The 72,089-nt window shown below is 45.5% G+C and overlaps 2 protein-coding genes across 2 annotated transcripts in view; one reads left to right on the top strand and one right to left on the bottom strand.

Annotated features, from left to right (window-relative positions):
* DERL1 (derlin 1) overlaps positions 1–2,536 on the bottom strand; it is a 9,835-nt gene extending 7,299 nt beyond the window's left edge. Inside the window, exons 1-3 of the mRNA XM_088453121.1 lie at positions 2,267–2,536; positions 965–1,076; positions 260–324 (exon numbers count right to left, since the gene is read on the bottom strand). Of these exons, the coding sequence (XP_088309247.1) occupies positions 260–324; positions 965–1,076; positions 2,267–2,419 (330 nt within the window). The 5' untranslated portion in view covers positions 2,420–2,536. The remainder of the gene's footprint in view (positions 1–259; positions 325–964; positions 1,077–2,266) is intronic.
* Positions 2,537–21,531: 18,995 nt separating this feature from the next.
* Positions 21,532–69,976, top strand: TBC1D31 (TBC1 domain family member 31). The gene is made up of 21 exons (XM_088453155.1): positions 21,532–22,114; positions 22,897–23,043; positions 24,119–24,234; positions 26,686–26,864; positions 29,407–29,558; positions 30,687–30,846; positions 34,800–35,000; positions 35,867–36,058; positions 38,469–38,548; positions 39,064–39,210; positions 40,321–40,454; positions 40,770–40,903; positions 50,860–51,039; positions 54,806–55,038; positions 55,224–55,376; positions 61,338–61,566; positions 61,730–61,864; positions 66,088–66,282; positions 67,042–67,195; positions 68,400–68,525; positions 69,754–69,976. The coding sequence occupies exons 1-21, from the start codon at positions 22,038–22,040 to the stop codon at positions 69,894–69,896; spliced, it is 3,267 nt and encodes a 1,088-aa protein (XP_088309281.1). The 5' UTR covers positions 21,532–22,037; the 3' UTR covers positions 69,897–69,976.
* The last annotated feature ends 2,113 nt before the right edge of the window (positions 69,977–72,089 follow it).

Below are 72,089 nucleotides of genomic sequence, written 5' to 3'. Positions count from 1 at the left end.
AAACCCCAGCATTCCCTGGGACAGTTTTCCAGTTAGAGCAGGCGAATGCTGTGACAGGGCATGCTGGGATGTGTAGTGTCACAGCAATGCTGCTGCTGGGAGACCACGCTGACCGTTATCAGCCCATTGGCATTCACCAACGACTGCAGAGGAGGAACCACCTTCATCGCCCTTAGCGCTGAGAGGGAAGCTGCACGTGACACGCGGCAATAAAACATGGCCTAACAAATCCCGACATTAGTTTCCCATGAAAGGATACAACAATACAAATCCAATTAAACAGGAGCATGAACAGGTAATCTGCAGGCCTACCGTCAAATGCACCTAGAAGAAAGAAGAGATGGATACATTAGATTGGTGGCAATGAAATCACTTCCTCCAGGTGGCGTGCATTAAATGATGATCCGCTTTATCTGCAGTAATTAGGTCACGTGACAGAGGAAACAGAGGATTGTTAGAGCATGGTGCCTTCCTTATCCTAGTCTAGCGCGGTTACATTATTTTGTTAGGAAATGTTAGCGTTGGGTTATTATTTGGGGGGGGGGGGGGGGGGTTGATCTACTCTGTTTTTAGGAATGTTGAGGGTTAGGGAGCGTTGTAACATCCATGTGGACTTAGAGCCACGGTCGGTCCCACAAGATAGAGAAGGGAACCCTAATAGATATTGGAGTGTCGGGAAGCATGTACCGGAGGGTAGACACTCTGCAGGAGTGCTGGATAGGTGGGAAGGGAGGAGAGGTGGGTCATGGAGTCCAATGGATGAAAGGTGTATGGAGAAGAAGGGTAGCCAGTGGGAATGTTGAAATGTAGGTAGGAACAGGCAGGTTAAAAAAAAAAGTCTAAATATAATAGGTGTGCCAGGCAGCGAACGGGTGAAGGAATTGGAAGACTGGACCTGGGGGGTGATGGATGACAGCAAAATGAAGGTGAAGAGAAGAGACTGAAATAATAGATAATGATTTACCTGTTTCAAGCCGCGTTGAATACTGATATAAGAAATACAAATTCACCATGTACAGAAATCCAGTGCCAGGCCCCACAGGGAAGTAAAACGTTGAAGTTATGGGTCTCCATATCTGTTCCAATAGAAAAGACATTATGCAATAAGGTAACAGGTATTACATTACATTCATTACATTATATCAGTCCTGAATATTCAGGACATCTCCCTAGGCATCGCTTTCCCAGACTTAATACTAATCACATTAAAAACCGCACAGCTTATATTTAAAACAGTGGTCTCCAACATTAATTGGGGTGGGAGCTACTTGAGAAAAATGAGACATATTGAAGAGCCAAATTTTATATTTTCTGGTTAATAACTAAATTTGTTAAAGAAAAACAACAATGCCTTTATTAATACAGTGATAAAGCTACTAAGCTTTGGATGGAGATAAAGTGCCAGCCAATCAGCTCCTGTCATTTTTCAAACACAGCCTGTGCCATGGCAGCTGGGACTTTACCTCCATTCACTTTATAGTCCCACACCCTGATCTGTATCTCTGGCACCTGCTGTAAGTGGGGAGCAGGGTGCTGCTGGATGTATTATGGCTGCAGGTGGGACAGTGGAAGGCCTGGTCCCACACTCCCACCAAACAAGTGGCCGGTCAGCGCTGCTCTAAAGTAAACACAGTAAGAGGCGAGCCTACTGGCAGTGTCTGCCATGCACTGCCGCCACAGCACGTATGACATCCTATGCCCGGCTTGCGCGCCATGAGCTTAGTGCCGTAAGGCGAGCTACCCCGGGTTGGCAACAGTGGATTTAAAACATAGCTTTCGGAGGTGGGCATTACTGTTGATTCTGTGTGGCTAAAATATTGTACAATCAAAAATATTTTATTTGGTAAGGTGGTAAAGTGTGCACACGAGGCGGGGGGGGGGGCAATCAGTGTGCGTAGATGGGAGGCGGGGGGAGGGCAGTCAGTGTGCGTAGATGGGAGGGCAGTCAGTGTGCATATGGGAGGCAGGGGGCAGTCAGTGTGCATATGGGAGGCAGGGGGCAGTCAGTGTGCATATGGGAGGCAGGGGGCAGTCAGTGTGCATATGGGAGGCAGGGGGCAGTCAGTGTGCATATGGGAGGCAGGGGGCAGTCAGTGTGCATATGGGAGGCAGGGGGCAGTCAGTGTGCATATGGGAGGCAGGGGGCAGTCAGTGTGCATATGGGAGGCAGGGGGCAGTCAGTGTGCATATGGGAGGCAGGGGGCAGTCAGTGTGTATATGGGAGGCAGGGGGCAGTCAGTGCCGGTGTGACAAGGAGGCGGAGTACCTGGAACTTGTGCAGGAAGTGCTCCGGCCACAGGACCAGGTAGGCGGGGGTGATGAATCCCAGCTTCCCTATTAGGGGGAGTGCGATGGACGCAGCGAACCAGTAGCGGGTAATGAGCGGAATGCTCCGGAACCAGTCCCCGATGTCGGACATGGCGATAGCGGACACCGGACCCGACACCTGCTGCCTCCACCGACGTCACGCGCCCACCACTGACGTGTCCGCTCCGGGTTCGGTCGGGGGGTACGAGTCACTGCCGCTTCCGGTCATCTGACACATGCTGGACCCGCCCATACTACGGGAATGCAGCAGGGAAGGGGCGTGGCGGAGCCTCATGTAAATAAACCACGTGATACCCATCCATCATCCACCGAGTCCAGTTACCATGGCAGCCAGAGGGTGACCATAAGCAGTGCTGTCACTGTGTAACACACATATAATACTATAGTGACCATGACCAGTGCTGTCACTGTGTAACACACATATAATACTATAGTGACCATGACCAGTGCTGTCACTGTGTAACACACATATAATACTATAGTGACCATGACCAGTGCTGTCACTGTGTAACACACATATAATACTATAGTGACCATGACCAGTGCTGTCACTGTGTAACACACATATAATACTATAGTGACCATGACCAGTGCTGTCACTGTGTAACACACATATAATACTATAGTGACCATGACCAGTGCTGTCACTGTGTAACACACATATAATACTATAGTGACCATGACCAGTGCTGTCACTGTGTAACACACATATAATACTATAGTGACCATGACCAGTGCTGTCACTGTGTAACACACATATAATACTATAGTGACCATGACCAGTGCTGTCACTGTGTAACACACACGATGTTGATTGACAGCTCGCCCCGTTTGGAAGGCGGGCCGGGGGGGTGGCAGCCCAAATGGAGGCGTTCCCATGGGAATGCCTGCCGTTTGGGGGATGTCAGTGGAGAGCTTCCGGCTCTGACAGAGCCAGAAGCTCTCCGGGGCTTGCGACAAGTGAGACCCTACCCTAGGGTGTCGTCGTAAGCCCCGATGGTCTATGACCATCGCGACCATCACCCTAGCGGTCGTTAGAGCGGTGGGTGTAAAGCCACAGCCTAACGACCGAAACAGAGGCGGCCGGTCAGGATACAAGCGGCCGCCCAGTTTCTGAGCGACCGTTTGCATCCTCCGACCGCCTCTGAATGAGGACCATAATACTATAGTGACCATGATCAATGCTGTCACTGTGTAACACACATATGATAATACAGCTATAGAAAAATAATGGTATTTGGAGTATTTGGGGCATACTTATTACTTATTAACAGAATTTTGCAGTAAATCTTCCAAAAACAGCCAATTTAAGAAGGCTGTGCAAAGACCCTGTAATCTGGAATGTTAAAAGTGGGGACATTGAAGTTCTCTGCTGCAGTCCCTCCTTTTTCGATCCGAAAAGCAGCTCCCATAGGTGCTGCTAAATTATGTGAAAGTGTAACTTGGCACAAATTGCTAATGCCTTCTTTAAGGCTACACACTACACGATATTACTAACAATGTGGCCGATTCCGACACATTGGAATGACAAATCGTTAATATCGTGTAGTGCACACTCCCGTGGGTTCGTGAGCCGCATCGCCTGATCTTTTGTACAGTAAAATCAGGTGATGCGTCATGTGTCGCATCGCTGGGTACATACGTCATTTAGTGTGTGCAGTGCGTGGGCCCCCCTGGACCCAGGGGCTCGTGTGCACCGCACACCTTGCACCCTTTATAAATACGCCCCTGCTTGAGGGGTGTGACCAGTCACCACAGAGGCTTGGCCAACCTTTATAGAAAACTTAAAATGGGCTCTCAAGACCTACTTCATCATCAAAGCCTTCCCCCTCTCATCCTAACACTTTGTCCCATGCTCACTACTTACCCCATCTGTGTCACCCCAGTCGGTCTACCCTTACCCTTTAGAATGTAAGCTCTCACGAGCAGGTCCCTCTTCCCCCATGTGCTTTTACTTCCCTTACTATTACCTTTTGCACCTAACCCTTGACTTCTGCCAGCTTACTACTTATTTGAGGGTTATGACCGCGTCAATGTTTATGTACCATGTACTTCTCCTGCATTGTCTTGTACTGTAAGCAGGGGCTCCAATACTTCATACTTGCCAACTCTCCCTCATTGTCAGGGAGACTCCCTGAAATAGTAGCAATCTCCCTGTCTTCCTGAAGAGTCTAGCAATCTCCCTCATTTCATCCTTACCCCCATTATGAAGATGTTATATTAAAAAACAGAGATATATACACTCAAATGGGATCATTAGTGTCATTTCCCTGCATTGGTTATTATAAGGCACAATAATCCCTGTGAGTTTTTGAAAAGTATTAGTGTGTTTTCATCAACAAAAAGACCTTACTAACTGCTTTTGGGCTGGTTTACATGTGGATGTAAGTCAGGTTTAGGACACGCCTCTCAGATGTATCAGTACAGGCCCACTGTACCACGCGCTCATAGTGCTGCTTTCACAATCTCCCTGAAATGCTTTTTCAAAAGTAGGCAAGTATGCAATACTTAACTCTCTGTGGTTCTGCATCGGGTCTCCCAGCGCTGCTCAAAATGCTGGAATGGTCGCCGGTTTGCACATGTGCTGTGAGGAAATCCCCAGACGCCATTTTCCTGGGGATTTCCTCACAGCACATGCGCAAAACGGCAGGCATTTTCCAGCATTTTGAGCTGCGCATGTGTAGTAGACTCTGGGCACACTCTAGTGCTGGAATCGGAATCCCGACAGCGGCTGCCCAACTTGGGTGAAAATCCTGATCGTCCCTAAGGTAAGTATTGACTAACCAAAATCCCTCCCCTAACCCTCCCTTAGGGGTGCCTAACCCTAACCTTCCCCCCCAGTGCCTAACCCTAATCCCCCCTCTAAGTGCCTAAACCAAACCCCCCCTTCCCCACTGCCTAAACCTAAGTCCCCCCCCGGGGGTGCCTAACCCTAAGTCCCCCTTCCCCTAGCCTAACCCTAACCTCCCGGGGGGGTGCCTATCCCTAAGCCCCCCCGGGAGCCCTAAACCAAACCCCCCTTCCCTGCCGCCTAAACCTAAGTCCCCCCTGGGGGTGCCTAACCCTAAGTCCCCCCCGGGGGTGCCTAACCCTAAGTCCCCCCCGGGGGTGCCTAACCCTAACCCCCCCTTCCCTTAGCCTAAACCTAACCTCCCGGGGGGGTGCCTAACCCTAAGTCCCCCCCGGGAACCCTAAACCTAAAACCCCGCGGCTATCCGCTCTCGGCTCCCGGCTTCCTTTCGATTGGGTTGCCGTGCGCCGGTCTCCCGGTGTCGGTAAATTACAGGCGTCAAGATTCTATGAGAATCGCGTCATTAAGCCCCGCCCCCTACACGGGGACCCGCGATCGCCGTGGAAATTCTCCACATTCTGATCACTTCACTAGCAAGTAGGCAGAATGCGGGAGAAGTGTCTACCCTTCCTTGAGTGCGGGGGGCTACCTGAAAAATCGTGTGCCTCCCACGAAAACTGGGTGGGTAGGCATGTATGACTAAAACATTCAGAAACTAGCGTTACCGGGCCATTTATCGTTTGCTGAATAAGCCCCTACACGTCTTAGTAATAAAAACTATAACTGTTATTTTAAATATTTAACTGATTTTGTGTTATCATAAATTCATTGTGTACTGCCTATGGTCAGCGCTTTCTTAATTAGATGATTTATGATGTTATCCATGACACTAAACAGTTGAATACAGTGCATTTAGGGCCTGATTTAGCAGTGGACGCTATGACACTTATGGACGCAGATCAAGCGATTGTTTGCCATCACGAGTGCGTATAAGCAGCACTGCACATGTGCATCGATCCCATTGCAATCATAGACGCACAGAGGAATCCAGCGCAAAGTAAGTGGGGTGGTCAGAAAAATGCAGGCGTCTGTCCATTTGAACGCCGTTTAATGGGCGGTCCTAAATTATCCACTGTGATTGCCTAAGCAGCATGAAGGCTCTCTGCGTGTGAGGAGACCTGCAGTGTTTGCAACTGATCAGACTTGGTGTAAATGCTGCCCGATGTACGTCGATGGTACGGATGTGTACGCAGGAGAGCGACATTGGACGGATGAGAAGGCAGCAGTCGGCATCTTTATGTCGGCTGTGCTTTGGCAGCATTAGCATATTTTAGCAAGTGTGATCCGTAGGCGATTGCAGTTATGTCCGCTTCTGATTCAGGCCGTTAATTCAGATTAGACCACTTTGCAGTGCCCTTAGTTGGGTGTGGTATGATTTGTCAACACTCAAAAGGTTGATATGCAGAAGGTTGACAGGTTCTGAATGTCGACAGTCTCAGAAGGTTGACATCAACATTAGGTCAACAATCAACATGTAGACATGTCATTAGGTCAACATGGTTAAAATTACGACACCTTTAGAATATCGACATTTAACATGTCAACACCAACATGTTTGCAAGAGGTGTCTTGTGTAAGGAATCTATATTTGAACCTCTATATACCCCTGCCTATACCTTCTAATATCCTACCTATAAACCTCTAAGGATGACGCTATTTTGCGTAAGCAGTCATACAGTAAATAAAGACTTCAGACCTAGAATCTATGGTTCCAAAGCACAAAGTATTATTCAAGTAAAAGTACAGCAGTTACACGCTATGATCCTCATATAATCTAAGCGCAGAGATTATACAGACCCAAGTACAATTATACATACGCAGCGCTCTCTGGTCCAGATGTTAGGCATCAGAAATGAAACCCCTCATCAGTCAGCATTCAGCAAGAAGACTAAGACCCAGTGTTGGAGCACACATATTTATACCCCCCAGAAATAGACTAAACAATAGAGAAGTTTGTTGCTGATGCCATTGGTCCTCAAGGGGGATGCATCTGTTACAGAGCATTTAACAGGCTGATTCAAATAGACACAACCCAGCCTCCAACAACTGAGGGTCTCTGGTTTCCCGCTAAATGCAACATCCTAACAGTTGTTCATATAATATACATTTTGTTGCTTGAAGTCTCTGTGGTCCATAAGTTGAGAATGCATGATGCGATCTCCACACCGATAATACCGGAATTCTGTTGAAAGAGTACGCATCAGTACAAAACCAAACACGGCTTACTTAGCATGTATAAAACCTTAGTTACCAAATAATCTTTATTTCACAGCATTTATACTAAATAAACAAACTTAAATCTTATCCCTTAAAGCTTATGGAACCTTGTATGTGGATATGTAATGTGTGAGTATGCGGGGTTTGATATAAAGACGCTAGTTAACTTGGAGCAGATGCGTGCGCATAAAGCTAATGAACAGCGTTTTCATATAGGATCTTATGCATTCGCTAATATGCGATTAGTTACCAGCACAATTGTGCGTATTAATGTGTGTATGAGAAATGGTGCACTTAAATCTCACTTAAATTAAGTGAACACCTAGCAGTGTGGAATGCTGAGCCTTATAGTTCCACACGCCCCCCTCTCTCAGCAGCCCCCACCCTTCCCAGGCTCAAAAGTAAAGTCCTTTGTTCTCCCAGGCTCTTGTGTAAATGCAAATTAGCACAGCTACAAGACCCAAAACCGAAGATAACACTCTTGGCTTTGCAGGTATTTTATTGCAGGAAGCCTGTTAATGTAAGGTGTGTATTCGAGCAGGGCCACCTGGAGTGAGAGCAGACGTTATATCCAGAAAGCTTGTCTACACAGGCTAGTTGTCACATGGCCATTTGCTCTGTTTAGCTAATGCAATCCAATTTTGACATACTGTAAAGCCATTTCTGAAATATATCTTTTAGGGGAATTATAATAATATACACTTTATCCAGAGCACCCAAACTACGTAAAGTCATGAAATGGGCATTTGGTGAATCACCGTAACTTATGGCGATGGTCACAGATGCATTCGCATGATGCTAATAGTAATATCACCACATGTACTAAAGTGTGAGTTTATCTAAAATGGCGCTTAGTCGGCCATTTGCAAAATGGCGTCTTGCGATCTCATTTCCAAGATGGCGTCTTGCAGCCAGTCACAAGATGGTGTCGCTGTGATTCAATTTTAAACTGATCTTGTCTCAGCCAATAATCCAGCTTCGACATGTGTCAACAGATGTCCCCTGTATGCTTGTGTAATCCACTACTGCTACTGGGAATGCAGCATCGGATCAACTGCGAGAACATTGGCCAGCTGAGTAACCCTCATGTTACTCAGAATGGCCGTCTCACTGACATATTCAAGGCCAGTAAATCTGCATCAGAAGACGCAAACACTGGCCTGGACACTCCCAGACAACGGGGGCATTGCGTCGGCATTGTCAGGAACCCAGCACCACCCCCTCCCTGCCCCCAAATGGCCGCAGCCTGTCAATCAGCTATGGCTTGGGTGGCACTGCGTGAGATGACCCAGGACCCGTTCTACACATGCGCAGCACCCCTATCGGAGTTGTATGCAAACCATCGAGTTTGTGCACAACTCTAAATCAGGCCCTATACTGGGGCTGGTCAACAATGGTTAGCAGCCATGGTCAATGGTTTTGCCAGTCACAAGATGGTGTCGCTGCAAATCAATTTTAAACTGATCTTGTCTCAGCCAATAATCCAGCTTCGACAGTCCACCCTTTGATAGCGAACAACATGCTATCACAATCTGATTTTAAAATATAATTTAGGCTTATATTTACATATTATTTAGTGTTATTATGGGATGGCACAAGGTGGTTCTTAATCCATCAATAATGTGTCTCTGAGTGGGGACATAAAACTACTATTATACGCACACCGCGGATCTTGAAAGATCATGTGAAAAGTGTGGGGATGCACCAGTCTTATAAAAGCAGTCTTGAAGGGGAATTTAGACTTTACATTATCTGAGGTGTTTTTTTTTTTTTTTAAATATCTTTTTATTGAAGCATGACATATCGCTACAAATATAAAATCATGTACATATCAAAAATTGTACAGAAATACAAAGAATGACAAGATAAAAAAAAATAAAAAAAAAATAATCTGTCCAGTAACCAAAGTGAGAAAAATGTAATACATATGTGAGTGATAGAAAAAAACAAAAACTATAATTTGTTTTACATATGTGTTTCACAATTATCAGACATAGTATTACCTAAAATGCAGTAAAATGCCTATGCCTCAACCACTTTTCTTATTTTCCTAATCCAAATAAACATAACTGTCTCTGGTTGAAGGACCAGAGAGAGTCAGGCACATCTTGAACAAACATTACAAATAAAATACAAAATTAACTGCATCCAACTTAAGTATCTGCTAATGAGATAGAGGGTAAAATAAAACAATTATGGAATCTCAATACGGGGAGAAAAATAAAAATAAATAATAAACTAAACTTAAATATGTATAATGAAAATCTCTCAACATAAAAATTCTGTATTCCAATAGGCCATATAGGGACGATAGGCTATAACTGAAAATAATTAAGGGAAGAAAACAAACAGATGTGTATCAAAGCCAATAATATAATGGTAGTAGTCAATTGCCTTAGTCGTAAATTTAGGTCCAGTATGAAATAGGCAATGTAGCGTATGAAATATCAATCTATTTGTGACAGCACAAAGGGGAAAAGTTAAATGCTGTCCGTGTGTGAGAGAAATCGAACAATATCAAGGTTTTATAAGAGTATACAATGAGGAACTGGTTTCCACGGGGGGCCTCTAAATATCTGCAGTCAGCTAAACTCTCCAAGTAGCACACGATTAGAGGCCTAGATCCGCTGTGATTGCCTAAGCTGTCAAAGCTTAAATGATAAATGCTCTCCATTTGAGGAATATGCAGATCCTTTGCGTAAAGATAGCAGTACCAAAACAAATAAATAATAATAAAAAATAAAAATTGGCGGGTGGTGGAGGGGAAAAGAGCAATTCACATAACAAAATATTAAGCGCCCGACAGGACCATCCTGCTTAAATGACAAATACAAATCGAAATAAGCTATGGAGCACAGAGCAATGTATTAGGATCATAGGATCATTGGAGAAATGGTGCCGAGGTCGTTCACTGGTAGACCGATAAACAATTTGTTTACACAATTATTCATGTCACAAAGCCAACGGTGCTCAGAAACAATAATGAAATATACAGTGGGAGGCTTAGGAAGTCAAAAAGACTGAGCATCAAAACAGTGTGTTCTGCAATAATTAGGTACCATTGTTTGTGCAGAAGTATATTCGCGCTGTTAGCTGGTAATTTCAAGAATTGGGTTTGGACAAGGCCAATACTACCATATGCCCTCACATCCCCATTGAGCAACAAACGGGCTTTGTTCTCCTGCAATGTTTTAGACTCCCAATCAAGTGCTGAGATTTGGGTTAATGCTGAGAAGAGTGGGTTATACAAAATTTGCCCCAGCTCACAAGTGGATGCCTCCACAAGCACTGTAGTAACAAGGTGAGCAGTAAGCGATGACTGTAGATTATTGGGTTCAGTGCCTTTGTCAGTATCTTCATCTGCAAAATTAGCAAATGCCAGTTCTGGGTCATGTTGATGAACAAACAAAATCTTGGAATCATCAACCTCCTGTTCTTGTATATCATAGCAGGTTAGATGGTCAGATGACGGGGTCAGAACCCGGCCAAAAGTGGACGTTAATCGATCAAATCGTTTATCTAGTTCAGGCAGTAATATCTTAAGCAATTCTGTCGCCAGTACCTTAGCCATTAATGTAGTATCAAACAGTGACATATTGGTAAACAACAAATCAAGCTGGGCAGGTAAAGACTTATAAAAAAAACACTATTAGGTGTAATACTTTGATATAGAATTCTCAGAGTAAATGCAAAATCTCCTGAAACAATGAGTAGAGTAAATGTATTCAGAAAAAGTACATATTAGAGCTCCATTACATTCTGTCTATATGCATAAAACAGTACAATGGATGTAATGAAAATAACCTGATAGTAACCCAGTTCCAACAAGAAAAGGCTACTGTATAGCAAGTGTCTGAATAATTGAAATTTCCTTTTTCGCCACTAGATGGCAGCAGAATTACACTCAAAAAAAAAAAAAAAAAAGTCACTACATTACAATTCACGGATAGATTTACTATGTATTACTATGGCCATAGGGGTGCAAATAATAGGTTAAGTGACCACTAAATAGCACACTCTTTTACAGTAATCACACAAATCAGTGGTTATAGTCACATTGAGCAATACAAACAGTGCAGAACTGACAATAGGTTTTCTGAATCGAGGATTAAAGAAAAACTTATTCTGAATAACACCTCAATAAGGGATGATGTGTCAATGGGCAATTAGGAAACTCCAAATATCAGTGAGCAGTCAATTAGAGTCTATGTTCACACCCCAAACATGCTGAATTCCTTTTTCACGGAGATCCAAGGAGGGCTTCCAGAAGAGCAAAAATCAGGTAAGGAGATAGATAAAAGAGAGAGGCTATGACTAGGGACGGGAAGGTGGTCTGGGAGGGTAAAGATAACACATCGGGAAGGAAAGGAGCAGAGTAGAAATGTAAATCACAAAAGAGATTTTAGTAGAAGCAGGGTATGACAAACAAAGTTAATACCGGGGAAGAGATGGTCGGCAACTGCTGTAATGATCCTCGTGGAGTGGATCAATGCTATCAGTCACAACAGGTCAATCAATGTATGCAGGGATCTCAGCGGAGCCGGCTCCCCAGCCACAGCAGCCCCTCAGGGAATGTCAGGTAGACTATATCCAAGGGTCCAGTATTTGTAGCAGGAGGGTTGAATAATCTCCCCAGACGCGATCTTCAGAACAGATAGAGCTCAGGGCCACAGTCAAAGCCAAGGACCGGTGGCAGCCGCTGAGATGGATTGTAGGGAAGAGGATAACCACCAAGCTCCCCTGCTGGATCAAGCTCTGGAAGGTCTGAAGCTGACTGTAGGAGCTATCCACCGGAGACTCCACAAATGTCACAGTAAAGAGAATTGCCGGACACAGACTTGTCACCGACGGGGAACACAACTCAGGATATGACTTCAGGGAGCTTCACAGCCGTCTGACAGCAGACCACAGCTCTGATTGCTGCACACAGGTGATGGTCCCAGCAGGTTTCCTGGGGAACTCCACGAAAGGTAAGTCCTCTCCACAGCCAAGTTAGTGACTCAGATGCAGGCACAGTCCATCACCTCGACTGGTGTAGGGAGGATAGGCGCAGGCACCCACGCCAGTTTTCGCGCCAAAAGTTAGGCGTTCATGTAGGCCACCAAAATTGATGACCGGACTCCGGTGATTAAGTTGATTCACCAATATAAGTAATATATCAAAAGACTCCTCGTCTCCAGAGCTATGCACCAATATGAAAAGTGTGCAGAAAAAAGCGCACTTAAAGAACAATTGGGGATAGATATCGGGAGTCTCTTACAGGAGCTTGTCTAAAATGCGGCCATACTAGATGCCCCGCCCACCGGAAGTCCTATCTGAGGTGTTTTAAAAATAACATTTCAATAATACATTCTATGCATGTCTAAATGTAATACATTAAATGATGGCATTTCCTAGTTCAGGGTTGTAATGCAGTTCTATATTTACCTCGGTATTCATATTGTCATTACTGACCACCATCATAGTTTCGCTCTTGCGTTTTACTCTATTTTTACATTTTCCACACTTCAACACAATAGGAACACACCGGACGCATATGCCAATTATTATGATGACAATTAGTATAAGGATCAAGAATTTGCCTATGCTGGCGATCACTTCCTGGACCCATTCCCCTAGGCCTGAGAACCATTTCACTGGGTTCAGCCATGAAACCCATCCTTCTATCTTCTCCCCTACTTCAGCCACTGAAGCGTTATGGTTCTTACGAAACTCCCATTTTAGCTGCAGAATTTCATCCATCTTTCGGTCTATCACCTCCTTGGGGTCGCTGGTATAATTGGTGACATAGGTGCAACATTTTACTCCAAATTGGGTGGCCAGAGTTAGGCAATACCCTCCAGTAACAGCAGTTAAATAATTTAACACTAGCCTGTGTTGCACCAGTTCTTTCTTGTACGCTTGCAATTCCCTCCCTGTATACCTGAATGTGTCATCGTACATCTCGGTGATATTATCTATCAATTTAGCAAGATCCTGAATATATCTAAAATTTTGTGTTCCCCGAGCGATCCTGGTGGGATTCACTGCTACTAAAACTTGAAAGCCAGTTGTCTCACTAATTAACTGAGTGGCTTTATGCACATCATCAGGTATCAGAATTCTTTTACATCTGTGTTCATATTGCGTGTGAAGATATGGTGATGGTATGTTTTTATGTATACCAAGCATTTCAACATGTGTGAGGGTCATAACTTCTGGGACTACCCTTCCCAGGTAACACAATAACAGTACTAAGATTGGTCAGACACTCCCCTGATTGGCATTGCAGTCCTCCTGACTCCACTCCATCAGCACTGCCATCAGCTCCCATTTCCTCAATTGGTCCTCCATCACAGACACTGAGTATCCCCAAACAGATCATCACGACAAAAACTCTGGAAAAAAAAAGAACTAGGATGACCACAGCAGACCACTCCATTGATGGAAGCACTGATCTACACATTTCTTTAGCTCAGATATCTCACCATCACCTTTTTAATCCTTCTGGCACAAGCTCGCAATCGACAAGTCCACGTTATCGGCCTCGTCTCCGCCTTGTATCTCCACCGGTTGGTTAACCTCCCTATATTGAGTGGAATGGACCCACGTATCTTCCTCGGCCACACTTTGAGGATGTGGTATCGTCAGATACGGACCTTTCCACTGATCAGTCAAACAACCTGAGCTAATAAAATTTGGATCATAACAAATTCTCCAGGTTTGACATCATGACAGTTTGCATTAGACATGTTAGTTAATAACACTTTCAATTTCGGTTATTCTCATTCATCTTCATGAGACCCTACACAGTAACCTCATTCTCATATTTTCACATGAGGCTGCCTGTTTGAACAGTATCTCAAAGGGGGGCAAATAAAGGAAAAGACAGTCTGGGATAATCTTAGTGCTGTTATCCATCACCTTACACATGTTCTTGGAAACGTCACCTGTAAAATAAGTCCCCTATCATTTTTAATAATTCTAGGGATATAGTATCTGCATACAGGTTCCTGCAATTGAATCTTGTTATTAATAGCTACTGCTCTAAATAATGCCTGGGCCACTGGGTTGGATAGTATTCCAAGTATTCGACCTTAGCCTGGCATAGCTGCCATTTATCCTTAGCAACCTTGTGTCCTGTGAGTGGGAGATAAAGCACAACAGTTTAATATCATTTAAACATGACCTAAAATACAACAATAAATCGTCCACATTTTACATTAGAACAGATCCATGGATAGGTTGAAAAGATAGTAAAGTCATATAAGGCCTGGGAGAAGATACTGGGGTTGCCTATGAACCCATGGGAAACTCGTGTTCCTGTGTGGTGTTCTCCACTTTGCAGTACTTATGTGTCCCACTTGGTGACAGTTAAAACATCATTTTGAACGGGGTGGATGAAAGGATTGTTGTGGGAGTTGAGCAAGAGGGAAAGTTGGTGGGTATGGGTAAGGATATGAAGGATAAGGGTATTGTGGGAGGTATGAAATTTGTGGGTAGTATGAGGCCTGTGGTTGTGTATGATATGTGGGATAAGGATGTGTTTGCTGTGGTGTGGGATTGGTGAGGACGTGTAACTGTTCAGGTGCAAGTGTGTGTATAGGTGCAGGTGTGTCTACTGGCTGTGATGTTATCGTCATTCCTTCCAGAGCTTGGATACTGACAGCCATTAGTTTTTCGCTCTGGGTCTCTCTCTTCTTTGAGATGTTTTTATCATTTTCTATGGCAGATTCTATGAGTGTATCTATTGTGACTCCCCTCCAGCCAGGTTGTGAGGTCTGAACCAGAGTCTTTAAGTCGTCTTTCAGACCGTCCATGAGTACCGTGACTATCATTCCCCTGTGATGAGTGCTATCTTTAATATCTTCTATCCCAGTGTACTGGGCGATAGCCTGCAGAGCCCGGTCGCTCTTCTGCAGATTCACTCTCCTTTTGCTTAATGGTGAAAATTTTGTTCAAGTTAACTACTACTGGAAAATATATATACCCAATTGAGTTATGATGCGGGAAATATTATCTTGGTTTACTTGGTCTGTTAAGGGAACGTCACCATCCAATATACAATCCGTGATAAATTTTGTCACGTCAGTATTGCGTGGTAGACAGGCCCTTAACACCACACACCAATCTTTATTAGTTGGCTCATGAGAACTACCCAAATTCCTCAAAAATCTTTGACATTTGGCTAGTTCCTTTTTGGGATCGGGGAAATCATTTATGATGGAATTTAGTTACTTCCCTCGTGGGCACTACACCGTTCGCATCTGCGTTTCCATTCGAAACAGTTATCGTCCGAATGGGATGCAGACCGGTAGCGCTGCTAACTTTGACCTGGTTACCTGGCTGGGGGTTTAATCTGCTGCTGCTACGTATGGTATTAACAACTTCCTCTACAGGTGCAGAGTGTGTTAGCACTTCCCTTGCTGTTACCGATGAAGATGGTGGCACCAGTCGTGATTGTGGTGATGCAGTATCTATCATTTGCACAGCGTGGGAAATGGCAGACATTACAATAGGCTCATCATCCACATCATAAACATTTTCCTTATGGTTGGGTACAAATTGCTTGTTACATTATTATAGGTATTTTTGTTAACTGTACTTGCACCTCCATCCACATAAGGTGGGGGTGGTGAGCGTGAACTGCTGGAAATACTCTCCACAACGCTACCTTGCTGTACATGTGTGCCATTTTGCGGCTCGCCCGTATTGCAATTTAGCGTCGCGGATGTATTCTCTGGCAATGCGCTCGCGACGCTAGTTTGCGTCACTTGCACATTTTTAAGCCACTCATTCCCTTCATGCTGCCACAATTTTAAACATTCATAATATTTTCCCTTTTTCTCTCGGGAGCGCATCAAACTGATGTGATCCCGGACATCATCTAATACATCCTTATCAAAACTACCAATTCTGGGAAAAGGTCTAACACTCTTCATCGTCATTTTAAACCATACATCACAATACCTTATTGCATAAGTACCGTACTTAGTATGCATAATACGACGAGCCGATTCGATCAGCGCCTCCATTAGCAGCACATCATTGTCTAACATCTCTATTGTTTGCGCGGCTCCCATTTTGAGACAAATCCTACGCTTTTCAATAAAGATTTAAACTGGTGAAAGATAATCAAGATACTTTCACTTAGCCTGTGGACGATATTAACAGGATGCGCCCACACACCTGGATAAGATTTGAAAAAGGCAACTTCCACACCCGGATAAGATTTAGAAAGGCAACTTCCACACGTGGATAAGATTTAAATAGGCAACTTCCACACCTGGATAAGATTTAAATAGGCAACTTCCACATCTTCTCTGCAACAAAACAACATGTACACCTGCTACTGTGTATAGAACGGTAAGCTGCTTACCGAGCGACTAGCACTTAGCCCTTAAAGGTCATACGGTACCTCTAACTGTAGGGAACAAGTCACCCCTACCAACAAATACTCACTGTTACACACTTTTTCCTGTGCAGAAAAATACACGTTAACCCAATTATTGGCAACAATTGAAAAGAATGTAAACCTCAATGGCTTTGTTTAAACACGTGGCAGCACAACCGGAAGTACGTATACATTATTGTGCAACCAGTCGCATACACAATAATGCGACTACCACACAACCGTATGACAACTTTTTAGCTGCGGACGCAAAAGTGCGTCTTCACTGTGCGCAAAACTGCGAATCAGCCGCGTGCTCAATACTGCGGCACCCCCTTTAAACGTTAGGTTCTATCAACAAAGGAAAACAAACTTTTTCCTCTCTTGTCCCTGGATTCTAGTCAGCGTCCTTGGCTCACACGAAAACGGGTAGCGATTTCTCAGCACCCTGCATGTTGCCACTCCACCCTTTGCTGGGATATCGATAACCGTACGTGCCGTGTGAGTAGGTAAGTGACTTCACTATGAGCCCCAACTAAGGAATCTATATTTGAACCTCTATATACCCCTACCTATACCTTCTAATATCCTACCTATAAACCTCTAAGGATGACGCTATTTTGCGTATGCAGTCATACAGTAAATAAATACTTCAGACCTAGAATCTATGGTTCCAAAGCACAAAGTATTATTCAAGTAAAAGTACAGCAGTTACACGCTATGATCCTCATATAATCTAAGCGCAAAGAGATTATACAGACCGAAGTACAATTATACATATGCAGCGCTCTCTGGTCCAGATGTTAGGCATCAGCAAGAAACCCCTCGTCAGTCAGCATTCAGAAAGAAGACTAAGGGGGTCATTCAGACCTGGTCATTAGCGCCGATGCGCTCGGACCGGGTCGATGGCCCCCCACAGAGCATGCGCACGACGGCGCCATCGTGCGCATGCGTGAGACCCGCTACGACCGCCAGCGCCGGTCGTAGCAGGTCTCGGTCCAAAGGGGGCGAGCTGTCGATGTTGATTGACAGCTCGCCCCGTTTGGAAGGCGGGCCAGGGGGGTGGCAGCCCAAACGGAGGCATTCCCATGGGAACGCCTACCGTTTGGGGGCGGCCCCACTGACATCACTAGTGATGTCAGTGGAGAGCTTCTGGCTCAGACAGAGCCGAAAGCTCTCCGGGGCTTACGACAAAGGAGACCCTACCCTAGGGTCTCGTCATAAGCCCCATTGGTCGCGATGGTCTTGACCATCGCCTTAGGCGGTCGTAAGGCTGTGGGTGTTAACCCACAGCCTTACCACCGCAAAGGAGGACGTCTTGAAAATTCAAGAGGTCCTCCCCTCATTCAGACCGACCGCACGCTCTGTGCGACTGGCTCTGAATGAGGTCCTAAGACCCAGTGTTGGAGCACACATATTTATACCCCCCAGAAATAGACAACACAATAGAGAAGTTTGTTGCTGATGCCATTGGTCCTCAAGGGGGATGCATCTGTTACAGAGCATTTAACAGGCTGATTCAAATAGACACAACCCAGCCTCCAACAACTGAGGGTCTCTGGTTTCCCGCCCCATGCAACATCCTAACAGTTGTTCATATAATATACATTTTGTTGCTTGAAGTCTCTGTGGTCCATAAGTTGAGAATGCATGATGCGATCTCCACACCGATGATACTGGAATTCTGTTGAAAGAGTACGCATCAGTACAAAACCAAACACGGCTTACTTAGCATGTATAAAACCTTAGTTACCAAATAATCTTTATTTCACAGCATTTATTCTAAATGAACAAACTTAAATCTTATCCCTTAAAGGTTATGGAACTTTGTATGTGGATATGTAATGTGTGAGTATGCGGGGTTTGATATAAAGACGCTAGTTAACTTGGAGCAGATGCGTGCGCATAAAGCTAATGAACAGCGTTTTCATATAGGATCTTATGCATTCGTTAACATGTGATTAGTTACCAGCACAATTGTGCGTATTAATTGGTGTATGAGAAATGGTGCACTTAAATCTCACTTAATGGAATGCTGAGCCTTATAGTTCCACACGCCCCCCTCTCTCAGCAGCCCCCACCCTTCCCAGGCTCAAAAGTAAAGTCCTTTGTTCTCCAAGGCTCTTGTGTAAATGCAAATTAGCACAGCTACAAGACCCAAAACCTAAGATAACACTCTTGGCTTTGAAGGTATTTCATTGCAGGAAGCCTGCTATTGTAAGGTGTGTATTCGAGCAGGGCCAAATGGAGTGAGAGCAGACGTTATATCCAGGAAGCTTGTCTACACAGGCTAGTTGTCACGTGGCCATTTGCTCTGTTTAGCTAATGCAATCCAATTTTGACATACTGTAAAGCTATTTCTGAAATATATCCTTTAGGGGAATTATAATAATATACACTTTATCCAGAGCACCCAAACTACGTAAAGTCATGAAATGGGCATTTGGTGAATCACCGTAAGTTATGGCGATGGTCACAGATGCATTCGCATGATGCTAATAGTAATATCACCACATGTACTAAAGTGTGAGTTTATCTAAAATGGCGCTTAGTCGGCCATTTGCAAAATGGCGTCTTGCGATCTCATTTCCAAGATGGCGTCTTGCGGCCAGTCACAAGATGGTGTCGCTGTGATTCAATTTTAAACTGATCTTGTCTCAGCCAATAATCCAGCTTCGACATGTGTCAACAGATGTCCCCTGTATGCTTGTGTAATCCACTACTGCTACTGGGAATGCAGCATCGGATCAACTGCGAGAACATTGGCCAGCTGAGTAATCCTCATGTTACTCAGAATGGCCGTCTCACTGACATATTCAAGGCCAGTAAATCTGCATCGGAAGACGCAGACACTGGCCTGGACACTCCCAGAAAACGGAGGCATTGCGTCGGCATTGTCAGGAACCCAGCACCACCCCTTCCCTGCCCCCAAATGGCCGCAGCCTGTCAATCAGCTATGGCTTGGGTGGCACTGCATGAGATGACCCAGGACCCGTTCTACACATGCGCAGCACCCTTATCGGAGTTGTATGCAAACCATCGAGTTTGTGCACAACTCTAAATCAGGCCCTATACTGGGGCTGGTCAACAATGGTTAGCAGCCATGGTCAATGGTTTTGCCATTGATAGTGGAGACCTGTTGGTTATCCGCTATAAATGGAATTTAGGGCACTGATGTTTTTATTTTTTCTGGTGGATGGGGGGGAGGGGACGGATCTTAGCTCCGCCACTGACATGGCCCACATAGCTCCACTCCCTTCCCTGATTGGCCCGCCTCCCAGCTGCCGCCTTAACTTTGATGGATAAGTAATCGATGGTGTAAAACAACAATGTCACCATCAGTTGTGACATTGTTGATGGACCCTTCGATGGCCATCCCTAGAATATACATTGAGCAGAGACTGACAATGACTAAATATTTTGGTTAGGCCTAAAGGGAAGTGGTTTACAGGGCCTCCGACGTCACAGCCATGTGACTCACGACAACAGGGGGATGCGCAAGCTTGAGAACATGGAGGCAAAAGTGTCCCCTCACGGGCTCGCTACGCTTCGGGCACAGCGGCTAAAGGTTTTTTATATTCCCCATCTATGGTCATGTGTATAGTACCATTGGTAGAGGACGGTTGTGACATCAGTGGTCCTTTCTCCATCTTGGAACTAGCGTAGGCTTACCATACTGTCCCTTTAAACCGGGACACTCATGAATTACACAGGTTCTGTGGCTGGCTGACTTCAAGCCTGGATTTCACCTGGTTTTAACCAGTCACAGAACCTGTGTAATTCATGAGTGTCCTGGTTTAAAGGGATAGTATGGTAAGCCTAATCTAGCGGTAACAGCTAGATCCCCTTCCGTAGATGTACCCTGGCGTTATCAGTTACTGTCCAACGTCATTCCCTACCATCCAGGTGGGAATAGAGGGGGAAAATAATTTGGAGGCGAGCTAAGCGAGCCACCAAGCCAGATGCATGACGAACCCAGCGAGCCCGCGAGGGGACAACTTTCTTTTTTAGGTGGTCTTAATTTGCATTAAAGTGCACGTCCGCCATCCCTCACGTCACTTCTACGTACAAAATCTGAAGGGAAAGGTATCTGTACCTGGAAGTGACATGACTGAGGGCGGAAGTGCAGTTTCCTGCCCACACAGTCCACCAAAAAAAGAAAATTGACCCCTCGCTTCGCTCGCCACGCTTCGGGCTCGGTGGCTCGCTGCACTCGCCACATGATTATATTCCCCCTCTATGCCCACTTGGATGTTAGGGAATGATGTTGGACACTGGCTGACGTCCCGGTCAATCTATGGAAGGGGATCTAGCTGTTCCCGAATCTGAAGGGGAAATACACCTTACCCTAATCTAGCAACAACCTAAATTGTATGTAAAGCGCTGGAGAAACATGTGTACACTATATAAATAACTATTAATAAAGAAATAAAATGCTTCAGAGCTTCATAGTTCACCTGCATGTAAAATACTTCAAAACGGTAACCCTAATTATAATATGCCTATTGTATTATAAGGGTGTACTGCCAGGACTAAAGATGGCGAAATAAATGTGTGACATGTTTATTACGCGACGTACTTGTCTACTCCTTCCTTCTGCTCTATGGTGCTAACGGCCAGGTTACAAGAGGAGGGAAATGAAATGACCCAGAACTCCGCGCGGCTACACGCTAGAGTTGATGATGGGGGGTGTGGCGTGACAGTTAGCCCAGAGCTTTGGGGGCGTGTCTTTACGTTCCCGCTGAGAGTCCCGGCGGCGGCTTCATCCACACAGGTGTACAGGGCAGGGGGCGTGGCTAGCTGAGCCCCGCCTCCAGACCAGGCAGAAGCAATGAGAGAGGCCGACCCACAGACACACCCACCACAGGCAGTGAGAGACTGACAGACACACCCACAACTGGAGCACACACACACACACTGGTTTTCAGTTACACTAACAGGACAGAAAGCTGCTACAGCAGTTACACTATAGAATACCCAGCACAACTGCACACAGACACATAGCTGCATAATTTACACTTTACAGCACACAGATACTACACACACCCACTGTGTAATGCCATCAGCAAGTACTGTACTGCTCACCACTGAGCTGCAGACACAATGACATGACTCATACATAGCTATACACAATTGACTGATTCATTTCTTCATTTGCACTGGACTTGCTATTATTGTGCACAGTGGAACAATTGCCATCCTGGCTGTAAACACTTAATGCACTGTTGTATCTGAACTTTAACTAAGAACCTGCACCTACAAGTTGGCATCATGCAAACCCTGGACTTGGGCAGCAAAGAGACTGGCAAGATCTGGCACAGGAAGCCCGCACCGGCCACCAGTGATGGGTAAACTGACTGATATTGTACAATAATCTATGTGCTGTTCACAAATGGGGAAATAGAATTAGGTATAAATAGCATTTCTGGAGCAATAACCAGCAGCCTTGATATAATAAATATATATACCTGTCTGAAAAGCCCTTGTTGCATACATAGTAATTGTTTGTTTTTAGAATTTACGGGGTAAGGATTTAAAATCAGATATTTAGGTGGGCAGATCTGTGCTTTCATTAAGATGCACCTTCAGGGTATCGTAAGCCAGGTACACATTAAACGACCTGTGTACCCAGCCGATGGCAGATATGATGAACGACATACGGTGCGGTCCGTACACACCACACGATATGTCGTTGCCCAGATCTGCGGATGCGATGGAGGACGCAGCGGAAGCGCATATAGTGCGTACACACTGGACAGTTAGAACGATTTGTCGTTCCAATCTGTCGGCAAACGACAAATCATTTAAAGAATCATCTAATTTGTACCCAGGTTTAGAGCAGCGATCTTATGGCGCCACATGTACTATTGTGTGTTATTTATCTGTTATTCTGTTTGTGCTATACTAATCCTTCTATGTATATTACATTTGCAACTTTCTTATGCTTAAATCAAACTCATTTCCACATCTACATTTCACTCCTAACAAGGGACTCACAGCGATAACCTGTAGAAAAGTTTATAAATAAATCCCTATCACTTGTGTTTAGAATTGTATGTAACTCCCCTTATAGGATATTGTAGAAGTCCCCTAATCTGTACATACGTTGTGTATTCTTGTTTCTGTGCAGGATTATAGTAAATTTAGTGCACGGAGCTGTTGGTTCCCACGCCAGGACCATGCGCTTTTTACAGGTAGTGTTTGATGGTGCAGGAGATCGCTTCCTCGCTGGAGATCACTTGGGCAACGTTTATCTGTTCAACCTGAACAGAAACAGGTGAGATGTGTGTGGGGGGGGCTTTCAGGACACTGTAACGTTATCTAACATTCTGCCTTTTGTGGGCGACTGATTAAGGAACCATTAATTGTAATGCAAGATGCTGTAGAATATCAAATGTATGTGTGTATTATTCTTAATTTATACAGTGCCGCAACGGGTCTGTAGCTACATACAAAGTACATAAACAGAACCAGTATGATGAAAACAAGTAAAATAGTGACGTACATTGCAGGACATGGTTTATAAACTTTGCTGTATCAGCAGTCATAGTGCCCAAATAGGCAGCGGGGCGGCTGATCCCAAGGCTTGGTGCTGTCGTTGGCAGTGGGGAAGAGGGTCCTGCTCGTGAGAACTTACAATCTATATAGGATTCAAGTCAGGATGTCCACATGTTCAAAATGTCGACACTTTTTACATGCCGACACCAGAATGGTAACGGTATATTTTTGTGTTATTATTAGGGTTAAGCTAAAATCGTTTTTTTAAAAACTTATGTTGAAATGATAAATGTCAACACTATGAATATGTCGTCGTTTTGCCATGCCAGGTCTTGTGAATGCCAGCTTCTCATATTACACCCATATATGCCTGGGCTCCATGGGATGTTGATTGGGCAAGGTGTGAAATTTCATTGGCTTATAGTCCCGTGCACAGTGTCATCTGCCAATCAGAAACCATGAGATCTTTTATGGTCTGAACCACCAAAAAATTAGATATTACAAGGGCTTCCATGTTTTTTCTACATATGTAGAAGCTTTAATTAAGAAGAGTGTGTGCCTTAGTCGCAATGTGGGAAGTGAGTCAATCCCTGGAGCCAGACCACGCTCTGTATCTCAAATCAGCCTCTTCAGTTCACCGGTCAATGAGGCTCATCCTGACCCTTGCAGTAGCGTTATAGGAAATGCTTTTTACTACTCTGTTGAATAGAACGGGAGGGGTTACGTTCTCCCATCGGTGCTCTGTAACAGTGGCCTGCGGGCAAACCGCACACGCAAATACTTTTTTTTTTTTTCCTTTCTTGATAAATGGACACAGTATAACGTTAATTCTTTGTGTTAATTCTTCCTGCTAGGTTCGATCTGGTTCAGAGAACGATGCAAGCCTGCACGGCACTGGCCTTTAGCCTTCATAGGCAGTCTGAATTCCTCGTGGCACTGGCTGATTATTCCGTAAAGTGTTTTGATACAGGTAGTACCCGTGTTCCACGTTTTCCGATTCTCGGGGGCATTTACGAACATACAAATGCCTATTTTATTTTAATTTTATTTATGCCCCAAGCATGGTTTTGCATTTTATTTATTAAAGACCAATGGATTTACGGGAGAAAATGGCAGTGTTTGCAGGAAAACTTGGTTCATTATAGTATATGGGAAAGATTTCTGGACTGCACAACCTGACTATATATATGATAGGGATGTGCAGGCTCGGATAGGTTCGAGTTTGCACGTGGAGTTCGGATTTTTCCCTCCAAAAAAACGGAACTCAGAACGAGGCAAAACGTCATCTTACATGGACGAACATCATCATTCCTGGACAAAAGACCAGGAATGATGATGTTCGTCCATGTAAGATGACGTTTTGCCTCGTTCTGAGTTCCGTTTTTTTGGAGGGAAAAATCCGAACTCCACGTGCAAACTCGAACCTATCCGAGCCTGCACATCCCTAATATATGATGGGAGGTGCTACCTGATGAGACTAATGGCAGGCACAGAAACAGACAAATCTTAGGTGCACAACTCCAAATTATTAGATAATAAAATTTTGCAATCAATAGAGGTTTTTAGCATAATCATGGCCAAGCTTATGGGCCCACCCACCATATCCAGGTAACCTCTTTCGGGTAGGTCCCTAACATACTAGGGTTCAAATCCAGAGCGCAGGACCCCCCAAAACTGGCCCAGCCAAGCTGCCCCAGGGCACCACCATAGTAAGAAAAGTGCAGTGTAAAGAGATAGTTAGGAGCAGCTGCATATGAAGAATGAAAATAAAAAAGTGAAGTACATATATATTAAACACACAGTGAAGGGTTAAAATGTGTTATAATGGAAAATGTGTTATAATGCGGTGCCCTGAGACAGATCAACCAACGCAATCCAGGGGGACCCACGCCCCAAAAATTAACCAAAATTGCACTACAGTATATAACTTGTAGGACTTACCTAGAATCGTGCCTAATACAGTGTGCATATACATTACCATACTCCATGCTTTTAAACCAATAAGGAAGGGTGCCAGTCCAGAATGAGGGCGTCTCCTTTCCCTCAGATGTGCAACAAAGCACATTAAATGGAGCATATGGGAAAGATTTCTGGACTGCACAACCTGACTATATAATATATATGATGGGAGGTGCTACCTGAGATTTGTCTGTTTCTGTGCCTGTTCTTTATAGTATGTAAGATTGCGAGCAGGGCCCTTTGCCAGTTATTACCCAGCATCATTTTATTACTGTGTTCTCAATTGTAAAGTGCAGTAACATATGCTAGCGCTATATAAATAAGTCCTCTGACGAAAGCGGCTGAGTTGATCAGTGTTGTAGTCTATTGGCCGTATTCAATTTGAGGTGAAATGTCGGAATCGACGATAATTTTTCGCCTATGACGACATTTTCGCCTATTTCCAATATCCCCGTATTCAATTACATTGAGTTTTCGCCGGTGCGAAAAGTCAATGTTAAAAAAAACGGGGATAAGTTTTCACCAGCCATTTGCTGGTGGCAAAAAAAAGTGCAGAATTGGGGTTTAGGGTGCAGGCTCAAAAAAATTAGCCTGCACCCCTGGGAATGTCCCCTTTAAAATGATCTGTGTCAAAAAAAAGTTAAAAAAAAAAAAAAATAGGGACACCTCTAAAAACTTAGTTCAATTTTGGGGTAAAAAAAAAATAGGGAACACACTTCTAAATTAGCGGAATGGAGTCCAGAGGGGTTCCCTTATATGCGGCAGGTGCATTTTTGCTAAATTTTTAAAAATAATTTAAGGGACTTCAAAATATGCTTGCACCCATTTTCATGTACCCCAAATTTGATGGGCATAGTTTTTTCCCCAAAACAAACTTCTAAACGCTCTTCTGCATCACCTTCTTCCAAGCCGCATTTATGCATCTGCCGCGGCTATTTAAAAACCAGACTTTCTTCTGCAGGCAAAAATGGGGGTACCCATAGTGATCCCTCATGTCTGGACATCTTCAGGGGGGTACTAAGATTATTTCCCGAAAATTCCTGTTTTATTTCGCAGATCCAAGTTTCGCCGGTTCCCGATTTTGCCTACTTTGAAATTGAATACGGGGAATAGCTGGCACACGCGTGATACTTTTCCACCTGGAAAACAGACGAAGGAGGCAAAAAGTCCAGCAGGCGAAAAGGCTGGACTTTTCGCTTCAATTTGCATACGGGCCTATGTGGCTACGTGTACATGACTGCACCTAGTCATATAACATGCAGGGATATTTCCTGCTTTGCGTACATACAAAGCATTTTCCTGCTCATTAAGATCTGAATGTTATGGGTACATAGGAGGTATCTGTGATCGGCCATGAATATGAAAGCTACAATACATTGAGTCCCTAGTTCAGATACGTACAACTTTGTGTCCGTATAGCTCTTTACCCTGTTGTTTGGACGCCTCGTAATCTGTCTTTTAGACAACCAGGAGCTGGTCAGCTGGATGCGCGGACACGAGTCCGCAGTCACCTCGATCTCTGTACACGGTTCTGGCAGATACGCAGTTACCACTTCCAGTGACACCGCTCAGCTCTGGGACCTGGACACCTTCCAGAGAAAACGGAAGCTGAACGTTCGGCAGTCTGTAGGAATACAAAAGGTAAGGAACAGACCATAAACCCACCTTTATATTTGTGTAATAATTGGGAGACTTTGTTTTCCCAAGCTGGGTTCCGTGGGGTACCTGCAGGGTTTCCATATTATTTATGGTATATGTGATCAGCAAAACCAGTGCTGGTGGCTGACAATTAAAAAAATATGTGGACAAACTGTTGCACAACCCTGTCCACCACCACATAACTGACCCATAAATGACCGATGAGCACAATTTACTGTAATGTTTGCTGTATTGCTCAATAAGAAACTTTTGGGCTACGGTTGTCGTGAAAAAGATGCTGATACTCTAGGGCGCCGTGATCCATGAAAGTCTGGGAACCACTGTCCCAGCCTATTATACTGTTGTTTACTTTAGGACACTGGCAGTCCCTCGTCTACTGCATAGTTTGCTTGTAATCTCCAGTGGTATTAATTGTTATAACACATAAGGAAAAAGTAGGTGCGCCCAAGATGTCAATAAGCAGCTCGGGAAACTAAACTGGTGACCGAGCGTACTAAACTGGGCACCAGATTAGATAGCCTCGTCACTGGTTCAGGGAGGTGCGTGTTATATGCATTCAGCTTTCTCATTAGGGTTTATAAAGCCCGCAGTCTTCAAGCGTTGAATATTGGTGTCCTGCGGGTTTACTTTCCAGACTTCACAAGGGCGTGAACCAGTGGCAAGTAAAAGATAGAGATGGGATCTTTCCCAGAATAACCCATTCCAAATTACTGCATTCATAACTACACTACAAGTAAAGTGCGTATCAGACAAACCGCATAACAGTGAGCATGGAGACATAGAGAAAATCTATTCTACGCGCTGTACTGGCTCATCCCGCTCACAAACTGGTTGACTTAGTCGTGGATACGCCAGCAACGGCACATAAATTCGCTCCGCTCTCACAGATTTTTGTACGCAGCCCTATAGGACTGCGAACTAAGGGCCTGATTCAGAGCCGCTCGTAAGCGGCCGCTCGTTCGTTCCGAGCGATGTTTGCACAACTGCGCATGCGTACGGATCGTAATACGCATGCGCGAACCAGTCAGTGTGGCCGAAAATCGTTTGTTCGCTAAATAGCGAATGCCTGCTATTTTGAGTGACATAAGGATGCGTATGTGGGTGGTAACAGGGGAAGGTGCTTGAAAACGGGGAGCGGAGAGCCGAAAGCAGGCGTGCTTAAAGGTCAAAATGGGCGTTTTATGGGGTGTGCATAATTAATACAGCAGCGTCATTGACCACGTCACTGGGTTATTTTATAGTCGGAACTGCTCGCAAGATTGCGGTAGGAAAAAACAACCACAAGAATAGCGAGCAGTTCATACGCTGGTCGATGTACTCGATTAATCTAATAAATAGCGGACATGACGTAGGATGCGAGCGGCCAGGGGGCGTAGTTTCCCAAAAAACGACCGCAAGTTTTGTTCGGTCGTTCAGACATAGAGGCGTGAACAGACCGCAAAGAGCGAACGGTTCATTTGAATAGCCACCCCTTTTTTCTGAACGAGTGAGCGCAAATAGCGTCCGGCTCTGAATCAGGCCCTAAGTTCTGCAGGTTCAGGGCTACCGAAAGTGCAGCATTAGCGCGCGATTACTCGCTGGGCGAGCCGGCTCTCGTCCCAGTAGAGTGGTGTCATTGCTCCATTTGTTTTTAACATTTGACACCTTTAATTCTTTATTTTTTTTTACTATGCTATTTATTGTGTCACATTTTATTTAAATTTGGATAAAAAATAATATACATCACTGCTAGAATCACGTCCCAGAATGCCGTGCGAACGGCACTCTGGGCGGCATGCGCCTAGAATTAAAGTCCGGGGAGGGGAATATGGTTCTCTGAGCACCGGTAAGCTGATCTCATGTGCAGAGATCAGCTCCAGAAAGGGGGACTGATGATCAGTCCCCTCTGCACCACGCTCCGCTGTGCTCTGCATCAAGGGGGTGAGGGGGCGTGGCTAGACATGGGGGAGGGGGGAGAACGGGGGGGCATCTATTGGCTCTAGGGGGGAGGGGGGTTATGATTAATGTATTTTTTTTTCTGGGGTGGGATATAAACATATATAAAATTTTAACCACATATAGTGATACATGGGGAGGTGGGGTGGGCTAAACTGGGGACCCATTGTCCCTGGGGGTAAGGTTTGGGGGTCTTTGACAGTGGACTTACCACTAGGGGGGGGTGGGGGTTTATATTTGTTGTGATTTTTTTTTTTTTTACACTGACGGGGACTATTTTGCATGGTGGGTGGGAAGTCAAATTTAAATGTAAGAGGACACGGGGGTTTGGGGTGGGGTGCAAAACACTCCTTTAGGTATATATTTTTTTAAATAATATTTACTAATATTTTTTTAAATATTTTTTAAACTTAAATTGTTTTTTTTTTTTTTTTTTTTTTTTTTTATTTGGTTTTGACAAGAAAAAAAAAATTGTGAAAATTGTCAGTTAAGTGGTTCAAAATATTATCTTCTTTAAAATGTCACATATTTTTATAGTTGTTAAACTTGCTTCTATGTCTGTATGCATCTTCTCATTTCTTTTGTGTAGGTATTCTTCCTGCCATTAAGTAATACAATCCTGAGCTGCTTTAAAGACAATAGTATCTTTGCTTGGGAGAGCGATACCCTCACTTGCAAGTACCAGCTGCCAGCTTCAGAGGATGGATCTGTGTTCCAGTATAAAGCTTTTTCCATCACAAGGTAAAGTCTGGGGAATCTGCCTAACAATCTGTAACCTGCACCCCCCTAGTGACTCCAGTGGGCACCAGAACTGGTTTTCCTATCACATTGACGTTAAATCATTCGGTACGGTCCTGGACCACCGATCCTGCAAGTGCCCTGTTTGGAAACCACTGCTGTAAGGAGTAACTAACATTTGGTGGATGACTCACATATGAAAGCTGCGAGCGGTTACATTGGAAACCTAACTGTTGGCCTGCAGTGTACCGTCTATCACTTGGGAAACCCTTGTCATTGTACTACAACTCCCAGCATGCTTTGACATCTAGAAGTATTTAGAGGGCAAACCTCTGGATTAATTGCAGCCGTGTTTGTTTGTTTTTTTTGTTTTTTTTAATTTCCACAAAAAAAAAAAAAGTTTCAGAATAGGACGCAATTGCTTATTGTAAAATTGTGATTGGAGTGCTCAGAATAACTTGCAACAATATAACACAGCACTTTGGCAGAGCTGTAGCCAGCTTGGGAGCGTTTGTATCAGCCCCCTAAGCGGGTGGACGGCAGAGCTGGGAGCAAAGTAAAAAAAACAGGTAACTTTGCACCTGTGTAAAATCGTGCCGCACTGCAGGTGGGGCAGATGTAAGATGCGCAGAGAGACTGTCGTGTCCAAACTCAAATCTAAAATGCAGTGTAAAATATAAAGCTGTCCAGTACTTGTGGGCTACAGGCAATAGCAGCCAGTATTTACCCTGCATGCAAAATAATACATTTATTTTCACTCCTTGTATTGCAGCATGGTTGTCCAGGTGCAAAGTTACTTTATTTTTTTTTATTTTTTTGCTCTGTTCCCTATGGGGGTCATGTAATAGATTCTGAGATGAAGCAACTGGCGGGACAGTGCTTCTTTTAAAGAGGCAATCCGTTATAAGGATGGTTTTGCATTATAACTGTCGCTTTAAGTTCACTCCGGTTCGTTCATCTTGGAACCTATTGCATAACCCCCCCCCCCCCACCTCCCAGTGTCTTAGTTTTACTCATGAGCTAGCCGCATACACTAGCGTCCATACAGCTGAGGATCATCCATTAAGCCTATAAGCCTACTCTGATTAATTTGGGAACTAACACAGACACTTGTATGTGTTTCTGTTGCAGGGATGGGAGGATTTTGGCAGCTGGAGGGAAATCAAACAACCTGCATCTGTGGTGCCTTGGCTCCAAGCAGCTGTTCCGAATTATCCAGATGCCCGCAGTGGTGCGCAGCGTACGCCAGCTGGAGTTTCTCCCCGACAACTTTGACGGCGGTTCCAGCCAGGTCGGTGCACGGCTGCCTCTTATGTGAAAGATGATGCTGTGTTTTTAAATACATTTGGTCTCAAGCTCAGCAGAAGCCAAGAAGATACTTTCATAGCCTATAATGAGTATTCCATTGGCTGGTACAATGGGACACTTACAGAGCTTACACCAAATGCATTACGGGTGAGGGTCTGTTAATGAAAAGGTGTTTCAATTTTTACAGCGACCTTTGTATCTGTTTAAACAAGATAATTCATCATTTCTGTTTTGCCCATCAGGTCCTTTCTGCAGAAGTCCCCTGTGTGCTGTGTGCTGTCTGGGCAAACAATAGTTTTCTTTGTCCGTAGTCTGGCAGAGATATGATGGTTCTACGTGCATTCATATAAGTCATAAGTGACATCTTAGCTAATCATTATCACGATATTATCTATTATTATCTCTAATAACCAACCTGCATATAACTTCCTATGTATCTTGCCACATGTTCTCCGTGTCTGGGCCCAATGTGTTTTTTTTTCTATTGTCGCAGCTCTGGGCGCGCCCCAATGGTTCGCAATAGGTCTTCTGCTTGAAGTCTCTACCCAGACATGCGCTGCCATAATGGCAGAAATACTGGGTTATTGGACCATAAACTACAGCTTGGTTGGCCTAAAATGATCCCAGCACCAGAAAATTGTCCTTTTTAAAATCAATAGGATCACTGCTATCGCCGTGTTCATTTTCACTCTCGCTAACAAGTCTCAGGGATTCCAAAAGTAATGTTCCAGAATGCCTCCCATGTGCCTTCCTCTGACACCAATGTTGCCTTTTAAGCCTTTCTCTCTGACCGCACCTCACTCCTGGAACTTCCTACCTCTGAAAGTGCTTTAGAAATGTCTTAAAGGGGTCTGTCTTTGACCACTGTAGAGTCTTCTTCCCTGAGACCCAACTGTTGCCGGGTCCCCGGTCTCGATGCCGGCATCCCCCCCCACCACAAGTGGTTAATGGCGGATGCAACACCCCCGTGCTGCAGCCTGGACCATGTCTAGAGGCTGCGGCTGTGCAGTAAGGGATAAAGATCCAGCCCCTTTATCTTAACATGAGGTGTTTAAAATGGACTTGCTTTGTTCCCTGGATGTCCAGGGGGATCTGGAGTCTTCAGTGGGCTGCTGGGTCCCCCAGCCTCTCTCCTAGGGGAATTAAGTGCCTTCCTCTGCAGCCTCCTGCCTGAAAGTTTCATGAAAACGTAGAGGGAAGGTTGCATAAAATAGCCAGTTAAGTGGTTTGAGGGAGCTCTAAAGAGCTTCTCCTCTGTGGCCAGGAAACCCTGCCTGGACACCTTGGTTACCCATCTCTGGAGCTCGGATTCAGGCTATAGGTGGCAGCCTTGGTCCCTTAGCAGATTCCTGGAAGTATGTTTTAGAGGGAAGATTTTTCTCCTTCCAGACGTGCCGGCACCTGGGCGGTGACTATCACTGCGGGTGGGCTCAAGCACAGAATGGTTTCTTCATCCAGAAGTGTTTCAGCAGATTGTGGCGATAAGGGATCAGCCAGATGTTGACACTATGGCCTCTTGGTTGAACCACAAGCTGGATCTATTCTGCTAAGGATATAGTATCCGGAGGCGATTTCTAGTAGCTACTATGTCGGTCCCATGACATTTTCTTCTGATTGCGCTGGGACCTCCGGTAGCAAAGCTCCTATTTATGAAGAAGGTGAAAAGAGAAAAGGGTTCAGATGGTACTCGTGGCTCTGACAGGCCAAGAAGGTCCCGTGGTGATGTCTCTCTCTAAGAACAAGGCCTGTTAACATCAGTGAGCCTGATCATCATGAAATGTAGTGTGTTTGGCTTTAACTCCTGTGGAGTTGGGGATAATGATTCTTAAAGGCAAAGAGCTTCTCATAAGGTGGTAGGGCTCATACTCAAGACTAGAAAGCCAGTTTTGGCCAAGATTTATCCTAGGGTGTGGAAGATGTATATTTCCTGGTGGTGACAGTGGTTAGAGACTTAGATTGTTTAAGGTTCAAATCTATTGATCTTGTTTCAAAAGATTGTGGCACAGATGTTTTTACAGGGGGATGTTGCAACCTCAATACAGTCCTCCAATCGCCCTTAGATTTAATGACTTTACAGCATCCTTATTTCGAATCCTTGGATTCTGTGTAGTTGAGTCTTCTTACATGGAAGACCGCCTTTCTTTTGGCTATCTCCAGGGCCGGTGCAAGGTTCCCTGGCACCCTAGGCAGAACTTCAGCCTACCCCCCCCCCTTCCTCCCCCAATACACACTTTCCAGCCACTCAGTGCTGTCACACTCACCTGAGTATGCTGCTCAGGGGCTCGATGCTGTTCGCGGGTCTCCTGCTGGCGCTACCTGAAGAGCTGCTGGCACGGAGGAGCCCGGTCACTGCCTTGGAGTACAGCATAAAGCTGTATTCATCTGCGCGGTCACCTTAATGTGCAGGGGGTCCCGGTGGAAACATTTCTCCCTGGAGCAGGAGTGGAGCAGCCCCAGGTACCGGGGGAGAGCGGCAAGTCAGTGTGGCCTGGAGCAAATGGGGGGGGCCTGACCTACGCACCTTCCCTCAGATGTCCCCTCTGGCCAATTGGAAGAGAGAGGGGTGGGCGGTAGTTAATGGGGAAACAAGCCAGCCTCAGTGGTCCATCGCCAGCGCTCCCGGCCTCTGACACCACCGTGACAACAAAGCAGGCAGCGGCAGCCTGCCCTGAACCTGCCAGACACTGCGGGGGCCGTGGTGTGAGGAGACTGTGTGTAGCACTGATCTCACTGTCTCAGTCTCTGACATAGCGGTGGCCGCAGCTGCCGCTTGGACATTACATTACACTGGGGCGGCCGGGCCATTACACTGCCTGGTCATTGCAGTGGCCGCGGCTGTCTATACAAGTGCTGCGGACGCCGCTCGGGATTTACACAGGGGCCTTTATAGCTGGTACACATGTCATTAACACAACAAGGCAGCAAGCGGCGCCCTCCAGTGGCCGAGACCCCTAAGCAGCTGCCTAGTGGTGGTGCCGGCCCTGGCTATCTCTCTGGTGAAGAAAGTGATATTCTGGTACCACTTAATTCAGGATTTTGTGAGCCCCCAACGTTAGGCCTTGGTCAGTCTTTGCAGATGTGGGATCCCTGCACTGGATGTTGTCAGGGCTCTGAAGACCTGCAGCATATTAATAGGACTCTTCAGTTTATCAATGGTGATGATATTTTGGTCCACTGAGTGGTTATCAAGTGTGTAAACAGACTATTTGAAGATGGAACACTTCAGTAGTTTAACTGGTTTACATTGGAGCAGGGAAACCTGTTCCTGAAGAAGCGAGGGAGCATTTTACCAGATTTGGTGACCACCTCCTGGGTGGAGCAGCGTGAGTCCGCACTGTGCACTGTATCAGGTAGCCAACTCTTCCTCGGTCCCTACGTTCAATCGGTTTTACAAATTCAATGTTTCTGGACGGAAGGTGTTGCAGACCGCAGCTTCTAAGGATACTCGCACGTAGGGGCAGCAATGAGAAAATTACCCAAACTTTGTGTCCCTCAAGAGAATTTTTATACTTTTGTTAAAACCCTTTATCTCAAGCAATTGGGGGACACTGGGTCCCCACTCTTCATGCTCTGGTTTTCCAATTTTTTTTCTTTTAAGTAACAATCGCCATGGACATTGTCTTTCTTCTCTCCTGCCTTGTCGGGCTCAGAAGAATAACTGACGTCACAGCAGATCCGGGGATATAGAGGAGAGAAGTTTCAGACTTTGTGTAGATATTTTTAATAGTGTCCAAACATCTAGCTTCAGCCTGTATACTACAGGGTTCCAGTGTCCCCCAATGTATTCAGAGGAAAAAGGATTTAATATCAGTATAATAAATTGTTATTTTTTATTTTTTTCTCTTCTCTTCTCTGTCTGTCATTCATTATGCAATGAGAATATAGGATGGAATGTTACGTAATAAACTCTTCCTGGTGTGTGTGCTGTTCCTTTAGGTTCTTGGGGTGCTCAGCCAAGATGGGATAATGAGGTTTATCAATATCCAAACGTGCAAACTTGTGTTTGACATTGGAAGCCATGATGACGGCATAGTGACATCATCTGTAAGCCCAAATGGCCGCTACATTGCCAGCGTATTGGAGAATGGCAGTGTTAATTTGTACAGTGTCCAGGCATTGACCAAAGAAATCAATAAGGTGAGTTGTCTCTATCTTATGTGTTCCTGGGTCTGCTGGTCTCTTCCTACAGCTCTCACTATTGGCTCCTGGGCCTACTGGTCTCTTCCTACAACTCTTGCTATTTACTACATGCCACACAGTAGTGCCCCCACTGTTCACGTTATGCCACACAGTAGTGCCCCCACTGTTCACGTTATGCCACACAGTAGTGCCCCCACTGTTCACGTTATGCCACACAGTAGTGCCCCCACTATTCACATGCCACACAGTAGTGCCCCCACTATTCACGTTATTCTACACAGTAGTGCCCCCACTATTCACGTTATGCCGCAAAGTAGTGCATAATTTGCCATTTAAAATGGTCTAAATTCTCACATTTTGAGAAGTTCTATTTAACCACAACTGAACTTTCTTCCTTTATTTGAAGGGTGTTTGTCATATTTAGTTATGTCATCGAATTAAGACTTGGGTAAATGCACTAACTTACTATGTGCAGCTAATTTGCTGTCTCCCTCCCTCCTTGAGCAATGGCTGGTTCCTCTCTCAACTGCATTCCCTGTGGGCAGCAGAGGCTGTAAGCTTGTGTGGCTCCCGGGCGACTTGTGAGGGGTTACGGTGATGGGCCAATGGCAAAATTATGTTGTGCGGGAGGCCCGGAGTCCTTCCTCCTGTACTGTGTATTATTGTGCGCCTCCTAGGGGCTAAGCCTATGGTCAGGTGCCCGGCCCTTTGCTCCTCCCATCTCCTGATCTCTGTGGTTGCAGGGCGCACGTTAGCAGTCACAATCTGGCCAGGACACATCTCTGCAGTTAGAAACGGGCACTGTGTGACGGCCTAGCGTGAGCGCTTTTAATTGCTGATCCGTGTTGCTTTCTATTTTGCAGCCCCCTCCACCACTTGTAAAAGTGGTTGATTTAACCAAAGACAAGGACTCTACAGCTAACAAGTCTGGAGCAAGTAGTGAAAGGGTTAAAGTTGCAGCGGGCCGGTCATGTCGGCCTTGGAAATCAAAGGAAGAGATCATTAAGACTAGGATTCTGCGACCAGACGGGAGTAGCGCATCGGATAATAAAGAGGTACCTTCTGCTGTACAGTCTCTGCTTATCTATATAGTAAAGTACAGTGTAACATTGTTTCTCTTTCCTTCAGTAAATGCCAAGAGCGGGCACTCGATTGAAGGATTAAGACCCCTGCAACCACTCCTGCCTGCCTATCATTAGTGAGGAGGTTATGGCCACAGGCAGGTTGTGTGTCCCTATACTTTTTGACTTTCTTTTTACATGTCCTAATTTGTCTGTGGTGTGTTATGGTGCATACACACGGTGACACTTTCTGTCAGATCTGAACGATAACGATTTTAAAAATCGTTCAATAGTTCATATCTGATAGAAAATTTGACATGTGAGCCTGCAACGATGAACGATGCGCGTTCCTGATGTGTTTGCAGTCAGATTTGGACGATTTCATTCATTTTAATACTGTCTGAAATCGTTCATATCGTTGGTAAAAATCGTTCATCGTTCCTCTGACAGATCTGACTGTGTGTATGCACCATTAGTATATTTTTTTTTACAGAGCAGGGGGTTAGGGGGTGGAGCTTCATATGTAGGATTTTTACAATGTAAATATCATGTGGAGTCTTGCAACCAATAGCAAACTTCCTCTTTCCTCTAGTGACCGTTCCTGATGTCATGCAGTCTGGCTCCTCCTCCTATTCATCTGTCCTTTACCATTGGTCACTTGTTTCCTACCGTGCCTCCTCACTGGCTGAACCACTCCCCGGTATTACATTTAGACCCACCGTCCGTCTCCCTTTTCCAATTTGTACAAGTGTGTACTAGGCAGAGCGATGGCACTCCTAGTGAAGAATGGCACATGAACAAATTAAACCAAACAAATGGAGAGGGTACAGGGAAAGTTCCTTGTCCAGCCATTTCCACCCCGCACCTCCTGCATCACAAATTGGAACCACTTCCAGTTTGGCTACTGCCATTGTGCCTCCAGTCTATTGCTAGGGTGTCTACCAGTGATGGCAAGGGATTACCGTCCCTTCCCCTAGATGATTTTGTGTTCAAGGCTCCCTGTCTGGAATCTGCATTCTGAAACCACATTTCTAGAACTCCGATGACACTGATAGTTAGTAAAGTTCATCCCTGACTCCAACCGTGACCATGAGCTTGATGTGGATCCTGTTTGACATCTTTTCACTGGTTTCTTATCTCCCAGGAAAAGATACTGGCACTTAAGGCCGAGGCCACATCCAATCTGAAGGCTTGAGGTGTCGTTTATCACTTCTGTGCGTATAGAAAGATGCATCTTGCATGTAGCTTTAAGCTGCCCATCCACTAGGCGATTATACCTAGCGATGGAGCGATAACGAAGGTCGTTATCGCTCCATCGCTTGGTAATCGCCTGCAATTCGGGCAGTAAAAGGTTAAAAACGACCAGCGATGCGTGCGCCCGCTGGTCGTTTTTAACATCAATCATCGGCCGAGTATGACGGTCAACCTGACAACCGCCGCTAGGTTGCCATGTTTGGGGATGGTTGATCTGCATACACTGAACGTCTGAACGTTCAGTATGGATACCAAGAGGTAATACTACCAACAGAAGACACGAGCGAAACTTAATGAGCGCAATGAGTATTAGCGTAAAATTATTGCGCACATCGGTACAAATAGCAGATAATAAGAACACCGAAAAGTAAAGAGTGATACATTATTATAACTCAGAAATCCGCATGTAAATAACAATGCATATAAAACCATAGGAACGCCATGAATACAGCAAAGTCTTTGACACACGGAACAAAATAGCGAAGAGACTGGCGAGGGCACCCAGCAGGTGAGACACTAAGAAAAACCACAATAAAGAGGGTAGGGCTAATTGGAATTAGGAGGCTCTATAGCATTTCTGGATGCTAGCAAAGGGCCCAAACTCTGTGATACTTAAGAGGACATTTCTTCTAATGGTACATGAAGCGTTCATGAGAAATAGTGACATTAACCAAGTCTATCCATGCGGAAAAACAAGGGGGATTGGGGGCCATCCATGTTCTGATACATACACGGGCTAAAACTAGAAGATTGTTAACCTACAGTGGCCAAGAAGAGCTCAAGGAATCCGCCAGGTCAAGCTCAAAAAGACAAATACGAGGAGTAAATAGAGGCATACGTATTCTGGTCTCCTGAGTACACCCCACAAATCTTATCCAGAAAGAGGCGACCCGACGACAAGACCAAAGCAAATGCCAAAAGCTAGCAGGTGACAGTGCACACTTAGGCCAACCATCCAAAACTATGAAGGCGGACAGGCGTCCAATAAACTCTATGCAGAATGTAAAGTTGTATTTGTTGATATCTGGCATACGCCGTATGTGTTGATATTTTTATGCTGTACTATACCCATTTGACGTTTTCACACTATGAATTTATCTCATTATTTTTTGGCAAGTTATTAATAGTCTTATGTTTGTGCTTGATGCAGAATGAGTTACCAGGTGGGCTGAACAAGGAACGTCTTCAAGCTTTACTGAAAGGGTTTGGAGAGTATCCGGCAAAATACAGGTAAAGAAACGCGTTGAGGTTCTTCTTTAAGGTGCATTAGTGCAGGGTCTGAGAACATTTTTCGGTTACATTTTCTTTGCCTGTCCATCCCTCATGTCCCTATGAAGCAGTTATATAGCGGAAGGAGCCTGGTTTCCCAACTGTATTGATGTGGGAAGGTTGTGGTGTCAGAGTCTCTCTGTTTCTAATGAAGGTCCTACATCTAGCATGTTCATTGTGTTCGATTGATTAGGGCTTTTATAATGGATGTAGAGTTAAACAAATCATTAATTCCTCTTGTATTGGCTTAGATAACGCTAGAGATAAGAGTTTGGTCTTTAACTGTGAAAAATAAAGAAATTTCTTGAGATGTCATCAGCAATCCATTTTATAATATCTGATGTTCTTACAAGGGTCAGGAAGGTCCACTTATGTCGGTAAATGACCCTGATTCCAGATAGAAAGTTACCTGTGAATTTTTTTTTTTACAATATTTTTTTTTTTTTTTTATCTTTTGGCTTTTATTGTTTATGCAGAATGTTTATATGGCGTACCTTGCTCCAGCTGCCGGAGAACCATGCGGCCTTCAGCAGCCTCACGGACAAGGGCACACATGCCCAGTACCTCCTGCTTCACCAGGAATACCCCATCAAAAGCAGGAAGCTCTTGAGGGTTCTCCAGAGGTAACCATGTGCTTTCTTAACTCCTCAATATAGCAATTTGCAGCATTTTCTTGAAATTCCTGCTCAGCTAATCTGACCCGACGCATTTCACCCCTTGGTATCAGCTGATTTACTCATGGCTCTACAAGACTTCTCGGTAATGGAAATGCTCTGTATAGATCCAGTCACGTAACCATGATGAGTTTGCAGAGCAAGTTTTAGCTTTGTATATCATCTCCCCATCCTTTTGCGTGTATGTTCCTACTTTAACAGAATTTAATTGAGAAGTCTGGGTAAGACTGCCACATTGCTCAGTGTGTACGGCCAATATGTGCTCTCCCAACATCGTCCAGTCGGCTGTGGTGCACGTCCCACCGACCGTATTGTAAGCGGCCCTGTTGCAGGTAATGATGGATAGAACGAGGTATCGTTCCGTCGTTCATTACTTCGTTCCGATGTGTACCCAAGATCAGACATGTTGGCCCGACATATCAGCTGGGTACACATCGCTTCGCTTTACAGTGAGGAACTCGAACTGGATTCTGTGGCGAAAGTGGAGCCAGTGACGAAGTTGAAGGAGAGGTTAATTTGGAGTAACGGGATAGGAGGATACGATGAGCTACAGCGCTGAGGAAGGCGTGAGAGGGGAGAGGAAGGCTGGAGAGTAGCTGGTTACAACAGTTCGGGGTTGCAATAAGCTCAGCCTCAGACATGTTGAGTTTAAAAAAGATCTCGGACATCCAGGAGGAGATCTGAGAGAGACGGATGGAAATGCGAGAGAGGGTGGGAGGGGGATAGTATCATCTACGTATAGTTGGTATTGTAGAATGAATGAGCTGATTAGGTCACCCAGGGAGGAGGTGTGGAGAGAGAAGGGGACCAAGGACTGAGCCTTAGGGAGCAGGAGGTGGGAGAGAGTTGGAGATAGAGACAGAGCAGGAACGGTTAGATAGGAGGGCAGGTAAGAGAGGGGCAGGGTCACTCAGATTAAACCCTGTAATTAGAAAACTTTTATATTATTGTTTTTAGGTTTAGTTGTACCTTACATTTAATTCTGTAGCATGAAATGTGTGCCGTATTGGTTTTAGTGCTGGTCGCCTTCATCCCAGCATTGCTGTTTCTGATCACCAGGACGCTGTCCGCATTGGCCCACTGGTCTGCAATATTTGGAGAAACAAAGTACCTACCTCTGTTGGCTTTTCCATTCGTCAAACTTTTTCAGAACAACCAACTCATCTGCTTTGAAGTTGTGGCTACAGTGATAAGTACGTCCTTTAGTTCTTGTGCTCTCTATTATTTTCCTTGTGTTTGTTTTACCCTCTAAAAGTCGGAGCTTTTAAAGTACAGATCCATGCGTGATTGGTTTGTAGTCATTTATATGAACCGGTCGCGTCATGAATACTAACGTCTAGAACATGAATGGTATTTGGGCATTTCTAGTAAGAGATACCAAGCTGGTAGCCCTGCATGACTTCTGATAATCGGCCATAATTATAATAAAAATGTTTTATTATAGTTAGAGCAGCTGCTGTAAGATTTCTTATGACCACATCATCATACAATTTGTCACCTCTCTGTAGCCAACTGGTGTCAGCATTGGTTCGAATATTTTCCGAATCCTCCAATCAACATTCTAAGCATGGTAGAGAACGTTTTGGCTCATCACGATAAAGAACTTCTCCAGCATTTCGTGAGCTATGACGTCACATCCCAGGTAACCAGCGCACCCTCTGGCGTGCTCGATCGTCCATGGGATTTAGCTTACAAAGTATAACACAAGTCTCCCAGGTCAGCATTTATTTATATAACATCGGGAAAGTTCTGGCTCTTAAGAAGTCTTAAACGCTAAAGTCACTAAGGGGCTGATTCTGGGTTGAAAGCAAGACAAAAAAAAAAGTGCCAGTGACTTTGCACCTTGGTATAAACCATTCAGCACTGCAGATGGGGGGATATAACACGTGCAGAGAGATTTAGATTTGGGAGCAGGCGTATGTAAATGACAGTGTACAAATAAAGCTGTCCAGCGTTTCTGGGCTACATGCAAAAGCAGCTAGTATTTACCCTGAATAGAAAATATTATATTATTATTGTCCTTTATTTATATAGCACCACAGGTGTTCTGCAGCGCCCAACATAGTACATAAATAAGTGAACAAGAAACCAGACTTACAGTTCAATACAATGCAGGACAAGGACATGGTTTATACACATTGCTACCCAATAGCGATCATAACACTCATAAACAACAGGGTGTAAGCAACCAGGTGTTAGGTGCCCTAGGGGGGAGTGAGGAGTAGATGAAAGTATAAGTAAGGAGGAGCACAAGAGGGTAGAGGATCTTGCTCGTGAGAGCTAACATTTTAATGGGGAGGGGCAGACAAACAGGCATGACATAGATGGGGTAGACAGGGAGGAAGGAGCATGTAGCAGTGGGTTAGGATGAGAGCTGGAAGGCTTTGATGAGGTATTGGGTCTTGATAGTCCGTTTGAAGATTTGTAGGGAGGTGGAGAGTCTGATAGGAAGAGCGTTCCAGACGTAGGGAGCAGAGCGGGCAAAATCTTGGTGGCGGGAGTGGGTGGAAGTAATCAGTTGGCAGGAGAGCCTGCATGCATTTGTTGAGCAAAGAGGGCGGACGGGACTGTGAAGGGAGATGAGGTCAGAGATGTAAATGGGAGAGGAATGGATGAGGGCTTTGTAAGTGAGTGTAAGAACCTTGAATTGGGTTCTGAAGAGGAAGGGGAGTCAGTGGAGGGCTTGTAGGAGAGGGGAGGCAGATGTAGAATGTTTGGAGAGGAAGATGAGCCGAGCAGCAGTATTGAGAACAGATTGGAGTGGTGAGATGTGGGAGTCAGGGAGGCCAGATAGGAGGAGGTCACAGTAGTCCAGTCTGAAGAGGACTTGTGAGTGGATGAGGGTTTTAGTAGCATCCTGGGTGAAATAGGGTTGGAAATATTTTTTAGATGGAAACAGGACTGTGAGAGGTGCTGAATGTGTGGTTTGAAGGAGAGGTAAGGAGTACATGATAACTCCAAGACAGAGGTTATTCGGGAGGGTGGGAAGATGATCAGCTCAGTCTTAGACATGTTAAGTTTAAGAAAGCGCTGGGACATCCAGGAAGAGATAGCAGAGAGACAGTTGGAGGTATGAGTTAGGAGAGAGGGTGAGAAGTCAGGGGAGGAAAGGTAGATCTAAGTATCATCAGCATAGAAATGATATTGGAGGTCAAAAGAGTTGATGAGTTCACCTAGAGAGGACATATAGAGGGAGAATAGGAGAGGTCCAAGAACAGAATCTTGGGAAACACCTACTGTAAGAGGATGTAGGGGGTGAGGGGTGTCATGAGAGGAGACAGAGAAGGATAGGTCGGAGAGGTAGGAAGAGAGGCCTGTGTCACATAGACCAAGGGAGTGAAGGATTTGCAGGAGGAGAGGGGGGTCCACAGTGTCAAAAGCAGCAGAGAGGTCAAGGAGAATGACCAGAGAGTAGTGGCCTTTGGATTTGACAGCAAGGAGGTCATTGCTAACTTTCGTGAGGGCAGTTTCAGTGGAGTGGAGAGAACGGAAGCCAGATTGAAATGGGTATGGGAGGAAATAAAGGCAGTTGAAATCAATATGCTCAAGGAGTTTGGAGAGAAAAGGGAGGAGAGATATGGGTCGGTAGTTAGAGTGTTAGGTTTTTTAAGAATGGGGGAGACAAGGGCATGTTTGAATGCACAAGGGACAGTACCTGATGAGAGGGAGAGATTGAGGAGGTGGTAAAGATGGAAACAGACAGACAGAAGGATAGAGGAGAAGGTAAGTATTAGGGTGGAGGGGGGGGCCGGGTGAGGGCCATGACTTCCTTTCCAGATACAGGAGAGAGTGATGTCAGAGTTGGTAAGTTGGATGGGGAGGGGTGGTCAGGGTAAGGAGGGGGCGTAGTGCTGAGGGTCTGGTGGGATATGATGTCCTGGCGTATGTAATCCGTTTTAGATGTAAAGTAGGTGGCAAAGTCAAGGGCAAAGAGCGAGGAGGGGAGACGAGAAGGGGGTGGGCAGAGGAGGGAGTTGAAGGTGGCAGATGCCGGGAGGACCGGGAGATTCTTGATATATGATTGTTTAGAGAGGGAAAGGGCAGCACTGTTGGATGAGAGCATAAATTTGAAATGGAGGAGGTCTGCCTTAGAGTGTGATTTTTCTCTCCACTGTCACTCGGCAGTTTGTGAACACTTTTGCAGGTATTTGCTGCATTTGGAATGCCAGGGTTGAGGGGTGGATCTGTGAGGGTGAGTAGTGATTGCTGGAGCAACAGAATCAAGAGCAGCAGTAAGGGAGGCATTGTATAGGGAGGTGACTTGTTCAGAGAGAGTTAGTGGAGAGAAGTGAGTCAAGCATTGAGGAAAAAGAAACTGTATCAATTGCCTCAATGTTACGCTTAGTGATGGTAGCTTTAGGAGATAGAGAGAGGGATAAGTTAAAAGAGTGAAGGTGATGGTCAGGGAGGGGGAATGGGGAATTGGAGTAATCAGAAATATCACAATGCTGAGTGAAGACCAGATTAAGCGAGTGCCTATTCACACGTGAGGGTAAGGAGTTTAGAAGCAGAGGATTCTGTGGGGATATCAATTGGAATATTGAAGTCACCTAGGATAAATGGAGGGAAAGTCTGAGGAGAGCAAGTGCGGGAGCCAGGAAGCAAACTTGTCAAGGAATTTGGAGGGAGGGCCAGGGGGATGATAAATGACAGCTACTCTCAGGTGTACTGGTTGGAAGAGGCGTATAGCATGAACCTTAAATGTAGAGAATGGATGGTTTTGAGGGTATGAGTTGGTAGGAGAACCGGGGGATAGAAGGACCCCAACACCACCACGACCACTGGACCAGGGGGTGAGAGAGAAGGTGAGGCCCCCAGAGGAGAGAGCTGCAGGAAAAGTGGCGTCAGAGGGTGAAATCCAGGTTTCGGTAACTTAGGAGATGCAGGGAGTTGGAGATGAAAAGGTCATGGGCGGAGACTATCTTATTACCGAATGATCTGGCATTCCAGAGGGCAATGGATAGAGGGACAGTGTTTGTGGGGGAGATATGAATGAGATTATCAGGGTTGCTGTAGCAAGAAGGTGAGATTAATTTGGGGGACCGAGATGAATAGAGTGTAGCAATAGTGCAGGCTCCAGTGCTCGGAGGAGAACCTGTAGGAAGTGGGCAGGGAGGGGATTTGGATGGAGGTGGGGTGAAGTGACAAGGAGAGAAGGGTGGGAGGAGTGGTTAGCGGTGGGGTAGTAGGACCATGGGGGGTTAAAAGAGAATGAAAGTGGAGTAATGGGGGAGGAAGGCAGAGAGAGGAGATAATGGGAGCAGGAGGAGACAAGGATGGAAGGATAACGGTGGAGGCAGAGGGCAGAAAAGAGGATCAGATAGAGATTGAGTGAAGGCGGCAGTTGAAGAAACCATGGTCATGGTGTGGGGGAGGAAGCCTGAAAGTAGGGAAGAAATATGAATGTGAGAGAGAGTGCAGGAGATTTGCAGTGTTGGAAAAGGTGAATGCACAATAACAAAAGTGTATTATTACGTGGAATAAAAGTGGAAATATAATTAATGCAGAAATGTAATATTAAAGTAGACTGTGTTAGTTGATAGGTGATGTGAGGCTAGGCAAAAGAGCTAAGGTAAAAAGATAGTGTAAATAGGTAAGCTGACATTGGCACATATACAGTATGCATTGAGAAGTTTGTGAAAACCAGAGAGCCAGCACAAGTTATAGCAAGTAAAGTGCTAAGCTCTTGCAGTGACCAAACAGGGAGCCCAGTGATGACTGTCCTGGATATGCAGACAGCAGGTGCTTGTGAAGAGATTTCGAATCCCAATTCTTGGTCCAGATATTGTTTGAAGTTAGAATGTTTTCGTTCTGTTTCGCTTCGGTTGAACACCGGTATAATGTAAAAATTAGGTTTAAAATGTAAATTGCACTTTTAAATTATGCACTTATAAATGTTATGCCCCAGCAGCCATGGCCCGCAGTCTAACAATGACCTTTTAAGTATGTATTTCGCTCTGTGCCTGTTGCTCACACAGGGTCTGCAACTTTTGAACTGAAGTGTGGGGCAATGGCGGTGGGATATGCACCCGGCCGCACTAGTGTATATGTGTGTGTGTCCATCTGCTGGGGAAATTGTATGGAGATGTATCAAGCAGTGAAAAGAGAGGATCAGTTGAGAAGTTGCTCATAGCAACCAATCAGCTTTGAGGTAGCATATATCAAGTACATTCTATAAAATGATAGGTAGAAACTAATTGCTTGTGATGGACAACTTCTCCACTGACACACCTCTCCACCCTTCTCACTGCTTCATACATCTCCCTTATAGACTGTAAGCACCACTGGGGCAGGGACTGATGAGAATGACTAAACATTCGTTGTAAAGGGTTGCGGAATATGTGTGCGCTATACACATAAATGTTAATACATTTTTTTATATATATTTCTTTGCAATATATATGAATTGGTTTCCAAAGTAACAGCACAGACAGATGGAAAAAAAAATAAAATAAAAAAAAACCAACAGTTGGTGTAACAGTACTGAGCAAATGAAAGCATCCACTGGAGTAGACATGTACAAACATGTATAGCAATCAGAATACGAAGCGATACTCAGTCAGATAAAAAAATAACCCAAAATCAAGTACCACAGCACATAAAACAAACAAACATAAAGACAACAAATAAAAAAGACAAGACCAGGGGAAAACTTAAGAAGCATAGGGGGAGAAGGGAGGGTGTCACCTAGAGCACCAGTTATTTAAATTGGAGCATCGGCATAGTCAGTGGAAGATTTAAACTCAAGCCAAGGGAGCCAGGTATCCCTAAATTCACGCTGTTTCTCAACTCCCTATCGTCCATGTAAAGATCCACGCGAGCAAACCCATTCCTTTAGTGAAGGAGGGGCCACAGATTTTCAGTGAATAGGATTTACTGCTTTCGACACACGGTTAAGAAATTTGACGAGGGATTTCTTGTATAGCTTAAGCAATCCAGGGTACAAATTTAGAAGCCGAAAGGAGGGGTCTGAGGGGACTGCATATCCTAAAACTGGTGCAGAAAGAGAAATAACTTTCTCTCAAAAAGGACGTAGCTCTCGACAATCCCACCAAATATGTAGGGGCGAGCCTTCTGCAGAATTACAGTGCCAGCAGCACAATTTTAGCTAGTATTTGTGGACACCTGTACCAGCATGTGATTACTTTATAGTGGGTCTCGATCACTGAATAACTAATGGAGCTAGCAAAAGAGTTATCAAAAGTCCATCCTGAGGGGTGAACGAAACCCCCAAATCACATTCCCAGTCATTTAAAAACTTGGGGGCTACAGGGTAAGCGTTTGCTATCAGCAATTTATAACGCAAACATAGAGAATGGGACGGATGAGCAGCCGCCAGGTACATATCTTCAAAGGAGGTTAATGGTCTACTGCAGGCCAATCGAACTTCTCCACTATGAACAAAATGCTTAAGCTGAAGGTATCTCCAAATCTCAGCCGCTGGCAGGGACCACCTCATCTGAAGGGAGCTAAAGGGCATGACCTTACCAGAGTCCACCAGCTGACCAACTCTGGAGACACCCTGCACTTTCCATTTATCAAACATATGTCCAGAAGTACTTGGAGGGAAGTCTGGATTATTAAATATTGGGGTCAAAGGTTTAAAGAGAAGAGATCCATGGATATGTTCTCAATTTATTCCATCTATCTAAAGTGGGACCTATTGTAGGGTGGGGCAGGCTACAATGTCCATGGATAGGTAGATAGAGCTGTAGAAGCGATTTTCTAACTGGACCCATTGTCTGGCATCTCCGACCCTCGTCCAGTCCATTATGCGACCAAGCATAATTGCATCATAGTAAGTTGGAAAATGCGGGAGTTGGAGTCCCCCCCCCATTGTCTTACATCTGAATAATATAGCATGCTTAAAACGAGGTTTGCGGACACCCCAAACAAAGTCTCTCACTATGTTATGTGGCTCACGAAACCACAGCTGAGGGACCCTAATGGGCAAAGACTGTAGTATATATAAGACCCAGGGCAGATCATTCATTTTAACCACACTGACCCACCCCAACCAAGAAGAAGTCTTATTTGTCCAAGTCTTTAGTTCCAATCGCAAGGTCTGTAGTAGAGGCTTAAAGTTATGTTCAAACAACCTGGAGAGATCTTTATCAAGAATGACTCCAAGGTATTTGAGACTAGAGGCGTGCCAAGTGAATGCGAAAGCATGTTTCAGCGCGTCAATAGAGAGGGAACGAGCTGTTAAATTCACTGCTACCGATTTTGAATAATTGACCTTGAAATTAGATAACGCGCCAAATCTACTGAATTCTGCCACTAGGTTAGGGACCGAGGTGATCGAACTGGAAAGTATTGCTAATAGGTCATCAGCAAATAAAGCTAATTTATAGTCGACCCCTCTGAACACACAAACCCGTCACATTGGGATTGGCCCTAATAGCTCGTGCCAGTGCCTCCATGCAAAGAACGAAAATTAGAGTGGATAGAGGGCAGCCCTGTCTAGTGCCATTTCTAATCCCCACCAGTTCAGATAAAACTCCATTAACCCTATTCCTAGCTGAAGGGAGATGATATAGCGACATTATACGATGTAGACATTCAGGTCCCCCAGACCCATATGTAGGAGGACCCCCTGCATAAACAGCCACTCAGACCTATCGAACGCATTTTCGGGATGAGTGGAGGACAATCTGGACAGAACTACCAGCAGCCAAGTGTATCAAATCAATAACTTTGGTAGTGTTGTCCCGAGCCTTCCTCCCTGGAACAAGTCCCACTTGGTCTGAATGTATTAGATTGGGGAGTAAAAGCTTAAACCGATTGGCGAGGAGCTTAGCAAATAGTTTAATGTCTACATTGAGCAATGATATAGGGTGATAACTGGAACATTGGGCCAGTATAACGGTGATATACGCCTCAAGGGTTTGGGGTGAGAAAAAGTAACCACCTGTAATTGAATTAAAGGCCGGGAGCATTTTAGGGAGCAATAGTTCCCGGAATGACTTGTAATAAGCAACAGCGAAACCATCCGGGCCCGGGCTTTTCCCAGATGGAGTCTACTTAAGAGCTACCTCTAACTCAGACAGGGAGAAGGGGGAATCTATCCAGGCCCTGTCTTCATCTGTAACAATGAATGTCATGAAGATATTGGGCTACCAGCCCCCGGAAGGTGTTAATCTCTTCTGGGGATTTAGGATCACGCACATTGTACAATTTAGTGTAATAAGAATGGAAAGCTGCTGTGATATCCCGAGTGAGCGTACGATTCCCACTCGAGGGCTCATGGATAGATTGAATGAAGAGGGAAGCCCTTTGACCTCTGAGAGCCCTGGCTAAGTACTTCCCCGTCTTGTTACCCCACTGGAAAAAGCGGCTCCTGCATAAGCAAAAGTCTCGTCTAACTGAGTCAAAGAGGAGTCTACGCAGGGCTACTCTAGTAGCAGACAAATCGGAAAGAAGCTGGGAAGAGGGGTGTCTCTTATGAGATGTCTGTAGGGATTTAAGCTTCTGTAAAAGGGCTACTTTTTCTAATTTTTCCTTCTTCAGCATTGATGCCAACTGGATCAATTTGCCCCAGAGGACACATTTGTGGGCCTCTCAAACTGTGACACTGGAGACCTCCGGAGTTTAGTTAGCAGAAAAATATTCATGTAATGCCAACTCCAACTGAGTCCTGCAATGAGGATCAGCTAGAATCTGCTCATTTAAGCGCCAAAGGCACTGCTTAACAGAGGGGTGAGAGGTCAGCAGTGTCATGGAGATAGGGGAGTGATCCGACCACGTGGTGAGCCCAATGTCAGAATGCTTAAGAAGCTGTAGTAACCTGCGAGGTAAAAATAGGTAATCAATTCTTGAATAGACGTTAAGTGGCCGCGAATAAAAAGTGTAGTTCCTATCGCCCGGATGCTGGAGCCTCCAGGAGTCCATAAGCTGGTGGTCAAGCAAGATACGTCTTACCTGTCTGTGTCGCTTTTGTGGAGGGACCAGAGATGTCAAGTTCAGGTTGAATAGACCAATTCAAATCCCCACCAACGATCGGGATTCAAGTCCCCGCCAACGATCGGGATACCAGACAGCAAAGCTTCCATCTGGTCGAGGATCTTGGCAAAGAACGCCGGCTGGTTTCTGGTTGGGAGCATAAACATTAATGAGAGTACGATTGGCCATACAATGAGCATCTCCCCATAAGCACTCTACTCTCCATCAACACAGAATGTGATAAACCTTGAAAAGGGAGCATTTTGGAGAACAATATAGCTACTCCCAGAGATTTACAACTGCTATTGTTACTTAAAAAGACAGTGGGGTAGTTACGATCTGAAAATCTCGGGGCTGCTCCTAATTTAAAGTGTGTTTCCTGAACAAACACCACTCCTGCTTTAGCTGCATAAAAGTCTCGGAGCTCCCTAGCACGCTTCTCTGGGATATTGAGTCCCTTGACATTGAGAGAGACTATTTTAATAGTCTGCACTAGCGTGCATTAACCGCCATCATAAAAAACAAAAGACAGTAGATGAGCTAGGTGGGGGAAAAACACAGAAGGGAACATAGACAACGGACAATATACACAGCATATGTAAACAGACAGTTATGCAGTAAAATAAGCTAAGATCATAATGAATAAAAGTCACTTTCAGAGAACCCGGGGAGCACAGCAAAAAAAAAAAAAAAAAAAAATCAAACCGGTAAAGAAACAAGTAGTATATACCGCCACTTGGGAGCTCAGGCGTGAGAAGCACGACCGAGACTAAGGTGAAATAGGCGATGAGGGGGTCACTAGGGGTCAGTGACCCCAGCATCCATGGATATTAAGATAGAAAGATTAAACAAAAAAATAGCGAATACACTCTAAACACACAACTTAATAACATGTAGAATAGTTTAACTGGAGTCGCCTAGGAAATAGACGTTAAATGAAATAGGCAAATAACATTACAAAATCGAGGCATCAGTGAGACAGTATATCATCTCGCCATCAGCATCTTCTATAGCCCGATAATGAGATGCAGCAACAGATTATCATCCCCAAAACCAAAATACAGTGTTCAAGATACTCTAGTCAGAGGAGAGACTTGTAAGCTTGCCTGTTGGAGATCTATCATGTCTGAGCAGGAGACCCAAGTGACCATGGAGCCCTGGGGAGGCTTCGGAGAGCGTTGCACGATCTGCCAATCATTATTGGGATGAGAAAGTTCCTGCGTTATGGAACGCAGCAGTGGCTTTTGCCAGTCCGGCAGGGAGATCAGCGGTAGACCACGTTGTGAACAAAAAGAAGCAAGATCAGCCGAGTCTTTTAAAGGTGTGGGCTTTGCCGTTGTGTAAGACTTGGAGGCTAAAGGGAAAGCCCCAACTGTACTTCATCCCCAACTTGCGAAGTTCCGAAGTTAAAGGCTGTAGAGCGCTACGCTTCTGCAGGGTCGGTTAATATATAAAAAAATATATACAGGGGGCGCACAAAACTTAGATGCTTCCAACTCTAGTGATCTCTGTCCAGCTAAGGTGTGTTTGTGTCTGAGATGACGACGTTGCATTACATTGACACCTGCCATTGATGTTTGCAGACTGCGCTGTAGGATATACTATTAGCCTCTGTCAGTGTGAGTGTGACATTCTCCTGAATAATCTGTTGTGTAGATTTATGCATGGCCGCTGCTGGAAACCCTTTTTTCTGAGGTCTTAACAAGGGAAGAATGGCTGAAGCTGTTTGATAATGTGTTTTCCAATCACCCGTCCTTCCTGCTGATGGCGGTGACGGCGTATATCCTGTGCTCGCGCTCTCCGTTACTGCACTGCAGCCAAAAGGAAGACTTTGAGGTAAATAAATTATTCCTTTGTATTTATCTTATTCTTTATTAAGTAGGGAAACAACAGAAATAAATCACCATCCATCATCACTCTGACAGCCTGCATGTGTAATGTATAATGACACCAAGGTGACTGCCACTTTCAAGAGCACATAGACAAACACAGGAAAGGGGGGGTTCCCTGTGCCTGCCAGTGGATCAAATCATGACCACAATGCTATGAGCAGTAGTATATAATATGATTGTCCTAGAGCTGCGACCACAGCATGCACTTTAAGGGTTGGAAAGGAGCTGGTGTGCAGTGTCTAGTGGCGGCAGCTTCTCCTGCCAAGTCGTGCGTGTGTCTGAGTCCTAAATCAGCGCACTGGACCAGAGAGCAGCTGCCAGTAAGAAGAGACAGGTGTCTTACCATGAGGTGGGAGAATGTATACTCACAAAGCACAGTTCTGTGTAATATATATATATATATATATATATATATGTGTGTGTGTGTGTGTGTGTATATATATATATACACACACACGCTCAACCACAATAGTTATATTCAAAGTAAGTCTCAGCAATGTTCTAGATACACCATAATTCCAAAATCCCACTGATTCACACACCTCTCACGGAGCTCAGCTTCCGGGGAGTGCCAGAACACACGTCACATCCGGTGACTAAAAATTGCTGGAACGCAATGCCTAGCAACTCAATGCTAGCTTGCGTTCCACAGCCACATAATAAGAAAACAAGATTTCACACAGAGATCATATAGCGATCTAAACACAAAATCCATTAACTTATAGAGCGGTCAGCTGTCTAAAAAGGGTCTCAAATACATAGCAATACATCAACACCATAAAATTTAAAATATAACATATACATAGCATAAACAATTACATTTATAAATTCTTAATTCCATTAGCCTGATGACCAATTCCTAGAAAAACTCCCATAAAGGACAATGTTAGCAAAATAGCACAGTTATGTATATATGTGTGTGTGTATGTATGTATGTATATATATATATATATATATATATATATATATAAATTCTATATGTGCCTCCCACTTTTTAAGGGGCCAAAAGTAATGGGACAAACTAAACAATCCTAAATCTAACTTTCACTTTTTAATACTTTGTTGCAAATCCTTTGCAGGCAATTACAGCCTGAAGTCTGGAACGCATAGACATCACCAGACGCTGGGTTTCATCCCTGGTGATGCTCTGCCAGGCCTCTACTGCAAATGTCTTCAGTTCCTGCTTGTTCTTGGGGCATTTTCCCTTCAGTTTTGTCTTCATCAAGTGAAATGCATGCTCAATCGGATTCAGGTCAGGGGATTGACTTGGCCATTGCAAAACATTCCACTTTTTAGCCTTAAAAAACTCTTTGGTTGCTTTTGCAGTATGCTTCGGGTCATTGTCCATCTGCACTGTGAAGCGCCATCCAATGAGTTCTGAAGCATTTGACTGAATATGAGCATATCATATTGCCCGAAACACTTCAGAATTCATTCTGCTGCTTTTGTCAGCAGTCACATCATCAATAAATACAAGGGAACCAGTTCCATTGGCAGCCATACATGCCCACGCCATGACACTACCACCACCATGCTTCACTGATGAGGTGGTATGTTTTGGATCATGAGCAGTTCCTTTCCTTCTCTTCTGTTCCCATCACTCTGGTACAAGTTGATCTTTGTCTCATCTGTCCATAGGATGTTGTTCCAGAACTGTAATGGCTTTTTTAGATGTTGTTTGGCAAACTCTAATCTGGTCTTCCTGTTTTTGAGGCTCACCAATGGTTTGCATCTTGTGGTGAACCCTCTATATTCACTCTTGTGAAGTCTTCTCTTGATTGTTGACTTTGACACATATACATCTACCTCCTGGAGAGTGTTCTTGATTTGGCCAACTGTTGTGAAGGGATTTTTCTTCACCAGGGAAATAATTATTTTGTCATCCACCACAGTTGTTTTCCGTGGTCTTCCGGGGAGCTGAGCTCTCCGGTGCGTTCTTTCTTTTTAAGAATGTTATAAACAGTTGATTTGGCCACACCTAATGTTTTTGCTATCTCTCTGATGGGTTTGTTTTGATTTTTCAGCCTAATGATGGCTTGCTTCACTGATAGTGACAGCTCTTTGGATCTCATATTGAGAGTTGACAGCAACTGATTCCAAATGCAAATGTCACACCTAGAATCAACTCCAGACCTTTTACCTGCTTAATTGATAATGAAATAATGAGGGAATATCCCACACCTGTCCATGAAATAGCTTTTGAGTTGATAGTCCCATTACTTTTGGCCCCTTAAAAACTGGGAGGCACATATTGAAACTGTTGTAATTCCTACACCGTTCACCCGATTTGGATGTAATTACCCTCAAATTAAATCTGAAAGTCTGCAATTAAAGCACATCTTGTTTGTTCATTTCAAAACCACTGTGGTGGTGAATAGAGGCCAAAATCTGAAAATTCTGTCAATGTCCCAATATTTATGGTCCTGACTGTATGTGTGATGTATTACATACATTGCACTTTGAATGAGGAAGACTGTAGCTTGCTTAGCGCTAATTAAACACTCTCTTCATGTGCTGCTCACATTTGCTCTAAAATCATACATTTGGAAACCCCCCTCTAAAAATCCTGCTTTTCCCCCGGAAGCCGTACATACACATTATCATAACGCCAAATTCTATGATATAGACTTAACAGCCGCCAAGCCCTGACCTGCACACACAGCAGCTCGGTTAGCCTGAGAGCTGTAGTACTGTACGGCATACCCCATACTGTCCAGACTGACTTTGTTTTAGTTAAATAAGGAAGTGGATTAATTCTGCCATGTTGTCAGAAAGATAAAGGGATGTTACTTATTATTCTAATAAAAAAAATCTGATTGCATTTATAAATTTCATTACATTGTTAAGGGCACAACGGTGATATAATTAAAGCTGTGTTACTAGGATTACTGTTAGTTGCCAAATTATGAATTTTCATCATCAGAGAGTATTAAGGACTTGACCCTAGCTAGTAATGAAACCGAATCCCACCTAAGCATTGGCCACTGTAGGCTTGCCATATAACTTGATTTCCCCAGTAGTATATTTCCTTGAAGAAGAGGTGCTTATTTATTTGAATTTTATTTAAAGGGTTTTATGGAGCTGATACATATGCATTGTTTTGCCCCGTTCTGCCAGGATCAGGGAATCCGAGAAATCCAACATATTGGAAATCCACGATTCACCGATTTCAACCAAAACTAGATTGGGATCGGCGAGTCTGGGATTTTTAACATGCTGTTTTTCCCGATCCGCTGACGAATAGCCAATCATCAGTCGCTAAAAAAGAGGGTAAGAAAATATATACATGCGCTTCTAGAGTCTCTGCAGGCCTATCGTGGTATAGGGGTACCCCTAGGTTGACCCCAGAATAAATGCTTAAAGAAAGAGGGTATACATAGTCTGTGGCGCTGACTCTGCTATACCAACATTAGATACAGTGCATCCGGAAAGTATTCACAACGTTTCACTTTTTCCACATTTTGTGATGTTACAGTCTTATTCCAAAATGGAATAAATTCATTTTTGTCCTCAAAATTCTACACACAATACCCCATGATGACAACTTGTAAAAAGTTTATTTTTTTCGATTTTTGCTAATTTAATTTAAAAAAAAAAATCAATAAAAAAAAAAAATCACATGTACATAAGTATTCACGTCATTGTTCCCATATACACTACTAGAGGCTTTGTTTTTTCTTTTACTCTGTTTATTTATTTTTATCTCTTAGTACTTTTTCCATCACCGGAATAATCTGGATATCAATACGATGATTAAAGAAGCGTACCATCTCATGGACTCTACCCCAGCCAATATCCACCCCGAGCGCCTTCTCAGCGAATTTGCGCCTCTTACAAAAGAACAGTATCCCATATTCAACAAGTACCCCAAGTTCATTGTGGATTATCAGAGCCAGGAGAGGGGGAGAATCCGGCAAGAGGAACTGGAGTACTTACGGGAGAGGTAGGCGAGTGAGCTTTATATTGTCTCTGCTGCTGATTGTCACCGGTGCCTTATATTACAATTGACCCATTTCCTGTAAACGTTGGAGGCAGCCATTTTCTGGGATGACTCAAAAAGTTGATGGTAAATTCTTTTACCCCGTCTCCTGATAGCCTTGACGCCTACTCTCTCTTTGTTACCTGCAGACAAATAACCCACGAAATGGAAGCTGAGGCTTTAAAGCGCAGGGCAGAAGATGACGTCTGGTACCAGCAGCAGGAACTTCTCCAAGTGGCAGAACAGCAGAGACGACAGCTTCTAGTAGAGGAGGAACAGAAGCTGCTGCAGCAGAGGACGAGGTGATTTGCATTATCTGCAGACAGATAGGGGTCTAGTTACTAAGCAGTGCTAGGAGACAGAGTGAAAAGTGATAAGGGGCCAGCCAATCAGCTCCCAACTGCCATCTCACAGGCTGTGTTTGAAAAATGACAGGAGCTGATTGGCTGGTACCTTATCACTTTTCACTCTGTCTCCTAACACTGCTGAGTAACTAGACCCCATAATGTGATGAAGGTCACCACTGATATTGTAGACCTGAAACTCTGATCTGCTCTGCAGAAATATGCATGTCGGGGCAGTGGTAAGCCATAAAGGTAGGTTCCTCGTATTGTGGGACAGTCACCACCTTCACACCGTGGGCCCGAGTCGCACACAAAGCGGCCGCAACTGTGATTTTTGCGCAGTACGCGCGCGTCCCAGGCGAATGTGCGCATCTCGTCAGATCTTCAGGGCTGCTCGGAGTAGCATAGAATTTAGCCGGATCTCTGCCTATGGCTGAGTCGGTGTGACTGGGTAGCACCGGCACATTGGCACGTAGCATAAGTATTCCGTAAGCTTGTAGACAGAATTACGACCTTTCCAGAAGTCGGCATATGAAAAGATCCGGTTATTTCAGATGTATCTCTTGCACCGGTGGAGATGCACGCTGATAGTGATAGCGGCTGTTCTCACAAGCGGGGTGTGTAGGAGCGGTGCAGCCTCAAAGGTGCGGCCGACTCAGAATACAGGCGGAAATCCGCAGCTATTTTAAAGCGCACAATCTGCAGCCGCTTTGCTGAATCTGCCCCATTTGGACAGACAATGTGCGCGCTGAATAAGTTCGGTTTTTTTATTTTAAATTGAGTCATTTGTATTGGAATTTACATAATACCAACACCCAATAAAAAAGCATTACCATTAGCATAATACAATGCAGAAAAATCGCCATGACATATAAATAGACACCTATAATGTGGTACACGTTTAAACATTGCATATATATCCCTATGTTAACATTATACTAATGAGTAACGTCCCAACTATATAGAGATACTCCACATAATATAAAGCATAACTTATCAGGTATATCTCAGTCCTATGCACAGAAATATACTAACAATATATCTCAATTAGGACATCTTATTTATTTATTTTTACCAGTTATTTATATAGCGCACACATATTCCGCAGCGCTTTACAGAGAATATTCGGCCATTCACATCAGTCCCTGCCCCAGTAGAGCTTACACTCTATGTTCCCTATCACATGCTCACACACATACGCACTAGGGTTAATTTGTGTTGGGAGCCAATTAACCTACCAGTATATTTTTGGAGTGTGGGAGGAAACCGGAGCACCCGGAGAAAACCCATGCAAGCACAGAGAGAATATACAAACTCCACACAGGTAGGGCCATGGTGGGAATCAAACCCATGACCTCAGTGCTGTGAGGCAGTAATGCTAACCATTACACCATCTGTGCTGCCCACATCTATTCCACAATAATACTAAACATACCACACGGTGAACAAATCCACCTTATGTTATTAAGTAACAATGCGATATAGGTAATAAAAGAAGAAAAAGAAAGAAAAAATGAAAGAGAGAAGAGAAGCTTCTCTCACGCCTACACCTATACCATACAGCAGTAAACCACAGTTTACTCATTACCCATCAGGGAGAGCATAACTGGACCTACTCCAAATGCTGTCAAATTTGAACTCTGCCTTTGGAGTTAAATAAAGGTATTTCTCTTGCCGAACAGTGGTACGGACCAAACCAAGCCATGCACAGAAGTCCGAACCCTGAGAGGCCAAGAATAAGTTCGGTTTTACTAGAAACTGAGGCCCTGATTCAGAGCCAGACGCTCTGACAGAGCGCTCGCTCTGAATCAGGGCCGTCCTTCTTGATTTTTAGAGTGGCCTCCTGGCCGCTCGTATAGCTGTGGGTGACCACCCACAGCTATAGCGAGCGGCCAGGAAGATGGTCGCGATGGTCAAGACCATTGCGACCATCGGGCTTGCGATGAGACCCTTCTGGTAGGGTCTCGTTGCCGCAAGTCCTAGAGTGCATTCGGCTCAAACCGAGCCAAAAGCGCTCCCACTGACATCACTAGTGATGTCAGTGGGGCCGGCCCCAGATGGTAGGCGTTCCCATGGGAACGCCTCCGTCTGGGCAGCCACGCCCACCAAAGGGGCCGTGCTGTCACTCAACAACGACAGCACGCCCCCTTTGGTACGAGACCTGGAGCGACGGTTTGCCTATCACTATCCAGGTCTCGCGCATGACGGAGCCGTCTCTGTTGTGCGCATGCGCACTGGGCCGCTCAACGCTGAATCAGGCCCTGAGAATTGATTGTTTTGTGCCTTATGTCTTGGTGATGGTTGTCGATCCTACTAATTTCCTAGGCTGCAGTGAATCTTGATTGAGCCAAAAAAAACGGCTGCGTCCAGGCGTTGGGTGAAATTTAATGGTATTGTGTGTAGTATTGTATGTAGTGTTGTGTAAGTAACTTTTTATCATTCAAGTTCCCGGCAGGTAATTCCTATCTCTAATATATATATATATATAAGTCCCCGGTTTACGGGTCATTCTGTTTGTTCGGGCTAATCTCTCGAACCACTGGACGGAGTTGGTTGGTGTTTTCACTATTCTAAATGGAGCCGAGCAGTCACAATTTTAGTGACTCAAGTCAAGCCAAGCTGCTGTATTGGGGCTGATCATGGTGCTGAAACAGCAAGAGAGTGTATGAAACTGAGCCAGTCGGATATTGCAGTCAGAGATGAAGATGCCCTGATGCAGACATAGGAGCCAGGGGAGACATAGCTATCAGAAATTCAATAAAAACACACAACCATCAGAACACTATCGAATGATTTACATTCGATGGCCACAAACATCGGACCACTACCATCAGAACAAAAACATTGATGGTTATCCGATTTTGTTGTCCATCTCTACGCTGAACCTGCAGATGGTCTCTGGCCATGACTACTCCACCATGAAGTGCTCCCTCTCTAGCGGAATATTCCCACTCAGCCTCACGCCCTCGGTGAACAGGAGGCACCTCCCAAGTCGGCGCTGTTCTCGGACAGGGGCGCCACTGCGAGAAAGCTCAACAGGAAGCCCAGGAAATACAGGGTACACTGCAAAGAGGACAATGCTCAACTCCATGTTTGGCAGATGGGGAGGAATGCGCATGGAGGCTGCAGAAATATGCACAGGTGCCCCAGGGACTTGCTGCTGATAATGCTTACGGTAGCTGCAATACAAATCTCTCATCAATGATCCTCCTGCCCTTCCCAGCACATCCCAGTTGCCGTGCCCCAGCCAGCTGCTGGGTAGCAACAGTGGGGACTGTGGTGACACTGATGAGATGCAGGGGGCAGGAGTGAGAAGCAGGGGCCTGTGGTAAGAAGTAGGAGGGAGATGCAGGGGCCTGTGGTAAGAAGCAGGAGCGAGAAGCAGGGGCCTGTGGTAAGAAGCAGGAGCGAGATGCAGGGGCCTGTGGTAAGAAGCAGGAATGAGAAGCAGGGGCTTGTGGTAAGAAGTAGGAGCGAGAAGCAGGGGCCTGTGGTAAGATGTAGGAGCGAGAAGCAGGGGCCTGTGGTAAGAAGTAGGAGCGAGATGCAGGGGCCTGTGGTAAGAAGTAGGAGCGAGAAGCAGGGGCCTGTGGTAAGAAGCAGGAGCGAGATGCAGGGGCTTGTGGTAAGAAGTAGGAGCGAGATGCAGGGGCCTGTGGTAAGAAGTAGGAGCGAGAAGCAGGGGCCTGTGGTAAGAAGCAGGAGCGAGATGCAGGGGCTTGTGGTAAGAAGCAGGAGCGAGATGCAGGGGCCTGTGGTAAGAAGCAGGAGCGAGATGCAGGGGCCTGTGGTAAGAAGCAGGAGTGAGATGCAGGGGCCTGTGGTAAGAAGCAGGAGCGAGATGCAGGGGCTTGTGGTAAGAAGTAGGAGCGAGAAGCAGGGGCCTGTGGTAAGAAGCAGGAGCGAGAAGCAGGGGCCTGTGGTAAGAAGCAGGAGCGAGATGCAGGGGCCTGTGGTGAGAAGCAGGAGCGAGATGCAGGGGCCTGTGGTGAGAAGCAGGAGCGAGAAGCAGGGGCCTGTGGTAAGAAGCAGGAGCGAGAAGCAGGGGCCTGTGGTAAGAAGCAGGGGCATGTGGTAAGAAGCAGGAGCGAGAAGCAGTGGCCTGTGGTAAGAAGCAGGAGCGAGAAGCAGGGGCCTGTGGTAAGAAGCAGGAGCGAGATGCAGGGGCCTGTGGTAAGAAGCAGGAGCGAGAAGCAGGGGCTTGTGGTAAGAAGCAGGAGCGAGATGCAGGGGCTTGTGGTAAGAAGCAGGAGCGAGATGCAGGGGCCTGTGGTGAGAAGCAGGAGCGAGAAGCAGGGGCCTGTGGTAAGAAGCAGGGGCCTGTGGTAAGAAGCAGGAGCGAGAAGCAGGGGCCTGTGGTAAGAAGCAGGAGCGAGAAGCAGGGGCCTGTGGTAAGAAGCAGGGGCTTGTGGTAAGAAGCAGGAGCGAGATGCAGGGGCCTGTGGTAAGAAGCAGGAGCGAGATGCAGGGGCCTGTGGTGAGAAGCAGGAGCGAGAAGCAGGGGCCTGTGGTAAGAAGCAGGAGTGAGATGCAAGGGACTGTGGTGATATGAAATTGCTCCTGTGTAAAGCCGGAACAGGTCGCTAGTTCACAATATTTGTAGAGATGTGCGTGCCCGCATTAGATCGAATTTTCCAGCCAAAAAATGGGTCTCTGAAAGAGGCATAATGTCATCTTTCATGGACAAACATCATCATTCCTGGTAAGCCGGCAGAGCGAGTGCTATGCTCTGGGCAATGTTCTGCTGGGAAACCTTGGGTCCTAGAACTCTTGTCGATGTTACTTTGACACGTAGCACCTACCTAAACATTGTTGCAGACCAAGTACACCCCTTCATCGTGCAATGGTATTCCCTGATGGCAGTGGCCTCTTTCAACAGAATAATGCGCCTTGCCACACTGCCATGTTACTGTAACCATTCCTGAACATTTTTTTGCAAAGACGTCAAAGCGTAGACTTGGCCTCCAAATTCACCAGATCTCAATCTGATTGAGCATCTGTGGGATGTGCTGGAAAAACAAGTCCGAGCCATGTAGGCCCCACCTCGTAACTTACAGGACTAAAGGATCTGCTGCTAACATCTCGGTGCCAGATACCACAGGACACCTTCAGAGCTCTTGTTAACTTAATGCTTCGACTGTTCAAAGCTGTTTTGGCTGCACGAGGGGGGACCTACACAATATTAGGCAGGTGGTTTAATGGTATGGCTGATGGTTGTATATAAACATATGGTTTAGATAGAGGAGTTTGCACATGTTTTTTTATATTGTGAATGTAAAGGTGTGTACACCCTTGCCGATATTTTGGACGACTGAACGACAATGATATCGTTCAGTCGTTCACTATATCTGCCAGTTTCTACGCAAAAATGATGCACAATAACACGTCGCACGTCGTTGGTCTTTGTCGTTCATTATGAGGGAGGGTGCCTGGCGCTGAATATCGTGAATGATATTGTTCAGTCTGTGTGCTCATTGCCGTTAACGATATTGAGCACACCCCTGCCGGGGACACACTAAACGTCGCTCATGAAGCAAATGTGCATGCCCCTTAAGAGAGACTGATAAATAATGTCACATGACTAGTGTAGCATGTCACATGACTAGTGTAGCATGTCACATGACTAGTGTAGCATGTCACATGACTAGTGTAGCATGTCACATGACTAGTGTAGCATGTCACATGACTAGTGTAGCATGTCACATGACTAGTGTAGCATGTCACATGACTAGTGTAGCATGTCACATGACTAGTGTAGCATGTCACATGACTAGAGTAGTACGCCACATGACTAGTGTAGCATGTCACATGACTAGTGTAGCATGTCACATGACTAGTGTAGCATGTCACATGACTAGTGTAGCATGTCACATGACTAGAGTAGTATGCCACATGACTAATATATAGTCCCGTTCCTAGGCTGACAAGTGTAAAACGAGAGCTGAAAATAAAAGGACTTCAGCTCCTAGATGCTGCAAGACGACGCTTCATGAAATATCAGCAGGACCAGCGCAAGATGGAGCTCCGACGTCTGGATGACGCCATTGAAAGGAAGACGTGCATGCGAGAGAGGGAGACGGCGGCTGTAGTGCAAGACGTGGAAATCCGCCAGATGGAGCTGGAAGCCCAGAGACGGTTCTTTGAACAGGTAGAACTGTCTCATTATTCTCTCTGCTACTTCAACTACAGTGTTTCGTACTTCGTGATGCAATTATGAACGTCACCTGTTTTTAGTAACTCGTTTCGGCCACCTGTTGTCTTTGAATGAACCATTTAGCGCTGCTAGTTTATTATGTGCTTTTGTGTCACAGCAATTGGCTAAAGAGCAGGAAGCGGAGACACAGGAAGTAAAAGGAGACATAGACGCCCACCGGAGGAAGGCCGACCTGGAAGATCAAATGTTTTGGAAACTAATGGAATCAGAAGCCGATCTCAAAGACCAGAAGGTTGGGGTTGTGATCTTGGGTTTGATTCAAAAGCTGAGACCCTTTTAAAGTAGTGCAACAAAAATTAGTAAAATTGTAAAAAAAAAAATGATGTGGATGTTAAATGCACTGTCCAGTGTTACTCTGGCGTTATATGGTTGTGGGTGTCCCGTCCACGCCCACAGCTATAAATACACAGCCCTAATGGGGATGTAGTTTATAGACTGGCGCACTAAATGCCACCGGTCTATGGGCCTGATTCAGAGCCGCTCGTTAGCGGCCGCTCGTTCGCTCAGCGATGTTTGCCCAACTGCGCATGCGTACGGATCGTTATACGCATGCGCGAACCAGTCAGTGCGGTCGAAATTCATGTGCTCGCAAAATAGCGAATGCCTGATAATTTGAGTGACAGGAGTTGGCGTATGTGGGTGGTAACTGGGGAAGGTGCTCGAAAACGGAGAGTGGAGATCCGAACGCAGGCGTGCTTAAAGGTCAAAACGGGTGTTTTATGGGTGTGCATAATTAATACAGCAGCGTCACTGACCACGTCACTGGGTTATTTTATAGTCAGAACTGCTCGCAAAATTGTGGTAGCAAAAACCAACCCCAAGAATAGCGAGCAGTTCATACGCTGGTCGATGTACTCGATTAATCTAATAAATAGCGGACATGACGTAGGATGCGAACGGCCAAGGGGCGTATTTTTTAAAAAAACGACCGCAAGTTTTGTTCGCTCGTTCAGACCTAGAGGCGTGAACAGACCGCAAAGAGCAAACGGTTGATTTGAATAGCCACCCCTATTTTCTGGACGAGCGAGCGCTAATTGCGTCCGGCTCTGAATCAGGCCCTATATCCCGACAGCAGAAGCCCGACAAGGGACTCCAGATAGGCGTCAAAATCCTCCCCGGGAAGGGTTAGACCAGGGGTGGCCAACCAGTCGGAGGCAAAGAGCCAAAAAATATGTAGTCAATCGAAAGAGCCGAAGGCATGCACGCGCGCAAAAAAATGGGCGTGGCCTATCTGTCACAAGGCCACGCCCCATTTTTGTGCGCACGCCTTTGGTATGACATTTGCAGGAGCATGACCGTGTGTCACACCCCCGTTTTTAGTCACGCTGGGGGCGAGCCCGTGACATTAAAAATAAACATTTTACATAATCTTCCCGATATACATTTTTCACTGTTGAAGTGAAAGAAAAAGTCAGAGTAACATGGAAAACATTGAAATAGCCACATTCACATAACATACATACTGAAATCCAGAAATACATAAAATACATTGGGAATACCAGTGCCCATTATGCTGTGCCTTCTGTAGTTGTGCCCCATATGCAATGCCCCCAGTAGTTGTGGCGCTTATGCAAAGACCCCTGTAGCTGTGTCCCTTCTGCAATGCCCCCTGTAGTTGTGCCCATTATGCAATGCCTCCCAGTAGTTGTGCCCCTTCTGCAATGCCCCCTGGAGCTTTGCCCATTAAGCAATGCCCCCAGTAGTTGTGGCCCTTATGCAATGCCCCTGTAGCTGTGTCAGTTATGCAATGCCCTCTGCAATCCCCCTTGTAGCTGTGCCCATTAAGCAGTGCCCCATTAGTTGTGGCCCTTATGCAATGCCCCCTGTACTGTGTCCATTATGCAATGCCCCCCAGTAGTTACCCCTTCTGCAATGCCCCCTGTAGCTGTGCCCATTAAGCAATGCTCCCTGTAGTCGTGCCCCCAGCACTAGCTCATACCCCCCCCCCCCCCTCCCATGCAGAAACTTACGTTTTGTGCTGGCACCGCTCCACGACGTCAGGGCTCCCGAGTCCCGCCGCGCCGTCCCTGCTTCTTCTGCCGCCTGCTGGATCTAACTGGGTCCAGCAGACGCACTGGCTCCTCACATCGCGGGTCACCCGCACACTGCATTACTGGGAACGCTGGCCTCTGGCTTTAGAGACCAGCGTTCCCAGTAACAATGGGGGTCGGCCAAGCCCAGGGATGGTTAGGTTTAGGGTGCGGGGGGGGGGGGGGGGGGAGTGTTAGGTTTAGCACCCCAGGGGGGGGGGACATAGGGTTAGGCACCACCCCGGCAGTTTTGGGGTTAGGCAAAGGGAAGGGGAGGGTTGGGGCGGAGAAGGGGAGGGTTTAGGGTACTTACATGCTCCGTCGAGATTCCCCTCTGTCGGGCTTCCAGCGTCGGCATTTATACCCAAACCCCCTAAAGGGATATTATAAGTGGAAAAACACTTAAAATGCACAGTGCAGAGGGTGTCGCTTAGTTGCTGTGACACCACTGGGCACTGCCTCGTGTAGGAATACATCTGTACAGAGCACGTGTTACCATTGGAGATGCCCTGTAAGCTCTGACTTTACACTTCTGTAGGATAGAGAAGCACCACCCTCCCAATAACTGCCTATGTAATCATGCAGGACAGAGTCTAAGTATGAACATATCCGTTATTTCAGGAATATAATTCAGCTCACAAATACACAGGTCATGTAATAGAACATTTCTTTACCATTAGCACATTTATCCAGAGTACCTATAGCCATGTACTATGTGTATTTCTCTGTCACCATCCTGCCGGACACTGGAACCCTGGTGTATAGAGCCTCAGCATGGAGAGTGGGCACCTTACTCACAGCATGTGAGGCAGATGACCAGTGGCCATGTTGACGCCCCAGGACCAGGGCGAATTGGTCATGCCGAGCGTCTTTCTCGCTCTAAATGTGCGTTTTATTTGCGTAAATGAAACTGGGAGCGATCAAACCACATTGCTAGATAACATTAGTGATCAGCATTTGTTTATCTGTGTGCGAATGAGCTGGAATCTGAGGGCCTTATTCAGAGACTGTCGGTAATGCAGTCGCAGCCGCTGTCACAATAACAGTTGCGGGAATATGCAGATGCTTCCCTTTGTGTGGGGCGGTGCGATAGGGTGTAGGAGCGGTGAGATTCCCACTTTCAGGCTGTGTGGCCTGTGCATTAGCGATGGAGATTTAAAACACTCCAACAGCGGTCACACCATCGACCTTTGTGGTAGCCTAAGGTCCAGTCTAGCTGCTCTCCTCAAATCCAACTAAAAGTTGCCTCTGAGGCGCTGGATTTGTGATTGGGAACTCAGCGGCGTTCCCAGACACGCCAGTGACACCCCCATAACACGCCCATGGAACGGACCCTTTTTGCAGGCACTTTAGGTCACCTCCCAGTCTCCACCCTGAAACACCCAGGGATTGCAAACCCCTTCTCAAATGTTAGCGAGTCGGTACGTAATTGCGACCGGCATCGCACGGTTCCATGTGTGCAATAAGGGTTTTCTAGACCTTTTTCCTGCATGTGCAGTAGCAAAACGTCGCTGAACTGCGTAAATATCGGCCCTACGTCCATCCCTGAGTCGGGCCCCGTGGGCAAAGCGTTACGATGCAGCGGCCGCAGCTCTTTCTCACGCCAAGTTCCGTTGTGCTTTATTTGCGACTTTGTACTTTGTTTAAAACTAATTCCTGTGCGGTTAAAAATCGCAGCCCAGCGTCTCTAGTACACTTTGAGTGGCGTCTCGCTGCGTCTGCGATGCGAATAAGAAGCAAAATTTGGTACGTTTCATCTTTCGGAGAATCTCTGTCAAGCTCCCACATGTGTCGCGCAATGATGGACGCGACGGTGCGCGATGGCAGGTTTTCGGAACCACCGGCGGAGTTGCTGCGTCATGTATTAAAAGTGGGCGTCACAGGGCTTGCCCATTCCGGTGCACACTAATACACAAGGGGAAGGCTGAAGCTAGCATTAAAATATGGCCGCTGCAGCTCCTGAAAAAAGCCGCACCTGCGGTAGCGTGCACCGTTGCTTCAGGCCGAGGTCTAAAGGGAACAGGCTCCAGCTGAGCCTCTACACCCCAAGGTTCCAGTGGCCCCTATCCCCCTATGGATTTAGAGAAAAAGGATTAACCGATGTATAACAATGCAGGTTTATTGCTAATGTCTCAGGTGGGCAATAAGCAGCCCTCCAGCTGCTGTCGCACTACATATCCCAGCATGTCCTGCCAAAGTTTTAGCATGCCCTGATGGGCAAACTGACAGGGCATGCTGGGATGTGTAGTCCCACAGCAGATGGACGGCCGCTTATTGCCCAAACCTCCTTTAGGGAGTGTGCAAATCATTTGGGATTACTATTTTTACATCTCAGTGATGTGTTCTGTCCTCCTCAGTGCAATGTCCTAGGATGGTATGCTGTTACCTTGTCACAAGACCTCTGCATTTCCCGCCTTTTCCGTAGTTGCTTGAGGAGAGTTTGGCTAAAGCTGACCGTTTATGCTCGGAAACTGAGTGGAAGCTCCAGACGCTGCACAAAGAGACACAGGATGACTCGCAGCGCGGGAAATGTTACCAAGAAATGGTGAAGTTAACGGCGGGTATTAAAGAGCAGGAGAAGCAGCTGTGCGATGTCATTAAAGAGCTGGAAACCAGAAAGGCAAGAAACCGCTTACAAAGTTCAGGGTCTGATCCTGAGTCGGGCCATTCTCTGCAGCCTGGCTACTTACCTTATCCTTATGGCAGCGTCCGTCTGTCTGTGCCGAGCGTCCATCTGTCTGCATGAGAAAGGCCGGTCCAACCCAGTAGCTGCAGCTGCCATTGTTAGTATAACACCCACTACCTGCAAGTCCACCCCTGGGGGTATGCGCGGCCTGTAACATGCGCACTCTGCGAACACTTTCTGTGGTGCATGCTCAGTTAGCAGATATCCGCAGGGTCCGTCCGCATTTCCACTCGGCTGTACTCACTGTTACATGCATACTGGTGATGGAGCGGAGCGGGGTTCTATACGTCTCGCCAGCCGATTAATGTTTGCTGCAAATGGGCAGCGATGCAGGGATGCTGTAACAGCTTTATGCAGGTATACGCTGGGGTCTCTCACATGGAGCTAAGCAGGAGACTACTGTCTCCCACCCTGTCATCCTACATGCAGTACTAAAATGGCTGCAGTCACTTGTTCAGTAGCTCATCAGGCTGGAGGACCGACCTCCCTGCAGACTCTTGGTCCTAGTGCTCAGCATGTATGCATGTGTGAGGAGAATGCGGGAGCGCTCTGCTTTCTAACAACATGTTGCCATATACTTTTCTGTCCCATTTGTGATTTTGTCTTCCATCAGTTTCTATATGGTCACCCTACTGGGGCAATGTGCCCGCGTACAGCGTGGCTCACTAATCCTTTCCATATTGTGCTCTTTAGTGGGCGGAGGTTTCAAACAGACGATCCCAGCTGGAAACGGAACAACTGGCGCAGTCTTCCTTAGATGCGGAGAGGAGAAAGCGGTTAGGTGCCCCGATGGTCCAGGAGGTGCAGCCGGAGGATGTCCTGCAGGAGTCTGAAAATGAATATTTTGGTTTGTACTTCGCAAAGTAAATGTTTCTTTTACATAGAAATGGAAACTTTGTATAGCTGGTGTTTTTTTTTGTTTTAGAGGTTCTGCAAATCTAACGTTATTTCTCTTAACTACATTTTTTTTTTTTTTTTAAGTGTAACATGCCCCTACAGCTAAGCTAGTCCCGAACATTAGTGTGCTGACTACTTTGTATTTTGATAAAACTATTGGAGATGAAGAATACGTTGCGCCCAGTCATTTACCGCCCAGCCCCTCAATAATACATGGGGGAGAACTGGTATCAGCGCACATAATGTGTTCTAATACCACTCCTCCCCCATATTGCCTGTTAATACATCTCCCCCCCATGTTAACAAACAGCGGGGTCCTTTTCAGGACCAATGGAATGGGGTTATAGGCGAGGACAATGTAAAAAGTAAAGGCTGCAGATGTACTTCAAGGTCCATTCTTCGGCCCGGGGCAACGCCGGGTATCCCAGCTAGTTCTCTATAAAACGCTGCGTAATATGGAAGCGTCACATAAATAGCTGATAATAAATCTCCAGACCTGGCACAAGGTTACCAGACCTAGGGGGTATATTTACTAAAGCGATTAGTTTTTGAGAAATGGAGATGTTGCCCATAGCAACCAATCAGATTCTACTTAACATTTAACTAGCACCTTCTAGACGATAATAGCTACAATCTGATTGGTTGCTATGGGCAAAAACTCTCACCTTAGTAAATTTAGCCCCTAGTGGAGTGATATACCCAAATAAACTTCAGCTACTGAGTAATAAAGGTTGATACTGACCCCTGGATCAGCCTTTAACATAGGGGTGGGCAATAAGATGCTCTCCCAGCTGTTGTAGAACTACACATCCCAGCATGCCCTGCCACAGTTTTGCTATTTGGCCATGCTAAAACTGCTGCAAGGCATGCTGGGATGTGTAGTTCAACAACAGCTGGAGGCCGCTTAGTTCGCCTCCTCTGCTTTAACAATTACAATTCCTTCTCGGGGGGGCTACCGGACTTCTTTTCTAGCCACTTTCTCATTATAATGCACCCTGTGAAAAAGTAACAAACTTCAAATGTCCTCTTATTTTATTCACATGTCATTTAACTCTCCTAGTAGCCTTTACCATAATGAAGACGCTGAAAGCAAAACCCCACCCGGGAGTCAGGACTGCTCCATGCAAATGACTATATGTATTTGTGTTATACAGAACGGCTTCGTGACTTGAACCTCGGTTCTCAGGAGAGAAATCCTGCACAGAATGAACGAGCCGGTCAGGACAAGCCGCAAAACGTTTGTTTAAATGACGTTTCTTCATCGAGTTCTTCTGCTCACTGTAAGTGGCAGTCTGACGTCTGGATGTATTTATTCTGAATAGCAACTGGAGGCTGCCATAGATTACTCAGTTATCTGCTCACCAGTGCCATATATTTGGGAATGTATAGCGCTCGGATAACCTATGCACAATATACAATGTACATAAAAGGAAGTTTGACATGAAAAAAACAGAGCATTATGTCCTGTCAGCTGCCATATAATAATATGGTTGATTTTGCCTTTTAAATGACTCTACTTTAACTTCAGGCATTCTCGTACGGGACTCGCCGGTGCCTGCAGTCCGCAGGCTATTACATATACCCCAAGGTGCCTGCAGTATGTAGGGGTGCTGGCGAGGGCTTTGCAGGCCACATCTGCGTCCACCACTGAATCAGGCCCAGTATATTCAGCGCTGTTTGTCTAACCCTTGTCTTTTAGCCGCCTCCATTTAGCCAGTTCCGATGGCGCTCGCGTGCAAATTCCATGTAGCGGTTTGTTTCTCTTTGTAGAATTTTGTCTCCGTCTTATTATTTTTGCTACAGATCGCCAAATTCCAGCCACTGCGCTGTTTCTTTGCTGATATTGGGCCTTTCAGAGCTGGACGCTAAAGCTGCCGCAGCTGTGGATATGCGAGAATATGCTAATGCGCCAGCAGCCGGGACTTGTACTGAGACGCCCATCTGAGCCATTGCAGCTGTCTGCAACTGCGTACACATGCGATACGCAGCATCGGGCTCAGATCAGGCAAACATCGACTGCATGAGTGTCTGGTCATTCAGAACGGCCGCCATAACAGACGCCGGAGCCAGATTTCCTGTGTGCGGAATCGCAGTCGACGGCTGATAAACAACCCTGACACGGGTGCAGCTCGCACCCGGTTTTTCACCCCACTCCCTGTTACCTCCCACAAAACGGCCCCTGCCTGCCAATCACTTGCTAATAAATCCTCTGGGCCAGCGTATTTGCAATTCAATTGCCGCATATGCGCATTGCGGCTGTGACGCACAGTCGGACAATTATGGCTGTACTGCGTGGACTTCGGTATAGCGTACAAGTCTCTATCAGGCCCATTATGAGCTGCTATAGTTCGGATACGAGGGGAATAATAGCCATACTCCTTACATGGATGTTACAAGTGCTAATCGGTTACACTATGAAACGTCTTTATGATTTATTGCATTTTCCATGGTGATAAATGCTGCATATGTTTACTGTATACTGTTTTATGTCTGTGTCTGTTTCCATAGTTTCTCTAGATCGAGGAAGAGGGGATTTGGAACGCAAAGAGCGCACGCTCATGACGGAAGTACAGGAGCTCAGACAGAGGCTTGCGTCACAGGCTCGGGAAAAACAACAAACGTCACGTTTTCCGGACACACAATGGACCTAATGGCTGTCGCATTACAGGGGATATCTGACATATGGGGCTAAATGTAATAACCTGCCAGCCAGTGCCGCTGCCGGAACACTTGCGAGTATGCCCGTATTTTTAAAGCAGCAAGCATGTTAAAGGCTAAACCAAGCTGGTTAACATGCTTGTTGCTTTAAAAATACGGGCATACTCGCAAGTGTTCCCGCAGGGCACCGGCTCGCAGGCTATTACAGTTAGCCCATAGTTGCGTCATTACTCTTTGCTAGTGTTTATACAGCAGGTTATATCATGTATAAATGTACATAGTATCAATAAAACGTTTTATCACAAGAGAGTTTGTCCATTTAATTATTCTAATAAATAAATAAAAAATATATATATATAAAAATAAAATATGGATGGTTCAATAAATAAGGTAACTACCTCCCATTGTGTCCATTTATTCAACTCCTACATATAAGTATAATGAATAGTACAGCCTTGGTACAGGTTATTTTTCATCATGGTCCCCATAATTCTATAAGCATTTGTTCCAACGGCACACCAAGGCATCTATTCGGCATAGAAGAAATCGGTGTCAAGCGCCTGAGGCCAGGACATGACGGCTTGCTGAACTTCACAGTCAGTTGCAAATCATCTACACCCAGGTGCTTCTTCAATGGGCCAAAGAGAAGGAAATAACTCGGTGCCAGGTCAGGGCTGTAAGGAGGATGGTCCAGTACCTCCCAATGGTAGCGCTGTAACAACTTACACATGCGTTTGGCTGATTGTGGCCTGGCGTTATCGTGCAGCAAGACGACACCTGTTTGTCGAAAACGACCAGGGTTGCTGCAAATTGTCACAATAGCAGACATCATTCACAGTATCTCCTTTGGTGAGGAAATCCACAAGAAGCACGCCATTGTGGTAACAACAAACGGTCGGCATGGCCTTCTTTGCTGATGCCGTTGTCATGGATTCTTGCTTCGTCTCCAGTGTCGCATGATGCACCCATGTTTCATCGCCTGTAACAATGTGCTGCAGGAAGTGCACTCCCTCATGGTACCTCATCAAGTGCACTAGAGAGAATCCCATCCCAATGGTTTTGTGAGTTGCTTGATTAAGGATGTTGTGCACGGTACCCACTGAGATGTTTAGTGTGTCAGCAATATCACTAACTCTAATGCATCTGTCCTACTGCATCAGACCTTCAATGCCGCACAAATTGTCTTCTGTGGTGGACCTGATTGGCCGGGTGGATTGCCGTTCATCTTGAACATCTGTCCTGCCGTATTCAAAGGCCGCGCACCAAACCTAAACCGGTTTCTGTGACATGACATTATCACCATACACCTGGACAAGTGGGCGATGAATTTCAGCTGCTGATGAAATTAGAGGCATGAAATCTGATCACACTACATATATCAATATTTTGACCATGTATCCGCCATCCTACAACTGATGTTGAGACAGTATGAGGTGTAGTCTAAAAGCTGTCAGGGGAAGGAGTGCTCTACCTGCTCTGGCCTGGTGCGAGATTAGAATGAAATAGGGAACATTACACAAGTGAGAGGTCATGTTACCTTATTCAACCACCCTCACATATACAGCGGGTAAAATAAGTACTGAACACATCAACATTTTTCTCCAGTAAATATATGTGTAATGGGTCTATTGTAATGACATTTTCACCAGATGTCAGCAACAACCCATGCAATCCACACATGCAAATACATCAAACCATAGATGTCTATAAATTAAGTTACATGTAATAACGTGAAATGACACAGGGAAAAAGTATTGAACACACTTACTGAAATGTATTTAATACTTTGTACAAAAGCCTTTGTTGGTAATGATGGCTTCAAGACGCCTCCTGTATGGAGAAACTAGTCGCATGCATAGCTCAGGTGTGATTTTGGCCCATTCTTCCACACAAACAGTCTTCATATCTTGAAGGTTCCGTGGGCCTCTTCTAAGATCTCTGATCTTTAGTTCTTCCCATAGATTTTCAATTGGATTCAAGTCAGGTGATTGACTGGGCCATTCTAGCAGCTTTGTTTTCTTTCTCTGAAACCAAATGAGAGTGTCCTTGGCTGTGTGTTTGGGATCTTTGTCTTGCTGAAATGTCCACCCTCGTTTCATCTTCAGTATCCTGGTAGATGGCAGCAGATTTTTATCAAGAATGTCTCTGTCCATTTTTCCATTCATCCCAATTATATGAAGTATGCT

Source organism: Taudactylus pleione, unplaced genomic scaffold, assembly GCF_031769625.1.
Source record: "Taudactylus pleione unplaced genomic scaffold, aTauple2 ptg000571l, whole genome shotgun sequence".
NCBI classification, from domain to species: domain Eukaryota; kingdom Metazoa; phylum Chordata; class Amphibia; order Anura; family Myobatrachidae; genus Taudactylus; species Taudactylus pleione.
This window is presented reverse-complemented; position numbering and strand designations above follow the sequence as displayed.

Bases quoted from the DNA above. Each gene is read 5' to 3' on its own strand.
- TBC1D31 (XM_088453155.1), top strand. From the start codon at position 22,038: ATGCAAACCCTGGACTTGGGCAGCAAAGAGACTGGCAAGATCTGGCAC. The intron at 51,040-54,805 runs GTAAATAAATTA...TTTATCTCTTAG, and splicing joins GCCAAAAGGAAGACTTTGAG to TACTTTTTCCATCACCGGAA. The intron at 55,039-55,223 runs GTAGGCGAGTGA...TGTTACCTGCAG, and splicing joins CTGGAGTACTTACGGGAGAG to ACAAATAACCCACGAAATGG.